Source organism: Podarcis muralis, chromosome 5, assembly GCF_964188315.1.
Source record: "Podarcis muralis chromosome 5, rPodMur119.hap1.1, whole genome shotgun sequence".
NCBI classification, from domain to species: Eukaryota; Metazoa; Chordata; class Lepidosauria; order Squamata; family Lacertidae; genus Podarcis; species Podarcis muralis.
In genome coordinates this window covers 62,621,337-62,693,425 of record NC_135659.1, presented here as the reverse complement: position 1 = coordinate 62,693,425, position 72,089 = coordinate 62,621,337, and the positions used below count along the sequence as shown (strand labels likewise).

General features: G+C 41.8%; 2 protein-coding genes across 3 annotated transcripts in view; both read left to right on the top strand.

Annotated features, from left to right (window-relative positions):
* LOC114599922 (Fc alpha and mu receptor) overlaps window positions 1-7,424 on the top strand; it is a 10,339-nt gene extending 2,915 nt beyond the window's left edge. Inside the window, exons 3-6 of the mRNA XM_077928127.1 lie at window positions 1,424-1,753; window positions 4,923-5,034; window positions 7,149-7,267; window positions 7,390-7,424. Coding sequence (XP_077784253.1) covers window positions 1,424-1,753; window positions 4,923-5,034; window positions 7,149-7,267; window positions 7,390-7,424 — 596 coding nt within the window. The remainder of the gene's footprint in view (window positions 1-1,423; window positions 1,754-4,922; window positions 5,035-7,148; window positions 7,268-7,389) is intronic.
* A 9,572-nt stretch (window positions 7,425-16,996) lies between these two features.
* Window positions 16,997-44,176, top strand: PIGR (polymeric immunoglobulin receptor). 2 transcript variants are annotated; one of them, XM_028734387.2, is made up of 11 exons: window positions 16,997-17,150; window positions 32,278-32,381; window positions 34,813-35,151; window positions 35,606-35,935; window positions 36,842-37,165; window positions 39,072-39,386; window positions 40,149-40,284; window positions 40,933-41,051; window positions 41,881-42,009; window positions 42,165-42,220; window positions 42,940-44,176. In XM_028734387.2, the coding sequence occupies exons 2-11, from the start codon at window positions 32,324-32,326 to the stop codon at window positions 43,027-43,029; spliced, it is 1,896 nt and encodes a 631-aa protein (XP_028590220.2). In that variant the 5' UTR covers window positions 16,997-17,150; window positions 32,278-32,323; the 3' UTR covers window positions 43,030-44,176. The 2 variants fall into 2 exon arrangements, with proteins under 2 accessions (XP_028590220.2, XP_028590221.2); XM_028734388.2 differs by lacking the exon at window positions 16,997-17,150 and adding an exon at window positions 29,151-29,299.
* Window positions 44,177-72,089: the final 27,913 nt, after the last annotated feature.

Here is a 72,089-nt window from a genome sequence, read left to right as displayed (position 1 = left end):
GGGCTATTTTAACAATTAGTTTTGTTTCTGGGGTCTTGATAATAATAATACTAATAAAACTAATAATAAATTTTATTTATATCCCGCCCTCCCCAGCCGAAGCCGGGCTCAGGGTGGCTAACAACAATAAAACAGTACAAAAGTACAGCATAAACAACATTCTAAAATCATTCATTCTAAAATTAATTAATTCAAGCCACTGGCAACCATTGGGCCAGTGATGGGATAATTTTGCCTGCTTTTTCTTTTTTTGGGTGTGTAGGGTGTGTGTTTTGTGTCTGTTGGTCTGTGTTTTAGTCTGTGTGTATTGGTTCTGTGCATGGGGTTTTTTGGGGTAGGGGGAGGAGAAGGATCTGAGTATTGCTTCTTTGTTTTTCTTTTAAATGGGTATTTTGTGTATCTACAACAGGCATTTCCAAAACTGGAAGGCAGTTGCTTTGCCGCCTATTCTCTAAACAAACCAAAACCGAAAGTGCTATTAGGGATATCCTGGTTTAGAAAAAGCAAAACAAATATATATTTGGGTAAAATTCTATGCTAAGAAGTTAGTTCAAAAGACTTCTTGGCAGAAATCTGGGATTGAGATCAATCACTTTCCAGTTCTGCTTTTGCCTCACCTTTCTCTATTAACCTTCAATAATCATGGCTCTTTAAGCTCTCTCATATCTTTACTCTAATGTGGAGCCATTAGCTATATAGATACAGTTTTCCATTTACAGTTGTTCAAAGGGCTAATAACCCACCTGAAAAATGTAGAGGCAAACAAGGCTTTCAATAAATTGATAGGTGGATGAGGACAAGCCCAGCTTTTGCATGTATTTGGGATGCTTAAGTGTTTTAAATGAAAAAGTCTGTTTACATTTTGTGCCTGCTTGATTGTTGTTTTATAATTAATAATTTAATTCCTGTCCTGTCCTTTCTTACAAAGGAGTCCAGGGTGGCAAACAACAAACTAGCAAAACAATACAATTACATTAAAAAAATTAAACATTTTAAAATAGGCACATATCTTCACAGCTAATGATCTTAAGGAACAGCGTCTTTCAGTCACCAAATGCCAAGGTGAACTGCAACATTTTAAAATTCCTCCTCAATGTTAATAATGAGAGAGACAGATATGCTTGACCAGGAAGGGCATTCAGCAAATAGGACTCAGCCTCTGAGGAGACCCTATCATGGGTCAGTGTGAACTGTACAGCACCCAACAGAAACACCACCAACTGGGCCTCTCCTGCTGATGGTACCAATGATGTGCCAATATCATTGATATTTGTAGAGGTGCCCTTGACTTCTTCCCTTTCTCTAGTAAAATACCTTTTTATATTGGCTGTAGTAGGTAGTAATGATTCTTTGAAAAATTGTTTAAGACTGGGGGGGGGGGGAGAGATAGTAATAAATGCTTTGATTTATTTTCTCCAAACAGGTCCAAATATGCCAAAATCACCTGAAATACTTTGGGGTAAAGTGAGAGGGTCAGTGATGATCCAATGCCCAGTGGAAACTGCCAAGTCAAGCATGAGGAGATCTTTTTGTAAGATGAGGAGATCTGGCTGTTCTCTCATAGCAGATACTAGCATGAATAAGGGAAAACAGCAAGAAGGAAGAATTATTTTTACTGCTGGAAATAGCTCAGAAACTTTCAAAGTCTTCATAAACAAACTGAGAAAAGAAGATTCAGGAATGTATAAATGTGGAACAGGAATGTCTGATGACAATGCAAGCTCAAGCATCATACAACTGGAGGTCACAGAAGGTAAGCAGAGAAGTAAAATGACAAAATGACAAATGTCATAATGGCCTCTGCAAATATGGGAGATAATCCTCTTCAGAGCTTCAATGATCCTTGGGCATGGGATTGGTTTTAGGGGATGCAGAATGCCTTGCTCCTCTCCTTGCTAGCCCCAACCCAAAGCAGTAGGAAGTTCATTTTTCAAATTTGCTTTCCTTCCACCTCCACTTCTAAGCCAGGCTGGCTGAGGGCTTGTTTCTGCTGTTACTTTTCTGGTCCAATTAGTGACACTAAAAGTCTTCTATAAAACCAAGCTGCCCACGAAAGAGTGTGCTGGCAGTACTAGACACACAGTTTTGCAAAAATGTTTGCTCAAGTATTATTCTTTCTAAAAGCAATTACAAAGTTACAGTGCTTCTGGAAACCACCTGCCTAAAGGGGTTGTAAAATGCAAAAGAACATTCCTTGCCAAAACATTTAGCTTTTCCTTATCTTAGCAGCTCATCTGATAAACTCGTCAAGTCTAGACACTTCCACTGTATAGGGAATCACATATTAATCACAGCGTATTAAGTAAAGTCTAGCTTCAATTGATGTTTTCTACATGACCCTATATGGGTCCCTTTCTGCTGGTACCCAATAAATTTTTGGAAATTGCTAAATTCTTTTTCACAACCTTCTCTCATGGTAAGATGTCCCACAGCATCTGAGCAACCGAAAAGCTAGGGGGTGGGGCAGGCAAGCAAGGAAGCACTGAGCAGGTTGCAGCACTAAAAGTGGTCCAAGACCTACTGTTTAAGACTGCTCTAATCTTCCATTGCGGGAGGCAGTGGAAGACAGGAGTGCCTGGCGTGCTCTGGTCCATGGGGTCACGAAGAGTCGGACATAACTAAACAACAACAACAATCCTATAGGCTTGAAACTACTTCCATGTGTCTAATTGTTGGTAATGTTCCTGCCCTGAACATTACCAATATACTCTGAGGAAGTTGAGGAGTCACAGACCTTGCCTGAGCATATACTATTTTAATGTAAACCCACCATGGGGGGCTCTCAGTTGAAAGAGTCTGCTGCTGATTAAAATCCCTTGCCTTTCTGTGTGTGGCTAAATTTGTTAGAACAGGCAGGGCCGTTTCTAAGAGAAGTTGTTCCAAATCCCTCTGGTGAGCTGTTGCCATGATACCTGTGCTCTGCTTTCGCAATCAGGGTTCTAGGGGAACATGAGGCATGTATGATAGCACGTGGTTCCTGGCAGGTGTGCAGAGGTGCACTTGAATAAAATATGGGGGGAGGGGAGGGCAAGTAAGTAAGTAATAGATCACAAGATGCAGTGTTTGCACACCATTTTATCCCCTTTTAAACTGGGCTGCTCAACTTTGAATGGTGAATATTTTATTGGGGAGGAGGGGCAAAGGGAACTTGGCCCCTAGGAGTTGTTGTTATTATTATTATTATTTATTGAATTTATATACCGCCCTATATCTAGAGGTCTCAGGGTGGTTCACAGAATAAAATCAAAATATAAAACCACAAAATACATAATTGAAATAAAAACAATGGCCCAATAACTCCCCTCCCCCCAAACCCCCACATTTTAAAAAGGCATAGGATGTCAATCGAATCAGCCAAAGGCCTGGTTAAAAAGGAACATTTTGCCTGGCGCCTAAAGGTGTATAATGAAGGTGCCAGGCAAAGAGTTGGCTCTTAGGTAGGGTATGTGTGTGTGTTGGGTGGGGGACAGTGGGGAGGTGGTGCATTTTAAAAATGAATGTAGAGTACAAATGATTCCCTGTGCATGGGCGACTAGATTTTAGGATGGAAGGAAGGCTATAACTTTCTCCATGACCTCCCTTTTTAATGTGGAAGGCAGGGATGTCCCACCCATGTGGCATACTGAGGAAACTGTCTTGGGTGGTGGAACTCTAAGTGGCAGCACCCCCACGGCCACCCTGCCACCTCATGAGATCTTTCTGGAACCCGCTGCCACCGCCACTTCACAGGCGCTGCCACGCAACCCAGGTAAGAGAGGCTTTGGTGGTTGCAGGCGCCTTTGGTGGCAGGGCAGCAGCGGGGTGGGGTGGCAAAATGGGAAAGGAGATTATAGATAGATAGGCAGATAGATACACAATGTGTGATCAGGTGAGATTCCCCACATTCCCTGTAGTCTGAAGTGGTATAGCTCAAACATATATTACTATCTTAATAAGGCCTATTACTTCACTCTAGGGGTACTTTTTGTAGCATTGCCCTTTATGCCTGCACAGTGAATCACATGCAGACATCCAATCTGGGGTCCCACAATAGCATAAAGCTCAATTCTAAGTGGATTTCAGGTGGTGAGATAGCTTGCTATGTGCAGGTCTGGCCCAATACATTTTGCCACATGGGACAAAAGACAAGATGGTTCCTTCACCTTTTGATGCACAGAAGGCAACTTGGCCTGCAGTTGGATGTTATTTCAATTCTGTCAACAGCAGAACATCACTCAGTGCTTCTGAGAGGATTAGGGTGATCATGGGGGTGCAGGATAGGATACACACAACCAGAAGGGTACAGCCAATAGGGTTCAGGAGAAACAGCCAGTGGGTTTCTGCTGCCCCCTAGCACCTGCTGCCTGAGGCAGCTGTCTCACTCTGCCTAATAAAGCTGGCCCTGATGAAGTGAAACCACTGGCAGCTCTTGCAGAAAGGTGGTGGATATCCCTCTTTCTGGTCAATGCTAGGTGGAATAGGACAGTGCTGCCCCATACAACTGTACAGTTGCTGAGTTGATAGCATCTCTGGAACGGATGCTGCTGGCATCAGAAGGGCCAACTAGCCATGTACCAACTGTGCAGCATCTTCCATGGTACTGGCTGCAGAGCCTCCACTTACTCGACTGCCTCCTGGAGTCAAAAGGTAAAGGTGAGAAGGACCCAGTTCCTACATTGCCATGCTGCAGCCTCTTTCGGCTTCATCCAGCAAAGCCTTGGCCATCGTTCTTCTGACAACTCCCTCTGAATTCCAGTTAATAGTACTGAAATACAGTTCCCATAATCCCCACTCAACATGATCAATGATCAGGGCCAGTGGATGGGAGTTGTGGTTCAGCAACATCTGTGGGGCTACAAGTTGGCCACCCCTGGTGTAGGAACATTCAAGAGCATCTTGATTTTCAATGATCCTCAATTACAGAATCTTTTTCCTCCTAACAGAATTGGTTTTCTTCAATATCGTAAATGATACGGCAACCACATATGAGCCACAAACAATCTGGACATCCCCCCAAAGTTATGTGACAGCTACAAATGAAGTTTACAAGCAAAGGTAAAGTTAGAAGATGCCTTGTCTAGTTTAAGCACATTCTCATTCTCAATGGCATCCAACCATTTCTCTAAATTTAAGTTTTAAAAAAATGTCATCCAACCAGTCTGAAAAATAGGCGCCAACACTTCCAGAGGGTAGTTTAGCAGCTGATGCCAAGGAAAGAATGAGAAACTAATGTGCTGAATCTTCCAGTTAAAATACTAGCATGTGTAAATGGGGGAGAGCTGCTAGTGTTCTGCACACTTAATATATGAACTGCAGTTTCCCAAAATAGCCAGTCGAATGCTTAGAAAGGAAACGTTGAAAAAGAATTATGCATTGCAAGAAATAAGGATGAGCCAGTAGATGGCACTCCTTTCACTGGTATTAAGGCTTATTACACTGCTGCAAACGTTATTTCAAACAAAAAACAAAAACAAAAATGCAAGGTCCATAGAGAAATTAGACACAATTGATGAACTTGTGGGTGGTGAGGGTGCAATTTTGTAGACTGGGTAGAAATCGGAGCAATCATCAAAAGGGTGGGGAGGGAGTAATAAATGTTTGTGTGTCCTGTGCGTTTCTCTCTCTCTCTCTCTCTCTCTCTCTCTCTCTCTCTCTCTCTCTCTCTCTGTGTGTGTGTGTGTGTGTGTGAGAGAGAGAGAGAGAGAGAGAGAGAGAGAGAGAGGGAGGGAGAGAGAGAGAGAGACTGGTGGTTGTACCCACTTTTTGCCCCACCCTCTGCTAGATTGAAGTCTCTGAAGGGTTAGCTAAGGATGACTGTGGCTCTATTGTAAAGGGCAAAACATGCCAATTCCCCCCACAACACAAGGGTAATTTTGAACTCTTTTGCCCCAAGTCCTAAAGGTAACAAGGATCTTTAGAACACCAGACTATCTCTTATCTCCAGTGCTTTTTTCCTGGGGGTACATAGGGGTACGCATACCCCTAAACATTTTTGTGAATCTAAATTTGGCCTCATTAAGGGGCAGTATTTCAATATGAGTAGGAAAATGAGAGTACCCCTAAAATATTTTTTTTAAGTAAAAAACCACTGCTTATCTCCAGAAATAACCTGGTGAGCCCCACACTCATGCTATATTTGGGACTCTTGTTATCATGAGATGCCCTCAGAATGCTTTTAACCAAGTATTTTAACTAGCCAGTAATGCTTAAGGCATCTGTAGTGTAGGGGCCGTGTCTGTGGACACCCCCCCCCCACCTTTCTCTCACCAAGGTGAACTCCCGAACTCCTTTTGAGCCCACTGGGTGATGCTCCTTTGAGGCATTGCTTGCCAGCTTCTACCCCTTCTGATCTGCCTTTACTTCCTCTCTTCCCTACTTATTCAATCTCCCCCATCTTCTTGTCTCCCTTTTATCCTGGGCTGCTCAACTTCTCCTCCTCTGCTACTTGTCCTTACTATCTCCTGCTTTTTCTTCCCATTTCCCCTTACCTTGGGACCTGCTACTGATGTGCTACCATTTACCAATTTATCATCTGGCTGGTTGGGGGTTTCCATTTTCATCATAGTGTTGCCCCACCCTGTCCTTTACAGTCTGCCTGACTTACCTTCCAGGCAGGCAGCAGAACCATTGGAGTGATGAAGAAACTGGCACTCCCAGCACCAAGGTTTCACCCCAATCAACTCTGCACTTTTTATAAACAATATTGATATCTTTTTCATTGTGATGCTTACAATAAAATAATTTTGCTTGGACCATAAGGAGAAAAAGTGAAATAAATATCCACCCCATCCTGTACAAAAGATGAATGCCATTGCTATTAAGGCCCTCTACTTCTTACTCACAATTCCTTCCTGAGCCATTCCTGTTTCCCTGTTGACATCCTCTTGGTCTGTTACTTGAGATTTTGGCTCCTGCCTTCCCTCTGACTCATGATGGCAACTTATTGGTCTAATGTTTGGGCTGCTAACTTGTATGAGCTGCTCCTGATCCCTGCACTGGCACCAAAAGAGACAGATGTGTAACAGACATCCACCAGCCACTGGGGAAGTAAAAGTTTACACATGATGACAAGCAAAAAAGCAAAAAGCAAAAAGCAAAAACACAAAAAAGCAAAAAAGCAAAAAAGCAAAAAAAGCAACAACTCTTTTTTGTACTATGTCTATTTTTAGGTTGTCTGAAACTGAACTAAATCTACTTCCAATTGTCATACCAATTTTGCTTGGATTTCTTGTTCTGGCTGCAGCTGTTATCATTGTATTTCTTAAGATAAGGAAGCGAAAGAAGGGTGGTAAGCAAAGCCGTCTATTCTCTTGGTGCTTTTGTGCATTTGGTTCTTGTTGGGGCAGCAAAATATGGCACAAAACAGCCCTTGCTGGCATCATGTTCTGTTTTCATTCCCAATGGATGCAGGTTGGCTAGATCTTGCTGGACCAAAGTGTGTCTGATTTAAGCTGGAGCATTTGTCTTTGTATCCATTATATCAATGCACTTGAATCACAACTTTCACAAGGACACTGGCTATAAATCATAAAATGCATTTCCATTGTAGTTGTGCAATACCAACAGTACTGTACGAGCCTATTCTTTCCTTAGAAGTAAGCCCTACTGAGCTCAATGAGGTTTAATCCCAGGTAAGCAGGTATAAGATTGCAACCTAAGTGCTAAAAACATAATTCCCAAAAGGTATATAAGGAAACAGCAGAAGGGCAAGAACATGTTTCTTGAAGGCCTGGCAGCATAAGACTTTAACCTTAGAAAAATGAGGTGAAAGAGCTACAGTAGCAACATGGGCCTTATAAGTGACAGTGTTTTAAAGCTGGGTTGCCACTACCAAAAAGGCCACACTTCTTCTCTCAGCCAGGACAAGCACCTGGAGGAAGCTCTCAGCAAAATGTCCTCAGTTCCTGAGGACATTGGTAAGGCAAATTCATTCTCTAAGGCAGTGTTTCCCAACCTTGTGCCTCCAGCTGTTTTTGGACTACAATTCCCATCATCCCTTGCCACTGGTCTTGCTAGTCAGGGATGATGGGAGTTGTAGTTCAAAAACAGCTGGAGGCACAAGGTTGGGAAACACTGCTCTAAGGTATCCTGGTCCCAAGCCATGTGGAGCTTTAACAACAGTACTTTGACTTTAGCTCAGAAACAAATGGGCAGGCAGTTCTCTCAATACTGGCACAATATGGCTTGCAAACTACCCCCAATTTGTGATTGTGCAGCTGTATATTGGACCTGCTGAATTTTCCAAACCTGCTATGCAGTAGTCTAATCTAGAAGTTACCACCATGGCATCTATGATAGGTGCAAACTCTCCCTTTTCCAGAAGAGGGTGCAGCTGGCAAATCAATAGAAACTGGAAAAAAAGGAATATCTAGTTATCAAGAATGCTCCTCTGCCCCAAATCTTGTGTACCTGGTTCTTACAGGGAATGTGATCCTATTCAGAAAAGGCAGAGCACCCACCACTCCTGGTTTCTTAGGTCTCCTATCTTCAGTAAGTAGTGTGACTTATCTGGTGAGGGCCTAAGTTGTCCATGATTTTTGCCTCAATAGAGAGGTAGAGAGCCAATCTCAGTTTGTTTCATTGTTAAATGTCAGAAGCAGTAGTGGTATGTGATGGACCCAGAGTACCATCAGTGGTGGTGGTGTGACATTTGCCAGGACTGGATGGGTGGGGGCAAAGCATTGCTTTTAAGATGTTCAAAGCACAAGCTATTTGCACATGAATATTATTTTGCTCACTGGCTTCTCTGGGACAACTCTCACTGCCAAATCTAGTAAACCTGCATAACATATTGAAACATCAATTTATTTTGAGACTAGTGGTATGTTTTCTTACCACTTACCCCAGTAGTCAATGGATGAAAATGTAATTATCTGTTGGGTTTTTACCAAAAGCTTCAAATGACATTCCTGCAAGAAACCCCGAAGGAGCAATAGCACTGGCTGGCCGACATTGTTCAGGAGAAGGACCCATGGAAGAGCAAATAGGCTCAGCGGAGGAACAAGAATCTGCCCTAGACTCTGAAAAAGGTATGTGTTCTTTCTGCTTCTGTGACTTAAATTTCCTTTGTTAGATGAATATCAATAATATTAACCTCCTTCCCAAAATGTTGGCCACAATCCATTATACAATTGTGTGCAATGGGCCTGCCTCTCTCTCTCTCTCTCTCTCTCTCTCTCTCTCTCTCATTGTTTCTGCATGCAAAGAAATATGTGAGGGGCAGTGATGGAACACCCCCTTCAGCACATCTCTTTTATTGTGTTTTATTTATTGAGTCTGAGGGTGAAGGTTTGAAGCAGAGAGTCTTCCCTCCTCTATGCATGGAGATTCCCCGTGGGATTTAGAACCTTGGAAAATCACAGTTTCATAGTTATGGTGCATGGCTCCCATCTGTTTAAACCCTTTTGCCCTCATTTTCAATATCTTTTGTAATAAGGAGGTTCTGATATAATTACTGGATGAGTAATTTTTTTAAAAAGAAGAAGCCATGAACAGCAAGCTTTATTATGTTGAACCGACTGATATAGTACAGGTCTTTGGTGTCTTACATTAATTTAAAGCTACTGCTTTGCAAGAGGTTGTTATGATAGGATACCATTAATGCTCAAATGGTATTAAAGTTTCTCGTGGCTGTAGAATGTTGAAATCTGGAGTCAGGGTATATTGATCACATGGAAACTACTGAATAAAATAGCAAAAATGAGGCTGAGGTGGTTTAAAAAAAAATATCTTTGCGGAGTTGGTGGTTGTCAAGCCATCCTGTTTTGGACCATGTTCAAGTACTTTAGAGACAAGTATATAAAAGTAGTTCCAAATAATTTAGCTTCTATGATATAACTGAATTTCTCTCTCTCTCTCTCTGTTTTAGTTGAGGTCCCAGTTGAAAATGAATATTCCTTGCTCAGCCATGGGGCAAATCCCGAAGACTTGAGAGAAACTGATTGACTGCCTTTTCAAATGAGGTTGCATATAGTTAACAGAGAATTTCCAAAGCTTGCATTATGTACTCTATTCCACGTCTAAGCAGAAGTCATTCTGCATTATATTGTCCCCTTCTGATATTGATATAAAATTATCTCATAAATACAATGTGAGGTGCATCTCTTATTAGTTTTAAAGTGGTCACCAGGACCTAGACACCTATAAGGCTTCTAATTCTGTTTTCACCCAATGAGTCTTTGCATTATGTGTGTGCCTTTGGAAATTAAGGGAATTTTCAAAAGCAGTTTGTGCTATGACATGAGATGCTGCTCAGAATTGGGGGTTAGTATTAAAATATATATTGGTTATGTGCTAGATCTTGGGTGCATCTCAGATCACTCTCTGGATCCTTGCTCTTGTGATAATCTTAGCTATGATTCATATACAGCGGTACCTTGGGTTACATACGCTTCAGGTTACATACGCTTCAGGTTACAGACTCCGCTAACCCAGAAATATTACCTCAGGTTAAGAACTTTGCTTCAAGATGAGAACAGAAATCGTACAGCGGCGGCGCGGCGGCAGCAGGAGGCCCCATTAGCTAAAGTGGTGCTTCAGGTTAAGAACAGTTTCAGGTTAAGAACGGACCTCCGGAACGAATTAAGTACGGTGGTACCTTGGGTTAATTCATTCCGGAGGTCTGTTCTTAACCTGAAGCACTACTTTAGCTAATGGGGCCTCCTGCTGCCGCCACGCTGCCGGAGCACGATTTCTGTTCTCATCCTGAAGCAAAGTTCTTAACCCGAGGTACTATTTCTGGGTTAGCGGAGTCTGTAACCTGAAGCGTATGTAACCTGAAGCGTATGTAACCCGAGGTACCACTGTACTTAACCCGAGGTACCACTGTATGAGTTTTGTATTGAGAGAGGTGATGTCAGGAGCCGGAGTCAAACAGGTCAGCAATAAAAAACATGGTGTCAGTGTTTCTTTGTTCAAAGAAACCAAAACAGCGCAGGCCTAGTGACCCCAGCAACTCTTCCCAGTAGGTCTTGCTCCGATGAGGCAGTTGTGAGGATTGAAGGTCCCCGCCTTCCCACTGCTCTCAAAGACACCTCCTTTCCAGGGTGTTTCCCAAGCAGTCACAAATGGCACCTGCACACAACCAATCTCTGCTCTTTTCATTTCTCTGTGTGTTCTAGGAGACCAGGGCAGAGGAAAGCTGGTTGCAGCAGGAAAGGGAGACTCCCTGGATTCTTCAGCAGCCTGTCTCAGCTCTGCCTCTTTGGCCAACCTCCTCTCCAGCTTCTGCTTCTGCCTCTGAGTCTGAACCGCTCTCTGCCACAGCTTCTTCCTGCTCATTAAACCCAGTTACCTCTTCTGCTTCTGACACTTCCTCCTCCTCCGATTCTGCTCTTTCTTCTGCCTCCGGCCTCCCATTGTCATCCCACCCCCACTCCCCTAGCTCTGAACCTTCTTCCCCTGAGGGTTTCCTTCGGCTTCCCCCCAGCTGGTGCCCCCCCTTTTGCATCCAGTCAGTCCGTCACAGGTGACCACAAAATTATTTGGTTAACTGAGTTTCATGTGGTGGCTTTGTTGCTCAAATGCAAATAGTGAGAGCTGATGTAGAAGAGCTGTGGTTCAGTGGCATGAAACAGATTTCAAGCCATTTCCCTGGCATTTCCAGATATGATTGGGAGAGACTCCCTGTCTAAAACCACTTTGAGGTTTTGTTTTTATAATAATATAAAATATGCTTTTATATATAAGTATATAATTTTTATGAAATAAATAAATAAAACTCCCGGGAGCCAGTGCTTTCCAGTGGACAATAATGAGTTAGATGATTTTACTCCAGTGATCTTACTCCAGCAGGGGTCAGCAAACTTTTTCAGCAGGGGGCCAGTCCTCCGTCCCTCAGACCTTGTGGGGGGCCGGGCTATATTTTTTTTTTGGGGGGGGGGAATGAATGTATTCCTATGCCCCATAAATAACCCAGAGATGCATTCTAAATAAAAGGACACATTACACTAATGTAAAAACACGCTGATTCTTGGACCGTCGGCAGGCTGGATTTAGAAGGCAATTGGGCTGGCTCTGGCTCCCAGGCCTTAGTTTCCCTACCCATGCTCCAGAGGATAAGGCAGCTTCCTATGTTCTTATATGGATAAAAGCAATGGAGCTGGATTAGCTCCAGGATGGCAACTAAATACTAGCAGGCAGCATATGAAAGGAATGTGGTGAAATCACCTTTTGACAACTTCAATATATCTAAAAGTAACATATGACTAGGGCCTTAAGTGGAATGGACCAGCGTGTTTTTCTAGGATGTCACAATTTTCTAAAGTTTGCTGATTTTAAAACATTTGACCATCTAAAGCGCATCTTTCAGAATTAAACAGACCACAAATAGGCCACCATCCCCTCCCTTCCAGCAAGTGCTCTCTGAAATTGCTAAAAATATTGCAATTGTTCGATAGGTTGTAACAATTTCACATGTACTTATTCCTACTCTATAATAAATAAGGCAGTGACCCAGAATAATACCGTGGCAAACTGTTTTTACACTGTTCCTGCTGTTATAATGTGGATTTGTTTTTGTTTTAAAAAACTTGTGCTGGATTTTGATGTTACTGGTTTTTTTGATGCTATGTGCTTTTCTTTTTTCTTTTAAAGAAATGTTTTAATTTTTGTTTTTAAAAAATCTGCCAGTGTTTATAATACAACAATTGTTGTTTGCCAGCTTATGTGTGAGGGGGTAAGTAATAATATAAATAAATAACCAATATTGGATTGGAGTCACTCCTTCTGTTGGATGAAGGGAACATTTAGATCAAACCCATGTTTTATTAATTTCATTGTAATCAGAGTGTGCTGGGGAGAAAAAGAATATTCATAGCACATATGTTTTTCAGAAATTTGTTTGCCCCCCCCCCTTTCTGTACAAATAATAAAATCTGAGTTATTTACAAAACTTTGGCTATGATTGTCAATAAATGCAGTCAGCAATTGAGCTTCATTCATGATCATTAGGCAGTTAGCACCATGTATAAATCATTGTAATGGTTCGAACTCATTACATAGATAATAGCCGGTGCCTTTGAGTGCATTTCCTTGTTTCTGTGAGGTTGAAGTTTTGTACAGCAATAACCATGATGGAACCGCAGATGAGAAGCAATAGTTAGATAAGCTGTATGCAAACAAGGGATAATAAAGTAACTCTGGACCTGATACTGTATCCAGTGGTACCTTGGGTTACAGGCGCTTCAGGTTACAGGCGCTTCAGGTTACAGACTCCGCTAACCCAGAAATAGTACCCCGGGTTAAGAACTTTGCTTCAGGATGAGAACGGAAATCGTGCGGTGGCAGCGGAAGGCCCCATTAGCTAAAGTGGTTCTTCGGGTTAAGAACAGTTTCAGGTTAAGAACAGACCTCCAGAATTTAACCCGAGGTACCACAGTATTTTTCATTCAACACTGGATGGATGATGCAAATATTTTGCATCCTTAATAATGACAAGATCTAATTAATAGGAAGTGACTCTTAACAATCAAAAAGGAACCTACATATTCCCTGTGTTGGCACCTCTTCCATCTTCAGAAAAGAGAAGATTGTGTTTATTGTAAGCTGAAACATTGTTTTATTTATTCCGGGGATGAGTACAACTGAAAATCCTTGTCCATCAGGTTTTGTGCTTTTGTATGGAAAATCAAACAATGAGAGAGGCTGAAGTTCAGGCTTCAAGTTTCCAGAGCCACCTTAGTCAGATGGCTGTAAATCTGGCAGTAGGGATATTTCAGGCTTCTAGGATCTGCTTCGCTTTTGTTAGAACTCCAACAACCATCAAGCAGAGCGTGGTGTAAATGATATAATCTTCAAAGTTAAGGATTCTGAGCCCAGAAATTTCCTTTGAGCTCACAATTCTTCCAAACTAGCACTCCCCCTACTCACAGTTCTGGTCCCCCCTATCCCTGCTTCCTTCAACTGGGATCAAAAAGTTCTTTCTTATCTACTTAATAATACTAAGATCTACCGCTAAATTCTACCTTCTGCCCAGTCCTGCTGTAAATGGCTATTTTTTTAAATATTTTGAATCCACCCATTGTAATGCATAACCCTGAAGAATAGGTCCACCACTTCTAGTGTAGGGGAACAAAGTTGAATTATTTCACATTTAAATATGAATTTACCTAAGTCACACTTCAAGATGTGACTTGAAATACAACCATCCTTCACACTGTCCCAAATTTTGCAGTGCAGTTCTCCGGCCATGGAATATGTACAAAAAATACACATACTATTGTAAACTGTGCAGTTAAATGCATATATTAGAGAAAATAACCTATAAAATGCATTATAGTGGGGAAAATTTAGCTTTTCAAATTTACATACTTTAGGCAAAATTGCATAAACGTGTGTATATTAAGAGAAATATGTACTAAAATGCTGATTAATTTTCACGACATTTTCATGTATTTTCAAGAATCATAGAATTGTAGAGTTGGAAGGGACCCCGAGGGTCATCTAGTCCAACCCCCTGCAATGCAGGAATCTCAAGTGAAGCATCCATGGCAGATTGCCATCCAGCATCTACTTAAGGAGGATCCATCAACTTCAGAGCGAGTCCTTCCCATGAATTTTCTTTCAAAAATAACAACCACAAACCAATGTGGAATATGGAGAACTAACGCGGGTGGCGCTGTGGGTAAAACCTCAGCACCTAGGACTTGCTGATCATCAGGTTGGTTGGTGCGCTCCTGTTGCTCGGTCCCAGCGCCTGCCAACCTAGCAGTTCGAAAGCACCCCCAGGTGCAAGTAGATAAATAGGGACCGCTTACTGGTGGGAAGGTAAACGGCGTTTCCGTGTGCGGCACTGGTGCTGGCTCACCAGTGCAGCTTCGTCACGCTGGCCACGTGACCCGGAAGTGTCTCCGGACAGCGCTGGCTCCCAGCCTATAGAGTGAGATGAGCGCACAACCCTAGAGTCTGGCAAGACTAGCCCATACGGGCAGGGGTACCTTTACTTTACCTTTAAACTTCAGACTGGGATGTGGGTAGCGCTGTGGACTAAATCACAGAGCCTAGGGCTTGCCAATCAGAAGGTTGGTGGTTCGAATCCCCGCCACGGGGTGAGCTCCCGTTGCTCGGTCCCTGTTCCTGCTAACCTAGCAGTTTGAAAGCATGTCAAAGTAGATAAATAGGGACCGCTCCAGCGGGAAGGTAAATGGCGTTTCCATGCGCTGCTCTGGTTCACCAGAAGCGGCTTAGTCATGCTGGCCACATGACCTGGAAGCTGTATGCCGGCTCCCCAGAGTCGTCCGCTACTGGACCTAACGGTCAGGGGTCCCTAATCATCAGACTGGAAAAAGAAGAAACTGAAATGGACATATTTACACATCTCTAACCATTTCGTTCTTCAACCTGGATAATATTTAGGGTCATCTGGAATTGCCTTTAGTTTTGTTGTTGCTGCTCCTTACTGTTCCTTTTGGAAACCCTGAAATTTCAGCAATTTGTGTTGTGCTCCCCCCCCCTTGCTCACTCTCTGTGTCATCACAGATAGCTTTCCCTGTTCTTAATTTTGCATTCCTGTGCACCATTGCATACACACATATTAAGGGAGGGGTCCTTTTACCAGTGTGTATCGCCATAGTTGAAACACTTCAGACAAACCCTCTGGATGTTTCCTTACTTGCCTTCTTGAGAAAAGAGAAAGGAGAAGTTCCGTAATGCAGTCATGGAAGGGTACGCTCTGAACTGCGTGTTATTTATCTAAACTGGGTCAGAGCATTACAAAATGAGGAAACACGGGAAATATCATTTTATAATGATCCTTACCAGAACTTGGAAAAGTTATACTTTGCCTGGCCACCTCCACCTGCCCATCTCAATGCAAAGGAATTGATGCTTGTAGGAGAAAGGGGAAACATTGCTTGTGTTTAACTTTTTTAAAATCAAGGAAAGAGCATTTGGACTCTCAAATAATTTGCTAAACCAAACAATCAAACTGTTAAAAATGTGCAGAATGTCATGAGAAGTCCTTATTTATGGTGCCACTGTCCAATATTTGCGCATGACAGTTGTATAATAGAATCACAGCATTGAAGAGTTGGAAGAGACCACAAGGGCCACAACCCTGAGATGCTTTCCTGACTGAGCTATATAATCACATTCCACATAGCATTTGGTATTGTAATTGACCCCCAGGCTGTGCACCTGGTCCTTTAGGAGCAAATTTACCCCATTCAGGACCAGGGAGTCCCCCACATTTGCCTGCCCCCTGTCTCCTAGAGGAGGATGAGGAGGAGTTTGGATTTGATATCCCGCTTTATCACTACCCGAAGGAGTCTCAAAGCGGCTAACATTCTCCTTTCCCTTCCTCCCCCACAACAAACACTCTGTGAGGTGAGTGGGGCTGAGAGACTTCAGAGAAGTGTGACTAGCCCAAGGTCACCCAGCAGCTGCATGTGGAGGAGCGGAGACGCGAACCCGGTTCCCCAGATTACGAGTCTACCGCTCTTAACCACTACACCACACTGGCCCAGGGAAAAAGTACTTCTGTCTTGTCAGAATTCAACCTCCAACCTCTTCCAGATACAGGACATTCACCGCCCTCACTGGTTCTGGTTTAAACAAGAGGTAGAGCTGAGTATCATCTGTATACTGATGAAGGGTATTTACTAGTGCACTTGTGTGCCTCAATAAATGTAATCATTAGTACACTCTTTGAACATTAAAATTGTGCAGCCTCCAAAACACATACGCTTCCAAAACATAGAGTGTGCCATAAACAATGATTGAACACTGGTTCTCAATTAGCTACATATGGCGGACCCCCGTTTTTCAAAGGCCAAGTCACAGACTCCCTATTTTTGACATTTTTGATATCTCTGTTGTAGTTTTTGTTACATGAATGGTGTCATGGATCCCCTGGGTAGGTTTTGTGGACCCCAGGGGGTCCACAGACCATCAATTGGGAATCACTGGCATGGTACATTTGTGGGATGATATTCCTTTAAGAAGTTTCAACAGGTGGATGGATGTACAGGGCTGGAGTTAAGAGGAGGTCTTATGACACTTTCACTTTTGTCAAATCCAGTGTTGTGCCAGCTGTACTTAGGAAGCCCAGGGACAAACAACCATAAAGAGTGAAGTGACTCAAGGGTCAGATTTTTGACATAGTAGGAGGATAGAACAGAAGAGAAAAGGCGCTTTTTGCACCAGTGGTCTGCTCTGCACAACTAATCCAGAATGTGAGTAATGCTTCTTTACTATTCTTTATATTGCTGCATTTGTAACAACAACAACAACAAATTTTAAAAATGAAAATGTTGATTTCCAGGCTCTGAGACATGAGCCTTCATATTTAGAGGGTCAATCTGTAGAGGTACCAAGGAAATTTAGGACTTCTCCAGAGATGCTTACCACAGTTACTTTGAACATTTTGTTCAGGAGTCATTCCAAATCATGCAATTTATCAATTTATGTGGAAGCTATTTTAATCACTAGGCAGCAGACACATTTTATATAAACACTTTGATGAGTCTGAACCATGTTTACCTGTGGTAAGTCCCCTTGATACCCTGCTTATAAATTCAGGCTAGCTGTATATTTTTAAATGGGTACTAAAGAATGGAGGCCTTGTTTGGTAGATAGAGATATTTATGGAAACCATATGGATCCATTTTTTGTTAATTATTTTGGCATTGTGTGCGTGAAGGGGCCGAAAACACCACTCAGAAGCTGCCACTGAGTGACACTTGAAGGGGGCTCTGCTGTTGCCCCAAAGTCTCCCGCTTAGAACACCAGCTGGTGATTGTGGCAGGAAGGGAGCAGCCATTGCATGAGGCTGCATTATGCAGGCATGATTCCTAAAGAGTAGCTGGTAGAGCTGCCAGGATGAGGCACAAGGCACAAAAGCACCTGCACATCAAACCAATCAGGTTTGTGCTGCTCGTAGGAGCTGCCCACTTGCACAAAGTCCCTATGTACCATCTCACCCAACACAAGGCTGATGCGATGGGCTGTCTTGGGGTGAAAGCCCAGAGGAGCACTACAGTGCCTTTGGAATGTATCAGAAATTCCTTCCCTTGCTCAGTAGGAACCTCCAAATTCACCTCAAATTCTGCCATAGATGGAGTTCAACGACAGTCTAAGGATGTGTGAAATTCGCCTGAGGACTTGCACTAGTCATCAACATTATTTTTGCTACCCTTGAAATTTCTGAGATACTTTGCCAATTCAGGAATCTTCAAATTCACCTCAAAATGTTGCTCAAATTGAAATTCAGTAACAACTCTGGGTGAGATAAGCAACCAAAGGAGCATCTGGTTCTCTTTTTTGTTGTGAAGCAAGATCATCTCCATCTATCTAATCTGAATGATAATGGTCACAAGCAGAATATCAGTATGTTGCAGAAAGGTGCTTGGCTGAAGGTGCACCATTCAGTAAGTCAAGTCAAAACATAGATCAGGGCCACAGTCATAGAATCATAGAATCCAACTCCCGCAATGCAGGAATATTTTGCCCTACTTGGGGCTTTAGCCATGACCCTGGGATTAAATATCTCATGCTTTACTGACAGCCAATGTAACTTGGAGACCCAAAACAGAGAAGATATGTTTTCCTGTGGAACCATTCCTAGTTTTCTCCTCTCTTCTAAAGTTTGAATTACCGTATTTTTCGCTCTATAAGATGCACTTTTTCCCTCCTAAAAAGTAAGGGGAAATGTGTGTGCGTCTTATGGAGCGAATGCAGGCTGCGCAGCTATCGCTGAAGCCAGAACAGCAAGAGAGATCGCTGCGCAGCTTCTGGCGTCTTATGGCCTGGTGCGTCTTATAGAGCGAAAAATACGGTACTTCCTTTTACATCTTAGGGTGTGACAGAAGGCAATCACTGTTTTAATGTTTGTGCACCAGGTTTTTAAAAATGTAAGTTGAGTGAATAATGTGCATAATAACCAGTCATTGTGCACATTCACCAGGCCGCAACTGTGTACATTCACCACCCAGCTTAAATCGTACCTAACATATATATAAAATTAGATACAAATAAATGAGACAATTATAAAGCAGCGTTCATATTCATATTTCATATTTCCTTTCATGTTTTTCCATTAATGTTTCTTTTTAAGGCCTAAGAAAGGTCTTAAGATAGAAGTGAAGTTAAGATGCAGGTGTGCAGTTCTCTGAATCATCTTTATTCCTTTTCTTGTGTAATTAACTTCACTTCTACCTTAAGAATTTTCAAGCACACTTCCAATTCTTCTAGATTAGTTCTTAAATCAGATAACTTGCCCATAAGTAGGTCATTGCAGCTGTATTATTAACTCAAGAACAAAGCCCACTCTATGGTGGTCACTGTATTATTATTTTTATAACTCTTAAGCAATTCTATGCTCACTTTTGACTCCTATCGTGATTCAGAAACAAAACCATGACTGCATGCAAGTGATGAGTGGAGGGCACCTTATGATTATTCTAAAAAGTGGTAATGAGTCTGGTTTGCGACTTGAGATTTTTAGTTCATTTGTTTAAAGCTTTATGACACTTGCATTCAATAAATGCAATATACTTCCTGAATGGCGATAGCTCAATTGGTAGAGCATGAGACTCTTAATCTCAAGATCATGGGATTCATTCCATGCCAACCTCCCTACCTCCTCAACCCTCCCTATCTGCCTCCTGGTAAGTAGCAGTGATTCAAGCAAATGGAGCGGCAGCATTTATGTTAGCCCTTTTCAGACCTTTAATCTGTGTTTATTGGGCACACATGAGGAGGGGCAGAATATGAGGAGCAGCTCCTGCCCCATGCATTTTTATTTGAAAGCTATTTTATTTGAACTTGTAGGTTCAGATCTACATGGCAAGAGGACCCTATGAGTTGTATGTGTATAAATTCTATGCAGACATAACTGTTGAATGTGTAGAGTTCAGCAGTGAGGACAGCATACTGAAATCCCATTTCTCCCCTCCTAGAGCTACAATCTCTGAAAAGAGGGATTGGCTGTCAAACCACTCTGTAAAGTATAGCTCTGGGAGGGGAATAGGGGTCTTCTAACAGCACCCAGCACACTTGAAGTTACAGCTCCCTGAATTCTTTTGCGGAAGCCGAGACTGTTTTAAAGTGGTACATTGCCTAACATTAGTTTTCCAATCTCAAGCCTGGCTGTGGGCCACTTCATTCTCCACAATGCTCAAATTCTGAAGAAAAAGAAGGGAGGGTTAGGGAAATGGCAATTTTCTCATCCCAGCTCCACCCTCCAATTTTAACTTTCTAAGAACAGTAACTGAGGGGGAAGGGAGGGAGGAAGAGGTGGTAATACAGAATAGTGCACCCAGCAAACCAGCATTTGAACAGTTAGTCTCTTACTAGCACATGTGCATATAAAAAAGGCTCACAATGGTATGGGCCCACTTGATTTCTTTTAAACACTTCGTATGCATCAGAATTTTGCAGAATAACTATTTCATAATATGATTAAAGCTACTGTTATCAAATGAAGATTCAACAGTTATAGCTCAATGTGCTAGTTATATATATATATATCTATATATATAAAGCACGTTCAGGTGTACATGTAATTGGCATTTGGTTATATGTTAACAATATCTTTCACATTACTTCAACATGACACTATTAATCTTATATGTATATACAGAGGTAGATAATAGTGCAGATAAGAGGTAGAAAACTGGGTGACTTTGCAGAAGTACTGAAACTGGAAACGTGTGCTTGTGGATAACATGTGAACAACATGTGAACAGGAAGTTATGCATTCCCCACACATGCAGAGGAGATGCGTGAGTTTCCCTTTCACAAGAGAGAAGTGTGGAGAGTTTAAGCATATTCAGTAATGCTTGCTGCTTGCATAATTCACAAAGCTTCCCATAAACTTAGAATTTCAATTTTGATTCCAGGTCAGCTTATACAGTGTACCTAAACAACTTTGAAAAGGATAGTTAGCTGTATTGCTTCACTCCTATGAAATTCAGGTTTTGTCTGTATTTTCCCTTGATCAAACACATTATCAGAATAACTCATCTGGGGTAGAATGGATATCCTTAACAGCCAGGACAATTTTGACAGAGATCAAATGAACTGTAGTTTCATAAGGGATGGTACATGGATTTTAAATCTTAGGAACGTATTGGGTTTGTGCTTGATGAACTCTTGAGATATTTAGTTTGATTATAAGATTGGCAATGGAACCATAATTAATTGATTAATTAATCTTCAAATTTGTGGAATAACTTATTTACCGTATTTACTCAATTCTAATGCTTACCTTTTTTGGCCAAACTATGTGGCGAAAATTAAGGTGCACATTAGATTCAATGGCACATTTCACCAGCAAATACTTTTTTTGGTTTCAAGGTTCTGAAAATTGAGGTATGCATTAGATTCGATGGTGCATTAGATTCGAGTAAATACTGTAGTTGTTTCATTTTTTTAAGGATAAGGTGTTTAAAAAATCTGAATCTGTTTTTAGAAGGCTTTATGATGAGCCCAGATTCTCAGGGTCATGACTGTAAATGAGAAGTACTTTGTAACTTTCTACTTTATTAGTCTGTGATACTTTCAGTAATAAATTAGCAATGGCCTTTGGTCCACCTTTGTTCTAAAGCGTATCTTACAGGGGTTTAATTTTGCAACAGCCAAGCCTTTTGAAATCATCCATTTTCACAGTCAGTTTCAATAACAGAAATCAGGGCCATCTTCCAAGCAATTCCCCATTGTGAGGTCATATTGTTCAGAGTGAAGGTGGTTGCCCGGTCAAAACAATTATTTTCTCCTATGCTTTTGTTAATTGTGGTTTGAGGGTGTCTCTTGCTGAATCACTGCTTCTTTTTTTATAGTCAAGACTTTTTGTAATTTTTTGTGTGACTTTGTATTTTTTTTTTATTTCTATACCGCTTTATATTTTTAATAAAAATCTCAAAACGGTTTACAGCATATTAAATCAATAAATCAATAAAATAATAGCCGGATGATGTTTGCATTTCATTTCCCCCTAAACTGCCTGGTGAATATTAACTAATTGTGTGCTGGGAAATAAGAGATTATAGAAACTGCCTAGCTCCGGCTGTGAATGGTTAGGGTATAGTGGAGGCAGTGATTAAGAACTGCCATGGAAAGGCTGATGGAAGCCCTTCCATGTGGTGGCCGTAATGGGTGAATCACCATATAATACAGGTCTGGGTTTAGTGCTGGATTTTGATCTTTGCAGCTGGGTTTCAATAATCAACAAGCTGTTATAGTTCTGTTATCAGGTTGATGATGATTGTTATGATTATTATTATTTTGCAACCCACAGTGGAAAAGATAGGAAATAGCCATAAGGTGGTTGTGGTAAAGAATGTTACCTTATCTCTTTCCTGACTTCTAGTACAAACATATACAGTGGTACCTTGGGTTACATACGCTTCAGGTTACATACGCTTCAGGTTACACACTCCGCTAACCCAGAAATAGTGCTTCAGGTTAAGAACTTTGCTTCAGGATAAGAACAGAAATCAGGCTCCGGCGGCATGGCGGCAGCAGGAGGCCCCATTAGCTAAAGTGGTGCTCCAGGTTAAGAACTGTTTCAGGTTAAGAACGGACCTCCGGAACAAATTAAGTACTTAACCTGAGGTACCACTGTATATTGTTACAAAAGTTGGGTGTTTCCCCCTTTCCCCACTGAGCAGTGGCAAGAGCCTATGGGGTTCCTGGGACTCACCCAGGGTCTGTGGTCCTTTGGAGAACTGAGACACCATGGAGACTGTCATAGCTTTGAGAAATATGATTTATTCACCTATTTACACCTTCAGTCTGCATGGAGGGAGTCCAGATCTTACAGCATGGTCCTTTCAAGAGGGGCTTGTCCAAGGCATCTCTCCCAGCCAGCTCTGCAGTCAGCCTGCCTAAAGATGGATCCTTCTTCCTCCTCCCTCCTCCCAGCAACCCTTGCTCAAAACTTCTCTTTTCCTGTCACCTCAAACACACTGTCTGTTTGCATCTCAGGGAATGGGGGAAGGATCGTTCTCTTGCATGCCAATGACCCTCTATTGTTCCTTAATGGCTCTATCTTAGCCAGGTTGCTTTGCACAGGCTAGCCCAGGAATTCCTCTGCAGCTTATATTTCTCCCTTCACATCCCAAATAATCAAAATCCTAGCATTTAATAATTTCTAGGGTTTAAGGGGTCCCTCCGTCTATAACAATATAGGTAAAGGTAAAGGTACCCCTGCCCGTGCGGGCCAGTCGTGTCCGACTCTAGGGTTGTGTGCTCATCTCGCTCTAGAGGCTGTGAGCCGGCGCCGTCCGAAGACACTTCCGGGTCACGTGGCCAGCGTGACGAAGCTGCAGCTGGCGAGCCAGCACTAGCGCAGCACACAGAAATGCCGTTTACCTTCCCACTATAAAGCGGTACCTATTTATCTACTTGCACTTAAGAGTGCTTTCGAACTGCTAGGTGGGCAGGAGCTGGGACCGAACGATGGGAGCTCACCCTGCCACGGAGATTCGAACCGCCGACCATACGATCGGCAAGTCCTAGGCACTGAGGTTTTACCCACAGCGCCACCCGCGTCCCCTATAACAATATACATACATACATACATACATATCTGAAGGAGCATCTCCACCCCCATCGGTCAGCCCTGAGGTCCTCTTCTGAGGGTCTTCTGCTGGTTCCCTCACTGCAAGAAATGAAATTACAGGGAACCGGGCAGAGGGCCTTCTTGGTAGTGGCGGCCTCCCTATGGAACATCCTCCTTTCAGATATCAAGAAAATAAACAACTATCTGACTTTTAAAAGACATCTGAAGGCAGCCCTGTATCAAGAAGTTTTTAATGTTTGATGTTTTAGTCTGTTTCAATGTGAGCTGCCCAGAGTGGCTGGGGAAACCCAGCCAGATGGGCAGGGTATGTAAGTATATATGTTTAAATAATATATATAGATAATATATATACACATGACACATCAGAAGTGTGAATACGACTGCAACCTTTGTCACCACAGCAAACATGGAGATTGCATTCCCTAATGTGGCTTTAGCAGAGTTACATACCAGGAGAAGGACAGTTTACATAGAGTCTTAGAATCAAACATAAGTCTGAGAATCTAATCCAGGCGCCTCACTAGGTCTTTAAACAATTTAGGACACAGGCCCATAAGTGATTTTCTCAAAACATTGCATATGTGAATGTAAATTACAAGAGGCAAATTTGGGCTGACTTTCAAGGTGCAAATTATAAAAGTTACACACCCACCTACACACCAATGTTCCTGAGACTGTGGCTTGGGTGTGTTCCTGGATTCTTGGGAATTTCAGGTAGAAGTAGCAGTCAGGAATGCTTTCCACCAGACATGGCCCTATCTAGAGCAATCAGACCTTACCACAGTTATCCAAGCATTAGTGAATCTCAGACTCAGCTATACAGCTGCAAATAAAACATTTTGAATGTGTTGCAGAGTGCAATATACAGTTGTGACACTAGAAAACTCCAGGTTATCTTAGGGACTGGTTGCCCCTGTATCAACTGGTCCTTGCCTTAAGATGTACTTCACAGACTCTCTTGAGATCATAGAAACATAGACTTGGAAGGGGCCCTGAGGCCCGTCTGATCCAACTCCCTGCAAAGCAGGAATATGCAGCTGTCCTGTACGGGGATCAAACCTGCAACTTTGGTGTTATCAGCACCATGTTCTAACCAACTGAGCTATCCACCTGCAAATACAATCATATTAGCTGTTTAAATGATGAGAAAGGGATGTTTTTAAAAAAATATTTGAACTAATCTTTTAAACTTCAATGATATTTTACTGAACTTACGTTGCATCCGTTTTATCCCTTTTGCACAAGCTGCCTGAAGAGGGCTTTACTCTGCAAGGCAGCACAGAAACCTTTTCAATAAAACACACATACTACCAGGAAGTGGCAGTCAGTTGTTTCGATTACAGAGTCCCTGGCAAAGGGAACGGGGGGGGGGGGGGGATCAACTTCAATCTTGCCCAAGGCAAACAAAGCATAAAAGGACATATTGTGACTGATCATAGCCACTCTTATGGGCATTAAACAAGAATGTTCTAGAATGTTTGTCCCAGGAGTGATGCTATTTCTTTGACCCACACGCTAGATTTCCACAGCAAACGAGGAGGGCAAGACTAGACTCTATTCATATATAGTTGGGACTGATAAGATCAGGGGTCGGCAAGGTTTACCTCGCCTGGGCTGGTTCACTCCTGCGGAGATTGCTCTGTGGGCCAGATCGCATCTACGCAGACGCGATTTCCGGTGTCTGAGCAGATGTGATTTCCTGCGCTGCGGAAGCGAGTCCCTGCTCTGTGCTGCGCCAGTTTAGCGCAGCGCGTGGGGACTCGCCAAGTAGGCGGCTCAGTTCGGGGGTGGCTCATGGGCCGTTTAAATGACCCCTGTGGGCCGCTTGTGGCCCATGGGCTGCAGGTTGCCGACCCCTGGGTAAGATGATGCTATCTTCTATAATAAAGCACACATTGTGGTGTGGGATTACTCTAAGACAGAGCTTTCCAAACTGTGTGTCATGGCATGTTACTGTGTCAGCTGCAGTGCGTAGGTGTGTTGTGCAAACACTCCCCGCACTCCTCCTGGGGCTGGAAAGGGGTTACTTTAAGCTCTGGTTTGCTAGTCAAACTGAATTACTGTGTCGCGAAATGGTGCATATCTAAAAAGTGTGTCACCAACATTAAAAGTCTGGAAAGCTCTGTTCTAAGATCTCCAGCAAATCATGGTTCACAGCACCTTCATAGAAATAGATAGATTAGATAGTATAGAATACAAAATTTTATATAAAATTAATAATTGTTGATACATTTAAGATGACTTAGACTCCCCCTTAGAAGGAAATGAGTCACTAATGAAGTGACAGTAATAAGTGTTTTAAAAATACTCTAAACCACTATGCAGTCAATCTGTGAGAGAAGAGAAATGCAAATATAGCTGTCTGTCTGTTCAGGATAAAGCTTGTACCACAACTTCCGGCTTCCTGATATGCACCAGTGATTTAAATCTGCTAGTCAAATTTTGTTTGTACTGGCAGCCTCATTTTTTCCTGCTGCCAGAAGTGATGATGGATCTTGTGTTACTTTGATTTATATTTTTCTTTTCATGTTTGAAGTCCTGTCACAATAAACCATTCTTTGCAATCCCAAGTCCTAGATATTTAAAGCAGAATTACAAAATGCACCATATTCTGCTATTTTTATTCCTACACGCAGTGCTTTTCCTTCTGGGGGTACGCATACCCCTAAACATTTTGTGAATCTACGTTTGGCCTCATTGAGGTGCAGTATTTCAATATGAGTAGGAAAATGAGAGTACCCCTAAACTTTTTTTTAAAGAAAAAAAGCACTGCCTACATGTGTGTGATAATGACTCAACACATTTATGTTGATTTTTAGTATATATTTCTTATTCCCTTGCAGAAACAAATGTTTGTTGAGATAAGTACCTTTAATAAAATGTTTGGTATGAGATACACCAAAATTTAAATCAATGGAAGTTTACTTTTACTGATAAGTCTTAAAATTTAGGATATCAATGAAAAGTCTCTGAGAATTCTCACATTTACTGGTAAACCTCAAGGCCAAGCAAATTACTTTTATTAAATTTCGTTGCCTTTTCAGTTTACCATGGTATGTTGGACAGCATTCTGCATATTCATTGTGACACAAACATTTCTGTACATTAAAGAAAACAACTTCATTTCCCTTCAGTAAATAACCCAATTTTATTCACATTTCAGTGATTTAGACTGTGTTTTGCTTGTCCCTCTGCACTGATTGTCTGGGCTAGGGACAATGCAGATAATTCTGAACAGTACAGCTACTCAGAGAACCAAGTCACCAATGACTGCAGTTCAATTTTTGTGAGGAAAAGGAACATTGTTGGTTTGATCAGGACTAAAACCTGACATAACCTCTAGGTTGGGGCCAGCATCAGGGGTTGGCAATGTCTGGCACCTGCCAATGCCTACATTAGGGGCCTCACTGCTGATTCCCAGAGCTCCCTGGTCTTGCTCTTCCTTTTCCTCTTTTGTTGCCTGTCCTCTCACATGTCCTCTGCAACCATGCAGACAGCAAGAAGATTAAGAAGGAGCAACAGCCTCCACTTGCCTCTGCTTCTGGTGCTGAATGGGAGGATGAGCAAAAGGGCAGTGGCGACAGTGACAAGGAGGCGGGCCCACTCAGATATAAGGTGCCATTGAAGCATCTTGCACAAGCCCACACATGCCCCAATCTGGAGCCAACACTGATGATGGAAACCGGAAATCAAGGGAATGGTAGGTGTGGGAGGATGAGGCTTGAGGACAAGGGCAGAGGGGAGAGGACCTTGAGGCAAGATGGACTAATGAGAAGGGTGTATCTGAAGAAATCCCTCTGTAGCAATGAGGGCCAAGAAGTAATTGGATATAGCATCATAGAATCATAAAATTGTAGAGTTGGAAGTGCCCCCTAGTCCAATTCCCTGCAATGTGGGAATCTCAATCCAATGAGGGAATCCCCAATCCAATTAGAAACCATACCAGACCCTGCTTACCTTTGCATATTATGCAGGAGCTGGAGAATGATATGTTCAAGTAAGAGGGGTTTTGTGAGAAAACCTATTTAATCAACTGAGAAAATATTTCAAGCTTCCAAAGAACGAGAGGACCTTGGTTTAAAATATTCTAAAGCCAAGGCCATTTTATACCAGCCTCTAGCTGGGAAGTGTTATAGAAGACGGAGGCTCAGAATCTGAAAGGGCATTTTTTTCATTGTCCAGGAGTTAATAAATAGCCTAAGACAAGTAGCCATTGAGCAACACCACAGCAAGAGGAAGAAAGAACAACAAGGCATCTTTTATGCAAAGGAGGAAATAAAATATTTTGACTGCTGGGAATTACCCCTTATAACAAAGTCCATCACCTGATGCCCAGAGAATAAATTCTTCAGGCTATTTGCACACTGCTTACTTGGCATCCGCTATAGTCTCTGCCTGCATGAATGCTGCAAAACACCCCTTCCTGGCTGGTAAGATGACTTGGCTGCCATGACTACACGTGTGCCCCTGCACAATTGCACTCACACAAACACAACCTATGCCTCTTCCCATGCGATTGTTTTCAAGCCTTGAGGAAATAGATCAGAGCGAAGCTTCAGGCTGCCTCAGGCTATGCCTCAAATTCAGTGTGAAACACTTGCAGTGCAATCCTGTACATGTCTGCTCAGAGGGAAAGGAGGGGCAGGCAGAAATTAGTGGGTTTTCTTGGTTTATTAAAAGCCTTATAGTGGGAGGAAGAGGAAAAAGCAAAGATTTTGGGTGTACATTCCATGATGGGAGACTTTGCAGGAGGGTTAGTACCTTACAAGAACTAACTTACTTGCAAACTGAACATGAAGTTGAACTGGAATTGGGGTCAAGACTTGGAATGAAGTGATGTGTTCAGGTACAGGTTCCAAGAAAAACAGCTGATACCCATACCCTTAGCCTTCTGAGCCTTTGGTGTTGCAACTGATTTTGCTCCTAAATGCATACATTGCGCAGCAGTAGAAGAGCTGCGTGAACCCACCCACCTACCCAAGGCCATTATATATAATGCCAGGTAAGTCTTATTTCCGAAGGTGCCAAGGACTCGCATAGGACCCAGTAGCTATGGAGGAATTATAGAGGTGGGAGGGATCTTGCAGAACAGCTAGTCCAAACCACTGCTTGATGCAGAACATTCAGAGCTACATGAAGACTGCAGTCATACTCCCCCAATGGCATACTCTCCCAATGGCAGTGTTACATTTGCCAGGATGGCGGGGGGAGTGCAGGTTGGGGGAACTCTTGAGTTGATGGCGGCTTCATGCCTGTGGAAAGCTGCTGCCATCTACCCAGAACTTTCCCGACTTCGTGGCCACCTCACCCCATCCTTATTTCAGAGAGCAGCAACACCACCACTGCTGAAAGGGTGTCATTCAGCCCCCTAAAATGCTGGTGATGATCCCATGAATTGCTGTCCATTCTGTGCTTGATAAGCTCTAGCGAGGAAGAGCCAGCCAGCTCTGTAGGTAATAGATTCCATTGTCAAACACCTCTTACCATCAATAAGATTCTCCTCATGTTCAACCAAAATCTACCTCCCCCTAACTGAAGATCATTAGCTCTCATCTTGCCCCTGGGGCAAAGGAGAAAATTCAAGGCAAACACTGCCCTCTAACCTTTGTGTTTCTGACTAAAGGAGAAGAGGTGTAAAGGTCGGATCAGCTGTAAACTTAGAATGTAAACTCTCAGGATTTTAAGGAGTGGTTTTTGGCAGCTCTTGAGTTGCCTAACATGTAGCCTTCTTTCTTCTTAAGTCAGCACGTAACAGGGCAGCAAGGCGAGTGCCAGAAACACTATTTAGGGAAGCAAGAGGTAGGTGGCAAAGACCAGTCTTTGGGAGAGTACTGTGTTTGTAAATGTATGTATCACCCTATTAAAATTGGATGTGGGTGGAAGAAATCATCACCCTTTTGGTCCGATCCCTGAAAGGTAGAAGGTAGAGACAGCAAATGCCTACTGGAGGGATTGTTCCCAAATTGGGGTCTAATTTGGCATTGATTCAGATTTCTAGCAATCAAAAGTTGGAACCTTTTGAAAAAGGGAACTGGGTCCCATGTTTTGGTTCAGTCCGTTGCCAAACTTTATCATATCTACTTGATTAACCAGTTTCTATTTAGACTGCCTTGGCTGTGTGTCCCTATGTTGTTCAGTCCTTTTTATTTCTGATTAAATATTTGCAGAAAATTTAAGACAATGTGATGGGCAAGAAGATAGAGACAGGACAGAATGCTGTTCTGCAAGCTGCCTTGGTTGTAAGCTCTACTAAATGTAGGCATTAGAAATATTGAACAAACACTCTGTGTTAGAAAAACTCTGCAGGAATATTGTGAGTGAACGAGAGCTAAGAGAGCAGCACTGGTTAAATGCTGCTGCCACACACACACACATTCACACACAACAATTTCCACCATCACAATCCTCTGCTCGAGTGGAACAGGATAGAACGGCAGGGGATGTAAGGAAGCAAACATTGAAGGTGACTCAAGATGGAACATGCAACTCAATTCTGTGCAGAAATCTCTATCAACAGATGACAGAGCTGCTAAGTTTGGAGGCTCCAAAAACTTCAACATCATGAGATTTTGAATGTGGTCTTCTCAATTTCCAGTCTTTACACCATCTGCATCAGGAGTGATGTTGGGCGGGATGATGGCCAATAATCTGAAGCTGAATTTGGGGAAGGGTCGTAGCACAGTATTAGAACATTTTCCTTGTTTGCAGAAGGTACCAGGTTCAATCTTCAGCATCTCCAGGTGGGGCTGGGAGGACTATTTACTGTATCTCTGGAGAGCTGCTGCCAGGCAATGTAGACAATACATGAACTCAATGTAAGGCAACTTCTTATGTTCCTAATCCTGACAAAATGGAGATGATGTAGGTCAGTAGTTCCTGAGCAGCTTGGATCTCAAGTGCTTGAAGGAGCGCCTCCCAAACCAGACTTTGCCAGCAGTGGAAGAGACCCTGTTCGTGGTTCAGGAAACGGAGGCAGTGAGGAGGACAGTCACACAATATGGCATTCCCCATGGCAATACCGCACCTATGGAACTTCCTCCTGGGTGAAATCAGGCTGTCTCCTCACTTTGAAAATGCACCTGTTTATCCAGCTATGATTTGAGTTTGGGAGGTATTGCCTGTTGCTGTTTTATTGCCGGGGGGGGGGGGGGCTGGTGAATGCTTTTAATGTGTTCTTTGACATTGTGCTATCTGCCTTGTGCTCCCTTTTGGAAAGGAAGGTGTGGCGTAAAAATAACAACGAAATAAATAATTAACAATACACCTTTTAAAACATTGATATATCCTCTTATTCATAATGCCAGTTAGGAACAAGCGTAATTATATTTTTTAAAAGCCCAATGAAATAAAAGCATCGGCTTTGGCTTAGCTCTGCAAGACGCTGGCATTCAACAGCATCAGGCTGGAAGCATCCCTTTCTAGCTCAGTTATACATACTAGAACCTAGTAACCCACTTTGCACAACACACCAGGACAAACTGTGGAGTGGAACTTGCACACACTTTGCTCTTTTTTTGCTGCTGCACTATGCTAAACCAAGTTTTGACTTTACAGTGTTTTCTTGAACTGGGCCAAGGCTACAGCTCAAGACAGGGGATGAAAGAGCTTAATTTCTAGTCCCAGTTTGGATGACATACTAAGCCAGAACATGGCTTAGCTCAGTGTGACATGGCAGAGAAGGGGATGGGGGGGGGGGGGAGCAAAGTGAGCTCCTCTTTGGGAGCCTGCACATTCACATAGTCTCCCTAAGCCCAGGTTTGGCTTAGCATGTTGTGTGAATGAGCTCAGTCTCTTGTTTTTCTTATTATGAACAGCTGCTAGAAGTCTGATGGCACTATAACTATATAATGCTTCCTGACTTTTATATATGTTTACTTGAAATGCAGTTTTGAATCATGAGAGTTTGAATAGAGCAAACGAAGAGCAAAGACTTGAAGGGACAAAAGGGTATAGAGATAAGGCTTGGAGAGGTGACCCAGCAAACAGTGGGGCAGACCACCCATAAAACTGCCGCTCCATGGCATGATGTGAGCATCACTTCTGTTCTGATGACATATGTAAGCAAGAACATTGTCCCCTGGAAAAGTTTCGATGTTGACGAAGATGATAATGGGGCCTCTAAATATACTGAGATATAGCAATCCCTCCTTGCCTAGGGGTTCTCTCCACACATCCTACTGGAATCAATAGCAAAACTGCCATAGATTTTAATAGAAACAGATTAGGTCCTATTAAAACAGTGGCAAGAGTGTTTTCTGGTCTTCGGTGTATGTTGCCAGACACATCTGCACATTGTGACTGCCCTCTAGTGCATCATTTTAGAATTCCATCACACAGTCAAATCTATGTACATAGTTCATAAATCCTTTGAACTTCTAAAAATTATTTAAAACTTTCAACCTCTCTAACTTTTAATAAATGAACTGGTTAGTCAATTAGTATAAATATTACTGTATGCAAAACCAATGAATTTTGAGGATGTTTCTTCGAGCTCATAGTTTCTCTTAGCAAAATAACACAATGTTATGGGGAAATTATCTCAAATTCATTACCCGGATCAAGCGATATTCATAATGCCAGGCTGAACATTGCTAAGGATTCTTATTTTTTATGTTTTCACTTAAGATTCTATGCAGGATTATTTAGTTGATGTACTATTGAAGCCTGTTTAACACACACACACACACACACACACACACACACACACACACACACACTATATCCCTATCTTAGATGTTGCCTATTTACAGATGTAATTGTTTCTTTTTGAATTTCAGTTTGTATGAGAAACCTGGGATCTCAGGTTTAGGACCCTTGAGTAAAATGGCCGTCCTGGCCTTCATCTTTTTGTTGGCCTTTGTCCAAGCTGAATCTGCAAGCCGTGAGTATTTAACCAACCACCAGAATATTAATAACACAATTTATACATCTTCATAAGGCAGTAGCCCAAAACATTTGTACCCCTTGATATAGTTTTGTAGCACCCTGCTTGTGGTTAACGCTTAGCTGGAATGAAATATTCAACGCAGCAATAGAGAAATTAAAATAATAATTTATTTGTCAGACAAATAAATGAGAGGCACAGTGGTATATGGTTACCAAGCTCTGGCCTGGCCTCCTGCCATTATGGCCAGCACTTATATTCCCTCAGCCCAGCCCCCTTGCTCCTCCTTTGGCTGCCTCTGTCCAATCAGCCTGGTTGAATTTCCTATTGGCTGATTGCTATAACCAATCCTAAAAGATACACCCATTTCCTATTGCCTTTTATGGGATACAAAAAGCTATATATTCTTCTATCTATAAATGACAAATAAGTAGTCATATATCTTACATTTGTCTCAACAAGGAACCTTAATTACCAGCTCACCTCTTGCCCTCCTTGCCCTACTGCCCTCCAAAACAGATGGTTAATAGTTTTAAATTTTTATCTTAAACAGATGTCAGAGATCTTGGGTTCACATTCTCATGCATCATCAATGAAAGATCTCCTTTTTGGAGGTCTTTAAACAAAGGCCTGACAACCATATATCAGGAGTGCTCGATGGCGTCTCCTGTCTGGCAGGGGGCTGGGCTCGTTTGCCCCTCTGGTCTCCTACAGCAATATGATTCTATGAAATAAGAATTTAACATTTCTTTCTTTCTAGATCCTTTGCATAATTACATTTAAGCCAGTATATTTCATACATTATCATAGATAGCTTTTTAGAAGAATAAACCTTCTCAAAATAAAAAGGAAGGAACAGTTTACAGCCTCAAAATAAAATAGGAAAAAAGCCTCTTATTCCCCTTCTCCAGCCAGTTGCTTTCTTTTCCATTTGCTCTTGGCCTTTAACCTTAGGAAGATATGGCTCAAGTTTTAATGGGAGGCACTATTTACCAACTCTTAATTATGTAGGGTCAGTGTAACCTTGCTCTCAGCCTGTAATTCCCTTTTTACGACTTTGAGAATTGTTTTCTGCTATAAATCAGGGGGCCCCCTTGTCCAGGAGGATAAACATCTTGCCAGAGTACTTAGGCAGCTGGTCTTCTGCCTGGCATAAAACATTTGAAAATCTTTAAGCTCATTTTAAAATACAGACCCTAATCAAACTATAAGCCTTGATAAAAACACAGGCTATGATTAGATGCCTCAGTTTAACCAACAGGCACTTATGAAGAAACAAATACTTAAGGAATGATCTTGCAAATCCCAGTACATATAAGCCCCATGAATCTTAACGGATGGATTTAAATTCATGGAACGTAAATATGCCTAACTTTGATTGGGATATGTTCCTGTATATTTTAGAGTTTGTTCCAGATAGTACTAAAATTAATTCTGCTTATTTTAAAAAATTCTGATAACTTGGGTGATGCCTTGGCTTTTCTAACCATATGTTGATGTTTCTAAAGTGTAAACTGCGAAGAAGTGGCCTCCCTCAGTAATATGTTGCTCAGCCTAAAAAGCAGAGGCAGGTTGTATAGATGGTTAATATATAGATGAAAGTGAGGTGCTGTAAAGGCATTTGATACTATTCAGCTGCCCTTTCTGTTTGCAACACAACAAACCTGTAATGTTGGAAGAACTTTTAGAATGCAAGGTGTTTAATCAAATCCAAAATAAGAAATCTGTATAAATGGGATTATACCCCTAGCATTCAATTTAACCCCTTTCCCTAAAGGGCTGATTTCCCCCATACAAATCTGCGGAGATCCTGAGATCATAGACCCTTCTGTGCATGCCACCCCTCAGAAAGGTCTGGAGGATGGTGAGGAGAGCCTTCTCTGTAGTGGCTCCCTGTTTACGGAAGGCTCTCTCTACAAAGGCCTGCATGGCACCAACTTCAGCACCAGACAAGGACATGTCAGACCTTCCAAGGGTCCCTATTTTCCAGGGACAGTCCTGGATTTACAGAAGCCATCCCGGTTTCTGATTTGATCCCAGAATGCCCTGCTTTTCCTTAGGATGTCCCTATCTTCATCGGAAAAATCTTGGCGGGTGTGACATGCTTGCTTTCCCAAGCATTTGGGACGCACCAATATGGTACTGTAGCATTAAAACAGTTTTTAGTATGCTTATGTCATTTATTATTACTTACAAAAATGAAGGCTCCTCAACCTGTTTGGGGAGAAGCTACAGATATGCAACATATAAGGTGTCGGGGCAGGGCAGAACGGGATTTAAGTTTCATTGGTCAGCGGATCACACAAACTGCATATGGCAGGGGCTCAATCTTATTTAAGGCTTGTAGTTGACACTGTCCATAATTTCAGCTTTTATTTTAGTGATGCCGTGGCAGCTAGTGATGTGCACTGTTCGTTTCCCTTTTCAGTGTTAACTTCAAGTCCCATATTTGGACCGCGGCAGGTGACTGGGCTGCTTGGAGGCTCAGTGACTGTGAAATGCTTTTACCCTCCCACTAGTGTGAATAGACACAGCAGGAAGTACTGGTGCAAGGAATCAACACGGCAATGTTCAACCATCATTTCTAGCAATGGCTATGTCTCCAGAGAGTTCAAAGGCAGAGCCTTAATAACAGACTTTCCAGAGAATGGCATATTCACTATATTAATATCAGAGCTTAGAAGAGGAGACATGGGGATGTACAAATGCGGTGTTTCACTAAATGACAATGGACTGTCTTTCAGAGTGAAGCTGGATGTTTCCGTAGGTAAATATATAATGCTACTTTATTTTCTGTCAGAAGCAGGCTACAAATATCCAACCATCTATGGCTTATTGGAAGATGAGATTTTTAGTTTCCGCTTTTTCCTGCTTCATCCTTTGCGTAACTAAATAATCTTATTGTTTTATTGTTTTATTCTGGGACAAACAAATTCTGAATACATATGAGCTGTGGATGGGAATGCAAGTGAGTGGGAAGGGGAGGGGAACATAGTGGTAACTGTGTCACTTCTTGACATGAACAGTTGTAGATGGGGAGGGAGAAAGTCCTTGAAGTATCCAACTGTTTAATTACTTTGGGGGGGGGGGGGAGCTAATGGAAGAGATCTAGGAAGTCATAAGATGTAGAACCATGGCGCAATACATAGTGCAGTGCAGAACAACATGAGATTGTAGAATGGAAGATGGAGAATTGGTAAAGCTATGTCTCCTTACTATAGATTCAACAGTTCCGGATGAAGCTCAACTCATTTATGTTGAGCAGCATGGATCAGTGACTATGCACTGTGACTTGGGCGCACAATATGCAAGTGCTCGGAAGTACCTGTGCAAGATGTCAAAGAATGATTGCTACACTGTTATTGACTCGTATGGAAAAATTGACCCAGCCTACGAAGGAAGAGTTTTGCTGACCTTTCTCGGGACTCCTGGATCATTCAGTATCTTTATGACCCAGTTAAAGAAGAAAGATTCAGGGTCATATCTCTGTGGAGCTGGGATCTATGGGGCAGGGGGAGAATCCAAGGAACTGGATATACATGTCTATGAAGGTGGGTAATGGGCTGGGAGTTTTTGCAGTCCTAAATGCAAACAATGTGCCCTCTTAATCCTTGCCTATCATGTCTGATAAAATCTAGTAGGAGGGAATTGACTGGATGGCTCTAGGGAGTGGACAATGTCTCACTGTGGGAGGACGTTATGCCCACTGTCTTGAAGGAGGCCCCTCTTGAAGAGGTCCTCTCTGGATCCAGAGGTTTTAGAAAACTACGATCCAGTCTCTAATATTCCTCTACTGGGCAAGGTGATTGAGAAGGTAGTTGCCAGCTAGCTACGGGTATGTCTGGAAGAAGCAGATTATTTAGATACATTCCAGTCCAGTTTCAAACTCAGTTTCAGCACCGAAACAGTGGGAAATGTGATCCTGTTGGTTTCCTTGACATCTCCATGGCTTCTGATACCACTGTCTATGGAGTTCATCTGGAGCAACTCAAGGAAGTAAGAATTGTATTACAGTGGTTCTACTCCTATCTGCAGTAGTAGTACAGTACTAGGAGAATGTTTCTTGGCTCCATGGCTTTTGGGCTGTGGGATCCCACAAGGGTCCATTCTGTCTACTATATTACAACATCTCTATGAAACCATTCGGAGCTATCATGTGGGGATTTGGAGCATGGTGTTATTAGTATGCTAAATGTTGTTAAACGTGGCTTCTGTAGTTGACCAGTTTTGTAATGTTTTATTTTGAAATCTTTAAGATAATATTTCAGTTTCCCGTTAATGATATTACTTTGAATGTACACTTGACTTTATTCCATAATGTTTTATTCTATATTGTTTTATCTAATATTTTAATGTAAACTGCTTGAAGATTTCCTCCCCTTAAATACATAAAGGGGTATAGAAATGAAATCAACAACAACAGCAACAATATAATTTCATGCCTTCTCTTTCTCCAGGGACTTTGGTGCCCAAAGGACAACTTGTAGCAAGAGGAGTCCAAGGTGGATCAGTGTCTATTGAATGCCATTATGATCCAAAAGAGAATTATACACGCAAACAGTGGTGCAAGTTAGAAAAAAACAGGTGCCTTCCATTAATAAATGACTTTGGGTATGTGATGGATTCCTATGAGGGAAGAATAGTGATGCATGATAACCCAAGGAATGGAACATTCACCATCCTGTTGAACCAACTGAATGAGAAGGATGCAGGGTTCTACTGGTGTGTAGTAGATGGAAAAGAGGAAAGAAGGTCAGCAACAGAGCTGAAGATTGTAGAAGGTAACAGACCATGTTTCTTCTAATGTGCTTCTCAGCAGAACTGTATGCCTCTTTTGTTCAGTGTTGCAGAGCCTAAGCTGATACAGCACAGCAGGATCAAATGGAATCAGTCCTAAATATTATATTTGTTTTTCAAAGGGATTTTGTTGCAGATAAGGAGAATAATCCAGACAGGAGCAAGCTGGATATGACATGAAATGCTTTATTGCATAAAACATCCAGTCTTGTTTTTGGTTGTAAAAAAGGGGCAATATTCACTTGGGGAGAGAGCAGGATTGGTTCAATGATAGGTAGGGTTTGGGAAGAAGAATGTAACTTCTTCCCTGAGACCCCAGTGAAAACACCCCTCCCCCATTTGCATTAGTGATAATGGGAACTTTCTTGCAGTGGAAATCCTACATAGAGTGTGGGAGGTGGGTAGATGGATAAATTGCAGTGGGTGGGATGGGTTAGACTACCCTTCCCAACCCACTGGGGTCTTGATCCTTGTCGGATTATTCTCACAATGGTTGTTTACACTAAGAAAAAGTGCATATTAAATGTCTAATTTAATTCCCATTAATTTCAGTAAGAGAGACCGACTTAATTCTAACATTGAGATGAATGGGACTGAAAGAGATTTACTCCTGCTAGATAATAGTCAGTTGTTTAGAATCACAGCAAATAGTTTCAGACAAACTTGTTTCTGGACCTGGCTGTCTACACGTCCTTATTAGGGTACATTCAGAATAGCAATTCTTTGCGGATTCTGCTAAAGAAAATAAGGCAAAGATATGCTATCCAATTTTGAAATTTAATCACTAACTCTACTTCCTGGTTTTATTGTTGCTGTTTACCTCCTTGAAGAGATAGGACTGCTCTGATAACTGCTTGTCCAGAACTGCCATTGTTGTACTCCTCTTCCACATCTTTCTTTTACAGGAAATGTGTACCAGTGCAGCCATTCCACTAGATAGATTGTTAATTCCATCTGCTAATTTCTTAAGAAGCTAAAATAGGCTGTCTACGCTCAGGGGCAGAGGAAGGGGGTGCAGTGGGGGTGGTCCGCCCCGGGTGTCACTACTAAGGGGTGTGTGTTAAAAAATGCCGGGCGGCACTCACCGCAAGGCCTGCAGCGTGCCCTAGCCACGCGTCTCTCCTGGGAGCTCTGCGCTGCCCCAAATGGTCTGCCCGCCACCTCCCCCTCAGCTGTAGGGTGGCTGAGTGGGAGGAGGCAGACAGACTCTTTGGAGGCCCCACGGAGCGTCCTGTCCCAGCTCGCCCCACCCCGCGGGAGGCTGGCCCCATCCCACAGTCAGCTAGCCCCGCCCCTGGGTGCGGGGCATGTGCACCACCCCAGGTGCTCTATCGGCTTGCTCCGCCACTATCTATACATCATATATTTGAAGCCTATTAAAAATACATTTCCCCCTGTGCAGAATCCTCGGGACAGTAGTTTACCCTTTATAGAGCTACAATTCCTATTCCCATGATCCTATTTGGGGAGTGTGCATGCTTTGAAGGAACTTTAAAGGTATGGTATATACCGTACATTGCCCTTGAGCCTAATAATCAGCCAGCAGGCCTTGCCACTTCATAGGCCTATAAACCTAGGGTTGGAGGTTTCATTTCAATTCCTATTATGCTCTTTATCTTTCTGTTGAAAGGGAAAAACCCAAAGTACATTCTACTTGGGTTTTCTGCAGCAAATACTATTTATAATTGCCTAGTTCATGCATTCTATTTGTCACATGACATATTCATCTACTTAGGAAGGTCTGGTCTGGTCCAATTAGGGGCGTTTGATGTGATATATTGTATACCAGCTATTTCATTTAATAATGCTAAAATTAGGCTCTCTGTCTTTGATTTAAAGTGATTTACTGATTGCCTATTTACTTCTAATGCTTTCCCGCTTTCGAAACAGGGAAACCCAATTTAGTAATAGATAATGAGATCAACGCTGTTGTCGGTGCCCCACTGAAACTATCATGCTCTTACTCATGTGAATATGCTGATTATGAGAAGTATTGGTGCAAGTGGAAGAATACTGGATGTGAACCTCTCGTCTTATCCACCCAAAATGAAAATGGCTTGGTGGTTAACTGTGATGCAACCAACAGAATTTTGTCGCTGAATTTTGACCAAGTGTCACGAACAGATCAAGGGTGGTATTGGTGTGGAGTCAGACGTGGAGGTCACTATGCAGAAACAACTGCAATGCATCTGGAAGTGCAAGAAGGTGAGCTTCAGTTCTGATCAGAGGGACAACACAGTAGGTTTCATATCCTGTACTGTCCACATTTTACCAGGCCTATTATGGGTTGCTTCCAAATCTTGACACATTATAATTAGTGAGCACTTCAAGAGCATCTAAAGATGTCCACTCTCAAGTTATGGAGCAGATTCATGCTTGTGGGTCTTTGCCTTTCACGGATGACATGATTTAGCTATGCTCCTAGTTTGCTAGAGTGCCATAATTCATTTTTAAACCACTCAGTTAAACAATTCAGAAGATACTTTTTCTATAATTTGATTCTGCAAGTAACACAGATTGGCAACAATTAAACACAGGAGCATTTAAAGGCACTTCCACACAACAGATTATTGTGGGTTACTGAGGCATGCATGCTCTTTTAGCCTCTGCACAGAGCCATTTGCCCTTCATGTGCCAATAATTAATGTTAGTTTACAACAGCTTCCCATTTTGTCTAAAGCAGGAATCTATCACCCAGGATGTTAAACCATGGCTTGATTTAATATCCTGGTTTAATATCCGTTTCTATGATAGAAAACCTTTTGTTTGGACAAAATGAGAAACTATAGTTAATTAAAGCCTTCTTGATTTTATTGTGAATAATAGGGCAGGAATGAAGGGGATCTGTGTGCAAGCAATAAGCCAAGATACAACCATTATCATAAGGTACTGACTATTTTATTTCTTTTCTGCTTTTTGTTTTCTTATATGTTGCTTGATACCAATTTCCCAAACATGCTTAAATAGTGTTTCAAAACCCTAAAGAAGATTCCAGTGCCGACAAAGAACCCAGTGATATAATTCCTGAAGTCAACCCTAGAAGCAGGGGCCTTCCCTTAAATGAAGCTAAGGAGGCAACTGGAGTTGAAAGCCCAGTAGACAGGTGAGCGACTGTAAAAGCCTTAAGGATGATGTGTGAGTGCATTGTATAAGGAGAAGCAAGAGGATCTGAAAGAAGAAGCAAGTCACATTTTGTTACTGAATTTATCATTTTGAGCAATCAGATAAACTGACAGTTGGCACTTGCTGAGGGCCAGGCCTGCTCCCCTTTGTGTAAAAATAGAGTCCAATTTGAAATACAAAAAGAACACACAGAAGAAGAGTGCAGAGCCAGTTCTTACCCCCTTCCTGTGATCTACCTCCCTGCAGCTTTTCTCCCCAGACATTTTTCTCCTTGTCGGAGAAAAGGGCTTGAGCTGAGGAATGAGAAGCAGAAGGGTAGGAGAAGGGTCCTCTATTTCTCACCTGCATGTCCCTTTGCTTTCAAAATTAGACCTCCCTCCCTCTTTCTGTGTGATTGGGGCTCTTCCATGTTGAAAAACTCATGGAGCTACCATAAGCATGTAAAGTTTGCTCCTAATACTAATAGATTCTGGGAATGTACCTGAAGTCTTTAAAATATCGTAAGAATATAAGTAACGCTTGATCATGTCAACAGAATATTTAGGCAAGTTTATCTGTTCCCTAAAATTTGTATACACTGGTTATGCTTTCTAAAGTTACTACAATGCCAATTCAACTTCTCTTTCAGCCATGAAGATAGCAAAAATTCCTCAGTTCTGGTCTCCACTTTAGTCCCCCTTGGAGTTGTGTTTCTGCTTCTTGTCGCAATTGGTATTGTTGTGAAGCGCAAGGTTTTCAAGCATTCAGGTGAATCTATACAAGTTCTAGGCTGTGTGGAATATAATTGTAAATTTTTGTATTTTTTGTTATAATTTGAGTTATAATTTTAATTTTGTTATAATTTGAGCACTTGAATTATCACTTCCCACACAATATATTGTGAACATTAGCGAGGTGAACTTCAGAAACGTTTTCTTTGGGTTCATGTTGCCTTGGGATCGCTCTTTGTCTCTTAATTCCTGTTAGAAACAACTCACATGCCATGAATGCCCAGATGCACTTGAAGGCTCATATACTCTATGAAGCTATACTGGCGTCCTTTTGTCTTCTGGATCATGGTTAAGAATAAGAGTGTAATGGTCCTGGTATGAAGTATTCACATGGGTGGCACAGCAGCATAATCACTAATTCTACCTGTTAGCCTGATGAGAGACCCACAAATATTTTCTCTGGCTGAAATCCTATGCTTGCTTTCTTTGTAGCTGCAATGAATGAAGAGGACCTTGCTTCAGAATTTGAGATGGGTGGATATGTCTCAATATTTTGGCTTCTCTCCATGTCTCATCCCCCCCGTCTTAAGTTCAGTTATCCCCATTTCTACATCAATTTGCTTTAAAAAAAAAAAAGTCCTCACGGAAATCCATCAGCATTTTTGTGCAAATTTCTCCTACTATGTATGTTTTTTATATGCAATTTTACATAAAGTACACATTTTTTGCAAACAATTTTTTCTGATATAATGCATTATTTTCACCAGTATATGTATTTATATGCACAATTTACCACAGTATTATGGATTTTTGTTCACATTATGTGGCTGAAGAACTGCATTGCATTTCCCCTCTCCTTTCTACAGATTTGGTCTCAGTTGGAAGCTACAGGACAAACATCAGCATGACAGATTTTGAGAATGTGAGACAGTACGGAGCAAAGGACAATGTATGCATGGACGATGCTAATGAGACCCAATTAGGGACCATGGATGGTAAGACCCTTGTATAACATTTACTCTAGCTACAACTAGGTGTTAATGGGGAGAGACAATGCAATATAGTGATTCAGTTAAGAAAGTTGTGTATTCCTGGAAGAGCTTTCTATTATTTTCATGTTCAGCCCCTTAACATCTCTCATTCTTTACAGAGAATATAACCAGTGGCAGTCCTAAGGAGACTGGTAAACCAAAGAAGACAAAGAGGGTAAGAGCAAGCTAGATTAACAGGACTGTAATAGTCCCTTGGTAATCCCAGTTACGAAGCGGGGGGGAAAACACCTCATTTTAAAAGCTTCTAGTGTTCTTTGCATGTTACTGTATTAAGCAAGGACTTTGGGGGGCGTTCCACCCTAAACTGTCACACTCCTTCTCTTCTTTTCAGAAGGATGCACAAACTATAAGTTAGTTTAATTTGTTATTTCTCTTCTATTTTTTTAAAAAGTCTACTTTCTTTTCTTTTGTTGTCTGTTGATGGTAGTTTCAGATTAACTGTTGTTTAAATTTACGTTTCAGTTTGCTAGCCCTTTTGTGAACCATCATGGATGAAAAATGGTATAGACTGTTGCAGACAGTAAAACTAGTTAGATCAAACTAGCTGCCTTCATGTGTGCAGCACATGAAAGGGTGCCCCAGGGGATGCTGGGAATGCTTCTGGCCTCACCCCTGGATGGCCACACATTGGTATGGATGCCTGCACTAAAGGAGCAAAGCGTGTGAGAATCTGTGTGCATGCGGGCTTCCACATTACTGATCATGCAGGGGTGCAGATCATATGAAAACCTACTCAAGAGCAGCTGCTTCTTTGATGCAGACATCTAAGATATCTCTGAGTGCCTCACAAACTGGAGTTCTCTTTCAGGAAGCGGCCATTTTGTCACATGGGCCAAGTTAAAATAGTACTGGGGTTTCTGTTTGTTCTTTCAGGGCTCCACGGAGGAAATTGAGATGGCTTATACCACAGTCCTGCTGAATGAAGGCAACAAGACCCCTGCAAGAAGAGACCAGGAACAATAGAGCTTTGCAGATGGCTGAAGGGTTTGATTGCAAACGCTTTGGAAGACTGGTGGAAGCCAATTATGCAATAATGACTAAAGGCAGCCTATGATTAGAATAAGTGAATAGCGAGCTATGCTGAGATGCTAATATTTCCCCAAATTGTCTCAGTTCTGCCGCATACTATACAATATTTCTTGATCAACGTATACTCCTTTAAGGGTCAATAGTTTCATTTCAAAGTTATATAAATCAAATTAATAAAGTTTTGTGATTTAGGAGAAATGTACTGATGGTAAGAGCAGTTAAACAATGGAAGCAATTGCCTAGAGGGGTGGTGGGACTCTTCCCTCACTGGAAGTCCTCAAGCACAAGCTGGACAGTCAACTGTTGGAGGTGCTGTAGCTCTGGATTTCCTGGAGGAAGCCTGGTGTTGAATTCGATCCTCTACAAATCTGTGCCTGATTGATTGATCTTCTTTCTCTCATCGCATCAACATGAAACATTTAAGGCACTATTATACCACTTTAAAAGTCATGGAAACCGTATTTTGTTATGGGTGCTGACCTTGCAGAGCTGCACTTCCCAGGACCCTCAACAAACTGCATTTCCCATGAGTCTTCATGACTGTTCAAATAGTACAGTGGCGCTTTAAATGTATGGTGTGGAAGCCCCCCACCCTCTTTCCACTCCACCACATTTTAGAGATTTTCATTTCATGCAATTTTTTTTGAGAAAATGTAAAACAAAACAAAATGAAGCAATAATCAGAAAAGAAATGAAACTAGGATATATAATCATGCAATCGTGAATAGAAGGAAAGGGATGGGGAGGATGGGGGGGGGGACTATGATTCTGTAACTCTACATATTTGTGAAACACTGAAACATTTTAAACTAAAAGGTATTGATTTGGAAATTGTATACAAATGTTATGTCCATCTGTACATGAAAACAACAGCTGGATTTTGCCGTTGATGGACTCTGGATAATGAGAAAAATAATCGTTTAAAAATTAATTCAGTAAATGCAAAACATAAAAATATTTTTTGTTTGTTTGTGAGCCTGACTCTGTAGTCTATAACCATCTGGAATCAGTGACTTTATCATTATTTGTATGCAATGTTTTTGAGCAGTGTGTTCTGGCATAAAAATATCCTGAATGTGAATTTGGAAGTTGAGTTTGTTGCTGATTTTGAGAGAGAACTCATGATTTTGAGAGAGAACCACATTGTCAAGATCTGGATATATGTATCCATTACTGGATGAAGTGTTTACATTTTACAACAGGGAGACATCCCTGAATAGCAAATGCAACATAGTTCTGTTACACACTTGATAGAGCAAACTGGAGTCAAGTGTTGAGCATCTGGTAACCACTCTTTTGTTCATCATTTTTCATCTGTGACCATTTCAATAGGAGCCAAATCACTGTCGGGGGTGGGTGGGGGAATAAAATTTGCTTTGGTAAGAATAAAATGGGTTGGGGGTGCGGACAAGCACCTTTGTTTCATGGGCATGCCAGTAACATGATACAGATAGGTAGCCGTGTTGGTCTGCCATAGTCAAAACAAAAAAAATTCCTTCCAGTAGCACCTTAAAGACCAACTAAGTTAGTTCTTGGTATGAGCTTTCGTGTGCATGCACACGAAAGCTCATACCAAGAACTAACTTAGTTGGTCTTTAAGGTGCTACTGGAAGGAATTTTTTTTGTAGTAACATGATAGTTACAGATACAGAATGGCTCCTTTACTGTGCCTCATACATTACATAGTGACAGAGTTTAAACCTTTGGTCACACTGCAAGGCTATAGTACTATATCTATTTTGTGAGATTGGTTTTGTTCTCCTTCCTTTTATTTGGTTTATTTACACAAATGAGTCAAGTTGCACAACTAGATCTACAGGCTACATGTAAACATAATGAATAGAGCATCTGACTAGATTGGGTCATTATCCCATCTGGGCAAAGGATGCCAATCCCAGCTGAAATATTCCTATGTGGTTGGCGCTAATGCATCTATTGACCAGAATTTTTATTGCTGCAAGGTAGCTATAGGAGACCAGCACACTCTTTCTCAAATATCACACCAACGGTTTGTTTCTAGAAAAGCCATCAAATAAATCAAAATATGTAATCATTTAAATACTAACTTTTGGACAATCTGAATTGCCAAGTCTGCTAATTATATCACATAATATCGTCTGATATAATCAGTAGATACGATGCTACAGTTCCTCCAATTGTATTCATTTGGACAGAATTTCAGTTTCTGTGCATTAGAAATGAAAAGAAGTGGGGGGAATTCTCAAGTTATTTTTGCTGGCATTTGGTGAATGTATATTCCGTGAGATTGATTCCCCACTTTCCTCATTTTATAAATTTTAGACCAAAGCAGATGCTTGCAGAAGTGCTTCGGTGGTTGGCTGCTGTGAGAAAAGGACACTAGACTAGATTGGTTATTGGCTGTTCTTATGAAATCTTTCTGGAAAAACACGACAGAATCTATGCCAAAGTCTCTCATAAAACTTTTTCAATATAAGCCCTTTTTCTACCTCAAATACATCAATGGACCATTCTCAAACCTGTCCCTCTCTTACACTGCCAAGTTTCCAATCATCCTGTTGAATAATTTTCTGCCTATAAGCCATGAACCTACTGCTCCAGTTTCTCATTATAATGATGGGATGTGTTTTAGCTGACTCACAGACAACATAAGGTCACAGGCTACCGAACTAAAGACCAAAGTTGCTATAAAAGATTGAGACAGCATCTCTAATATTTGCTCTTGTCAGTTGTAAAGGGGTAATGACAGTTTAAGCCAGGAGGAGGTGCAAGAGGCACACAGACTAAGAATGATTAGAGGTGTTCTCATTCCTATCTCTCTTCCTGGCACTGGGGGTGCTTTTCTGACGGGGGGGGGGGAAGCTTTTGGTGGGAAGCTGCAGGTGGAAGCGAAAGTGGTCTGCAAGGGGTTGGGGATATTGTGACCTTTTTGTAGGGTTAGAGGCTGAGGAGGAAAGTACACCTTGTGAACTTGCTGAGGGAAACCGAGGCAAGGAGAGGGGAGGTGGTGTGGTCATGAGGGAAACTGAGACAGGCAGAGGAAGTATATTGTGGTCCTGGCAAGGGAGGGAAACTGAGGCAGGGAGCCCCTGTTAGGTAATCTGTACAAGTAGCAGCCACCCATCTGGCACCACAGTTGCTGTAGCTTTTGCAGGCAGTGCTGGGGAAGAATAAGGTGGCAATAAGGTTGGGGCTGTCTGGATACACTGGCAGGAGCACCAGATTAGCTCCGACAATACAGTACAATTGCGTCTTGCACTGGGGTTGCATTCTGGGGATGGCATGTATACACAAAAACATATATGCACAAACTACTCCCTTGGAACCACTGCTTGGTCTTTGGAGGCACTGTTGTTCCTGGGAGCTGTTCTGCCTCTTCTTCAGAGGCCAAGGTCCCTTTCTGCAGGGTGGGATCCCTGCCTGTCTCCTGGCAGATCCCAAGGTCCTGGCTACTACAGAGTTGTTGTTATGGGCTGTTCCTAAATTTCTGGGATCCCCAGATCCTCCTTGGCAAGCTATTCTGAGGAAAAAGAGTGATCTGGCAAGGGAAGAAAACCCTGCTATACTGCATATCACCAGTCAGATGTTTAGGACTAGAAGACAAAAGCTAGATTTATCCATCTTCCCAAGCCTCCCCTCCCTGCTTCACAGGTGGTGGTGGGGAGTAGTAAACTGATCATCTAACTCAGACTAGACGCATACAATAACAGATGGGGGCCAGAAAGTCCTATATAAATGTTAGTCTTCTTATTACAATATTTGGATGTTTTAAGACATAGAATTCCTTCCAAACTATTAGTTTCAAAATAAAAATTGAGTCAATTTATACATCATTTATGAAGTGCACACTTGCTGTGTCTGCTCATCTGAAGACATATCCCAATCCTAGAAGTGCTTCAGTCTTAATCCAGATTGTTGACCGAGATGGATATCTGCTTGTGTTTTATGTATGTGTTTACAGTATCAATACACCGCCTTTAAAAACAGTGCTTCTCAAGAGAGGTTGCATGCCAGTATGTTCCCTCCTAACCCCCCTTAGGCAAATATCTGCCACAGACAGAGTCTACTTAAAGGATTGATTTTAGATCTCAGATTAGCACAGGCTGCTAAGTCTTCTTATAGTATAGCAGTAACAAGCCGGCAGCATCCTACACAGAACCCCCCCCCCCATTGTATCTGGATCAAAAACATGTGAAAGTCCAGGAACATTCTTTGTCAGAGTGTCACTATTTATAGACTATTATTGGGTTTTCAAACAAATCTGGGTGAATAGGACTATTACTACAAATTACCCTCAGGCAATAATTGGCCAAAGTCTTGGACCTGATAAGAAGTGTTAATTCTGCAATTTGAGGCAGAGGCAAGAATGGACAAAGTGAGACACCGAGAGAAGTGCTTTTGGGTTCTGTAAACTAATATTCTGGCATGGTCACTGTCTCTTTCTGGAAAGCTGTGGTGAGATAGAGATGGGCTTTGGCTACTTGGTGGGACTGGTTTTAAAAGCCTATACAGTGGTACCTCAGGTTACGGACGCTTCAGGTTACAGACGCTTCAGGTTACAGATTCCGCTAACCCAGAAATATTACCTCGGGTTAAGAACTTTGCTTCAGGATGAGAACAGAAATCGCGTGGCGGCAGCGGGAGGCCCCATTAGCTAAAGTGGTGCTTCAGGTTAAGAACAGTTTCAGGTTAAGAACAGACCTCCAGAACGAATTAAGTATGTAACCAGAGGTACCACTGTATTTCATTTCATGGTGATTATTGGAGTGTTAAGCTGTTCATCCAGCTCTAATTTACCAGCCCCGAGTGACCTCCTCAAACATGGGTAAGCACTATGCCTGGGAACGTCTCACTGCTCAGAGAAGTGTAGCAACTGTAGCAATATGTTTGAAGTCAAAAGCAAAACTTCCTCAACTCAGCAATCCAAATTCTGTGCACTGTACAGCTCACACAAAGGATTATAGCATTAGATTTGTTCTGAATAATTAAAACAATATGCTAGAGAAAGGCAGTAAAGCGGAGGTGCATTCTGATCTTTCAGCAGGCAGGTTGTACATTGACCATAGCTTCTTAAAACAGTCTGCAGAGACAATTTGTGTAGAGCTGGCTTGAAACGGAACCTGAACAGAGATCCAGTGTGGTATGAGAGCCAGTGTTGTGTATGTTGGGATATATATGCCCAACATCCTCCCCCATATGAATCGACGCATATATATATATATGCCCAACAGTGTAGTGGTTAAGAGTGGTGGACTCATAATCTGGTGAATGGGGTTTGATTCCCAGCTCCTCCACATGCAGCTGCTGGGTGACCTTGGGCTAGTCATACTTCTCTAAAGTCTCTCAGCCTCACTCACCTCACAGAGTGTTTGTTGTAGGGGAGGAAGGGAAAAGGAGATTGTTAGCTGCTTTGAGACTCCTTAGGGTAGTGATAAAGCGGGATATCAAATCCAAACTACTACTACTACTACTACTACTACTACTACTACTACTACTACTACTCTTCTTCTTCTTCTTCTTCTTCTTCTTCTTCTTCTTCTTCTTCTTCTTCTTCTTCCTCCTCCTCCTCCTCCTCCTCCTCCTCCTCCTCCTCCTCCTCCTCCTCTTCTATCAATAAAAAGTGATTCAGGGTGCCAGAAAGATCAGCAATTCTAAATTAAAGTTTAGACAATGAAATCACTTCCTGAGATCCACCCAGGCTTAAGAAGAGTAGTGTGGGTGTACATTCCATTGGGTTTATAAATAGAACAGGAGTATTTTAAGGTACTTCCACATTTCCTTGTATTTTCCTTTCACTCAGAAGTTATCTCTCGAGTGTAATTGCCTCATCTTCATGTACGTTAATTGTCAGAGGCCTGATGTTTTCCAGATAGTTCCTGGTTCTTCTCCTTGTGTGGCCTGTTTCCCAACAGGTGTGTACATCTCTCTGCTCACCTCCGGTGTTGCATCACTTTCTGTTAAGGCAGGTGGCAAACCAGGAGACTGCTATACATAGCTGGTGACCTGAATTTGACTTGGTGGTTACAAAGTGTGCCATTGCAATACAGAGAATACCACAACCAGCTTTGACCATAGTGGTGTTTCAACAGTTGCATCTGAGAAGATGAAGCTCAGAGCCTAAAAACCTATTTCGCATCAGTTGTCTGCCAACAGGAACCATACTTACCTTGGATTGTTGTTGTTTAGTCATTTAGTCGTGTCTGACTCTTTGTGACCCCATGGACCAGAACACGCCAGGCACTCCTGTCTTCCACTGCCTTCCGCAGTTTGGTCAAACTCATGTTTGTATCTTCGAGGACACTGTCCAACCATCTCATCCTCTGTCGCCCCCTTCTCCTTGTGCCCTCCATCTTTCCCAACATCAGGGTCTTTTCCAGGGAGTCTTCTCTTCTCATGAGGTGGCCAAAGTATTGGAGCCTCAGCTTCATGATCTGTCCTTCCAGTGAGCACTCAGGGCTGATTTCCTTCAGAATGGATAGGTTTGATCTTCTTACAGTCCATGGGACTCTCAAGAGTCTCCTCCAGCACCATAATTCAAAAGCATCAATTCTTCGGCGATCAGCCTTCTTTATGGTCCAGCTCTCACTTCCATACATCACTACTGGGAAAACCATAGGTTTAACTATACAGACCTTTGTTGGCAAGGGGACGTCTCTGCTTTTTAAGATGCTGTCTTAGGTTTGTCATTGCTTTTCTCCCAAGAAGCAGGCGTCTTTTAATTTTGTGGCTGCTGTCACCATCTGCAGTGATCATGGAGCCCAAGAAAGTAAAATCTCTCACTGCCTCCATTTCTTCCCCTTCTGTTTGCCAGGAGGTGATGGGACCAGTGGCCATGATCTTCGTTTTTTTGATGTTGAGCTTCAGACCATATTTTGTGCTCTCCTCTTTCACCCTCATTAAGAGGTTCTTTAATTCCTGCTCACTTTCTGCCATCAAAGTTGTCTCATCTGCATATCTGAGGTTGTTGATGTTTCTTCCGGCCATCTTAATTCCAGCTTGGGATTCATCCAGTCCAGCCTTTCGCGTGATGAATTCTGCATATAAGTTAAATAAGCAGGGAGACAATATACAGCCTTGTCGTATTCCTTTCCCAATTTTGAACCAATCAGTTGCTCCATATCCAGTTCTAACTGTAGCTTCTTGTCCCACATACAGATTTCTCAGGAGACAGATGAGGTGATCAGGCACTCCCATTTCTTTAAGAACTTGCCATAGTTTTCTGTGGTTGACCCAGTCAAAGGCTTTTGCATAGTTAATGAAGCAGATGTTTTTCTGGAACTCTCTAGCTTTCTCCATAATCCAGTGCATGTTTGCAATTTGGTCTCTGGTTCCTCTGCCCCTTTGAAATCCAGCTTGCCCTTCTGGGAGTTCTCGGTCTACATACTGCTTAAGGCTGCCTTGTAGAATTTTAAGCATAACCTTGCTAGCGTGTGAAATGAGCGCAATTGTGCGATAGTTGGAGCATTCTTTGGCACTGCCCTTCTTTGGGATTGGGATGTACACTGATCTTCTCCAATCCTCTGGCCACTGCTGAGTTTTCCAAACATACAATAGGACATCTGAATAAAATTGCATAGGATTATGTTTGCAAAAGGTGTGCTAAACTACACTGTGTGATTGTGTTGGGCTACTTGGACAATTCCTTCCCAAGGATGCATCAAAATCTGAGTTGAGGGACAGTGAATGAAGTAAATGGCTCAATGCAAACAACTTCACCCTCTTGTTCCTTATGTGTTCCAAAGGTTTGGGGCACCCTTGGAGCACATCGGGAGGACATGGGGGTTGTAACAGGAGGAGAGAAGGGGAAGCCCTGTTGCATCTTCTGGCACAATGTTGGATCATGCCCATTCAATGCAGCCCTAATTTTTACTGATTTAAGTAGTTTTGCATCAGAGGTGAACTCAGAGGGGGTTAGAATGACCAGAATTTGACATCAAATAGGTGAACGGGGAAAGAGAAGCAAAAGGACAAATACAAAATAAAGTTGTCTCCCCCACAAAAAAAGCCATAGTATACTGATATTTACCTATTATAAATGCCACATGCTTTTAACCTTGAGCAATAGCTTTGAGACACCAAACCATCATCATATGACACCCAGAAAAGTTCCTGTTTATGCCGCAACAGAAGGAAAAGCTTCCAACCCCCTTCAATTCTTCTGGGGTAAAGATCACTCATGCATGTTTTTCTAAAAGTATAAGAAGAGATTGCTAGGCACAAAATGTGGCAGCCTCAGGGCAAGAGCCAATTATGACAGAATACAACTTGCTTGGGACCTTCCCATAGGAACAAAAGTTTATGGTTGTGCAATCAATTTAACTCTTCTAGTACAAGGGATTTCCAGACTTACATGAAACTAAGAACACAAGAATGTTGGAAGTGCTCTGCTGGTTCACACCAAAGGCCTGCCTAGTCTGGTATCCTATTAGCCACTGTGGCCAGCCAGATTCCCTTTCCTACGGTGGTTCCCCAGCACCTGGCATATGGAAGTTTACTAACTCTGATTTTAGAGGAAGTATAAAGTCATCATGAACAGTTTCCCTTGATATGGGTATAGGTGTATAAGTCTACAAACACAAGGGGTTATAGATGTTATCAACAAAACAATGAGCTACCCCCACATTGCCTTATTTTTTAAATACATTTAGCATTGCACAATATTCATTAACTTATGCAAAACAGGTGATTTAAGGTGATACTTGCCCAAAATCTATACTGCAACTGAACAAGATCCCTTGTCAATATGTAGCATCCTTAGTGTGTGGCTGGGGCCCCATTGTCTCAGCAGAACCCAAAGCTAATGGGGCCTCTGAACAGTGCTGGCCATAGCAGTATTCTGGAGCTTTGAAGGAAATTTAGAAGGCAGCTTCCAGTCCTCCACTGGGGGACATCTTAATTTCCACAGTGCCCTGGAACAATGCCATGACTGAGACACTGTGGGGAATTTAAACAGCAGCTCACTGTTCAACACGGATTGGAATACTAAACCTGCCCACTGCTGTCAAGTAAGCCAATGTGGAGATGGGGGCACTTTGTGTATGTCGCAGAAGCATAGAAGCACCTCAAAATCAAATGGGGTCAACCTAACTAGTAACTGCATGGCTTTATTTATTTATTTATTTATTTATTTGATTTGATTTGATTTCTTATCCAAACTTCACAATAAAATATACAACTATAAAAACAGAGAAGACCAATACAATGATAAAACATGGAAAACTATTTTGGAACGAACACAGACTCTGTAGGCATTTCCATCACGGGTTTACAGGAAATGATTTTCTATTATGCATAATAGCCCCCACTTTACAAAGTGATATTGGCAAGTCACATCCTATACCTTGATTTCCTTTCATGCTGTTATGCTTTTATTCAACCCCCTCTGGCTCCTGCAGGTGCTGAGCCTGATAGTGATGTCAAGAGAAGACCGGGAAAGCTGTCTCCTTGGAAAATACACGCAGCATGCTTAGTGCACCTGAGTCAGCAATTCATTTTTTCCTGATACTACTTTATAATGCTACCAGCTGATCAGATTATCAGAGGCTAGTGATTGCTGGAATTATAAATCCTCCTAGCAGAGACATGTCTTTAGCTAGAGAGTGATGCAAACCCAAGAAATGCTGGTTTTGCCTCCTGGCGTGTTTTATGTAATATATAGCAAGCTGAGTTCCTGGCAGGAAAGAGAGGTTGCTGGTTTATTTTTTTCTTCCTTCAGACTTCTTCATACTGTTAGTGGATTTGTCCAAGTTTGCATCATCACAGTTATGCCATATTGTCATCATCAGGGTTTCCTGACAGTTGTGTTGACAAAGGGACAAAAACAGGTGCTCCTGTTTAATATATTGTATTCTATGCATCTTCAGCAAGGCTGTTTTACAGCAATTTAAAGTTGACTGCTGGCTTGCTCCTGACAAAGGCATACCTTGTTTTTATTGCACTTTGATTTACTGTGCTTCACAGATATTGCTCCTTACCAGGATGTGGATGAAGCTGCAGAAAGCCTGGCCGCTTCTAGGAGAAGGAAGCCCACTGCCTCTGCCCCTCTTCTGTCCATAGAAATGAAGCTGGCTAGGGCTTGAGCCATTCCTGCCCCTGCAGCCAAGGGGGCCTGGCTTAATCATGTAAACATAACCTTCATATGCACTGGGAAACGATAACAATTGTGTGACTCACTTTATAGTGGTATTTGCTTTATTGCAGTGGTCTGAAACCAAACCTGCAATATCTCCAACGAATGCCTGTACCAAAATCTATTCTTCTCCATAGATGTTATTGTTGTGTCCATTGGGCTCTTGTGCATGGGGCACAATGTTGACAAGCAAAACTCTGATTGCAGAGATTTCAAGAATTATCCCTCAGTGTAGTGTTGGGAGCCTGATGCCAACTATTGGCTTTATCTTTCTCACGCAATAACATACCACTTCAGTCAAATCAGCTTTGCATTAATTGTCAGACAACACCTATCTACCTTCCCCACTTCCATTCCTACTGTATCTGTATGTGAGAGGGAATTGAATCACATTCCACAGCCAGAAACACTGCAAACATAGAATACAGAGGATGTCTTGCATTCTCTTTGCTTAAACAGTTTTATGCAATCCAGTTACTGTGTGTGTGTTAGTGGCAGTGCAAAGTGGCAAAGCATCTGCCGTGACAGCAGTTCACTGGGCCAGGGACTGATGGCAAGTGTCCTCATATGGAAAGTGAGGCTGTTAACGTCAGTCATTATGAATTGTTAAGAGTAGCTGATAGGATCAGGCCATTCAGGATAATATTTGCAAAATTGCTGTCTATTCACCTGGCTCTAGTCTGCTGCAGTGTGGCATTAGTGTTGAATTGCCTAAAGGCCAAATGTAAAGGGAAGATGAGGGCTTTTTTCAGCTTGGAGCTCAGTTCTGGCACCTCTCAGGTGGGCACCATTGTCATTATAAGAGAACAAGGGAGGCATGGACAATATGGAGAGACATAAAATATGGATTATGAAATAATATGCAGTCGAAAAGGTTGACAATAGGACCCATGGAGGGGATGGTGGGAAGTCTGGAGATTCAGAGAAATCTCTAAATAAGGGCATGTATTTTGTATTGTTATAAGTTGGCACTTGTAAAATCAAATAAAAATTATTTCAAAAAAGGAAAGAGAACAAGGGGGGCATTCATGGTGAATTCTGGAACCTCTTTTTCTAGAAAAATAGTGCTGGGGGAGATCTTAGATTGAACTGTAGTGGTATTATTCCAAGTGGTATTATTTTACCAGGACAAAGCTGCTTGTAGTATTCTTGGCACCTGCAAAGGTTTTGGGGTGGACATCTTGCTTTGTTTCCAGTTGGTAGATACCCAATAGCTTCCTACTGAAATTCTGCAATTTTGCATACCACAGTGGACAGGGAGAAAAACTACCATTTTTGGACGAACTGCAGAAAAACAAAAACAGTGCTGCAAGTGACAAATAGAGGGCAGAATGGAAAACGATGCCTTCTCACTACCCTACTTGAGTGCTCTTTTAAGAGAATTACATCCTAAAATCATATATTGTCAGGCTTGGAGGATTCTATCCTCTGCCGGCAGCATCAAGGATCAAGGCAGAAGCAAGAAAGTTCGTATTTATGGTTTTATTCAGTTCTTGTGGTGCAAGACAAAGAATCCAGTCCTTAACTCCATAGGGACATTGCTCACTCAGAGCTCCTCTCCTTCTTTCCCCAGCAACAGCCTGTGGCCCTACAGGTGTGGTGTAGTGGTTAAGAGCGGTAGTCTCGTAATCTGGTGAACCGGGTTTGCGTCTCGACTCCTCCACATGCAGCTGCTAGGTGACCTTGGGCCCGTCACACTTCTTTCTCTCAGCCCCACTCACCTCACAGAGTGTTTGTTGTGGGGGAGGAAGGGAAAGAATGTTAGCCGCTTTGAGACTCCTTAAAGGGAGTGAAAGCTGGGATATCAAATCCAAACTCTTCTCTTCTTCTTCTTGAAATCTAAGTGAGCGATGTGTGTGGGGGGATAGTGGCGCTTCTATACTTTCCAAGGATGTCTCTGCTGGCAATTCTCCCTCTCCTTCTCCTAACACCTCATAACTTGGCAACTCTGAGTTCTGCTGCAATTCAATCCTGTCTTCCTCTTCTCTTGAAACTGCTGGAGAAGGGGGCCCCAATCCCCCCACACCCCCTCCTCCTCCGAGGGAAGCAAAGGAAGAGGCGGCGGCGTTTTCCAGCTTTCCCCCTAACATGTATGCTAATATGGAGATGTATATATATATATATATATATATATATATATATATATATAGCGCTCATGTATTGCTATGTTGCTCTTTTCACAGAAATTTGCATAAAAAGCCAATTGCTCCATTATTATTATCTTATAAAGGGCAGTTATTTGATTTCTAAGTGACTTTTCTCTTTGTGGACTGAGATAATCTGGTAATTGTGAAGTTTGAAAAATTTCTAGTGGCTACCATTAAAATAGGGACGCGGATGGCGCTGTGGGTTAAACCACAGAGCCTAGGACTTGCCGATCAGAAGGTTGGCGGTTCGAATCCCCGCGACGGGGTGAGCTCCCGTTGCTCGGTCCCTGCTCCTGCCAACCTAGCAGTTCAAAAGCACATGAAAGTGGAAGTAGATAAATAGGTACCGCTGAGGCAGGAAGGTAAACGGCATTTCCATGCGCTGCTCTGGGTTGCCAGAAGCGGCTAGTCATGCTGGCCACATGACCCAGAAGCTGTACGCCAGCTCCCTCGGCCAATAAAGCGAGATGAGTGCCGCAACCCCAGAGTCGGTCGCGACTGGACCTAACGGTCAGGGGTCCCTTTACCTTTTACCATTAAAAGAAGGGCGAGTATTTGTAAATGTGTAATTTATGTAATTTGTAATTTGGCAAAAGCTGCTTATGTTCAGTTCTGTTTGCAAATGTTTGATATAAAATGCAATGGCTGGCGGCTGATCCAGCTTCATTGTGGGGTGGGCATTTTTCAAGTTTCTCAGGCTTGTTGTGATGATAAAATGGGGAGACAGTAAACCATGGACAATGCTCAGAGCTCCTCGGAGGAAAAGTGTGGTGTAATTTTAATAAATGAATAAACAGGTGTCTATTCAGAGACTAAAAAAGCAATACATCTAGATCATTATAAAAATAATATCACATCTTTATTTAGGCAAGATAAAAACATTTACACTGTATCTAAAAATAAATTCAGAGTTCCAAACAATGTCAGACATTTAAGATAAAAATAGGTTGGTACCAGACTTTGTTAATAATTAATAAATACATTATAACTCTTGCATGTTTTAAAAATGAAATAATTAAATATGCTTTTGTATAAATACATTTTAAATAACAAAGTAAGAAAAATAACCACATGAACAATTACCGGTAGTTATAATAACAGTGAAATGCACAAGGACAAATTTTGTTGCAGGGTCAAGTAATTGGTTAATGGTAACTCTTTGGGTAAGGCAGATGGAGGCTTATTCTGAAATATTAATGCTTTATGAATTTTCAAAATTACAAGGATGGCAATTCTAACCCTTCTGGATCTTTGATACTGGAGTTGGTTAGGATATGGTGAAGGCTATTAATGAAGGCAAACAAAGCCTAGTGGAGGATCTTCCCCCCCTTAATCCTCTTTCCAGTGGCACAGATCAGGGGATAGGATTGCACGGTAAAAAGTCCAAATCTTCATTTGCCTTAAATTTGTTTGATTGATATTTGGTTCAGCAGCCTTGAAGCTACATCTTACCAAGGATTTGGACAACTTTTGTTACAAAATGTTTTTTTTAAAAAAAGATGCCAAAATAAATAAATAAATATTATTGTTATAGTAATATATATATAGACCATCTTTCATTTTGAGAAGTACCAAATAAATATACATAAATATCAATATTTTTATGTTATTGAAATGAAAAACAACTGTTGCATTTCTTGATGTTCTAAAGTTTGTGTTACGCGTGGTTAGCTCTTGAATCCTTCCATCCAGGCAAAAAGAAGGTCCATCTCTCCCAGAGCTTTGTTTGCTGCTACATTATTATCAAGCTGCAGAAGAGAAAAGCAATTTCATACGTTCATTACTGAAGAATATATAAGCAAACAGGAGGGGAATGGCTGTAAATGGATTATTTGTTGGCTTCCAACTTGATTTCCCTTTAACGTTGTTTATAGAGTCTGTTATTTCCAAATTTTTAATTCATAATCTATATTAAAAGGTAATAGAGATACCTTTGATAAGAACATATGATCATCCATTAGAAAGGTTGCACAACTGAACAAAGACATTGACAACCATTAAATCTTTAAGTACAGTGTTAACAACACATTTTACATATTTTGGTAAAAATCATTGATAATCCGGTATATTCAGTATAAAGTATTCACTGGATCACTCTCAATACTGTTTTCACACTATTATTAACTACATGCATTTAAATATTGAATGTTGGCTATTTCTCTCATCATGAGACATTATTAAGTTGTGGTCTTCATGTCATGAAATTAGTCTCAGATTTATTGTTGTTGCAGGTCATGGTAATATGTGAAAGCAGGAAATGTGAGACGAGATCGGTAGATGTAGGGCAAATGGCTGAACATACTATTCATCTTATTATTCAGTTCATATTCATAGACCCTACAGTTATAGTTCAGTGTGGTGTTAATTCTGTCCGAAGCACCAAGGAGTAGTATAATGGGGTGATTGCCTTCCTAATTATGGAATATTAAACAGGAATTATCCCTTCCCCCTTCCTCTTGCCTATCTTCTGCCCTCCTCCTACATATCTTTGTGGTTCAGATCACAGTAAGTGATCTGAAAAGTCGTCTCAATATGCTATGGGGAAAACCGGCATTGTACGTTGTGATTGTGGTACGACAACACCATTCCATGGTGGCCTCACTTGCATGTTTCTCCGATATGTAGATAAATGAGAGATGCAGAATTGACTTTTGGTCTAGCTCAAAGTAGTATAAGATAGACAATATATCTGAGACCCTGCCAAAGTCCAAAAGCTTCCTGACAGATCTGGCTATGTGTATTTATTAATGCAACAACTCAGTCTTAAATAGCAGAGGGGGGGAAACAAGCAAGACAAGTTACCGTTTTGTATTCTTCCAGTATAAGTTTAAATCTTCTATGGGTCTCTTCTCCACAGGAACATTTGTTTTGATCATGCTGATTTCCCAAAAAAAAAACAGCACAAGAGGAAAAATGATTAGGATAATTACATGTATAATAACAAGGCTGAAAACTATTTTTCTTACTTTCATCTTTGACCTTTGCACTGACATTTGGATTTAGAAAGAACCCTGGGTGCAGGTGCCCACCTCTCTTAACTACCAGTACAGCCATATTGCTTACTTTGTAAAAATGCATTTCTATTCCTGTGACCATTTAGGATTTCTGGAATTGGGGTGCATAATGAGCCCACTTTTCAATGACAAGAGTCAGGGTCATGAATCATACTTACACACTTTCTCAGAATTGTCTTGATGCTGAGGAAGGCATTGGCCAGAGTGCTGGTTTTCCTTCTAAGCAAGTTGCTTGTTGGTTCATAGTGTCTGAAAACACTTTCAACATAAAACCTCAGCAGGTGGCGGAGTAAACAACAGCTTTCAGATGTCTAAAACAAGGGAAAAAAATATGTGGTTTGCATGGTCAAATTCAGATTTCCTTCAGTTGTGGGCTCAAATTGATAGTAAGGCTCTCAAGGGTATAGTTCACACACATATGTGTAAATATTTGATTCCTGAACACTGAATCCTCTAAGACAAATGTGTGCGCTCTCAAGACATGGCATAACAAAATTCAGGAGGGGAAATACAGACCTAGAACAACCTGGAGTGATTTTAGATTTCTGAATGTAATTTGTCTTAATAGGACTAACTATTCATGAACTAAATATGCATTCTTGACCTTCACAAATTAGCCACTCAGAGCACTCTTGTATGCTAAAAAAGCAATATTTACCGGAACATCTTGTAAGACACCTTCCTTCAGCAGTATCACATCAGTCCTGTTATCTTGTGTTTGCTGCAATTACAAAAAGAAGAGAAATCATTTGAGTAGAAGACAAAACTGGAAGGTGGGGGGAGGTAGTGTGAAAGGCAGGTATTACAGATGCCACAAATGAGTAGCTGTCATGTTCACCCAAAGCAGGCTTCCTCAACCTCGGCCCTCCAGATGTTTTGAGACTACCACTCCCATGATCCCTAGCTAGCAGGACCAGTGGTTAGGGATGCTGGGAATTGTAGTCTCAAAACATCTGGAGGGCCGAGGTTGAGGAAGCCTGACCTAAAGGAACATGAACTCTTTTACTTAAAGGAACTACTCTTTTACAGAGTGTCTTCATATCCAAATTCTGACTAAAATCTCTTCCTCTGTGCTTTAGAATAAAGTTTATTGAATACCACCAGATCCGTCTAGGTTATTCAAGGTAGGGATTGCCCATGGGCTAAATTGTTCCAGAATTTATAGTCAAGAGGGAGGTCTATGACTCAACTTTGTGTGGTCTCAACTTTACCTAGTACCTTCTTCTCTTCTGACCACCACTAATGTTACTTGACTATCTAGGTATATGATATGTGTCTGAGGAGATTATTGAACTTGGTGAGCTACATCTATTTAGAGTACTTTTAAAAACCATTTTACTGAGAAGCAGAGACAGAAAATTATCAATATATAGATGCAAGTTGACTTTTGACCTTCCAGTGAAGATACTAGCTTTTAAAGTGGCTCTTTCAGTTCTCTTATTATTGCAAATAGTGCAAGAAAGGAGGTGATGTTCCTTAGCAACCTCCACTCAACTGGACACGTCAGATTGTTGCCTCATCAGGCTGGTAGAAAGTGCTATGTAGTTGAAGAAAAATGGATGTGAGATAGCTGCCTGGGACACATCTTCAGTTTCCTGAAATGCAATGGTGTCATGTTAACTGAAGGTGCTGGGGAATTAACCAGGGACCATCTAAATAATATACCGTATGTATATATTTCCATTGGCATTTTCATTTAAATGATTTGGGTAAGTATTATACTAGGAATTCTGAGTAATCAATGTCAAAACATGATGTGTTTCAGACATCAATGCTATTTTCATCTTGGTTTCATTGATCAGGACAATGAATCTGCCAAGAATTTGCTATACACGCCAAATTTCAAATCAATGACCAAAAGTCAAATGTGGGTTGCCCTGTGATACTTACCACAGTTTCTCTGATGGCACCAAAATAGTCCTTTAGTTCCCGCAGAGATACACCACTCAATTCACATTGGCCAAAGCTGAATCGTTGGGCTTCTGTGGTCACAGTTTTGCCAAAGAGAAACGAAAGAACAAGGCAAGAGAAAAAACGTATATCCATCTTTGGTTGATAATCCGCTCCTGTAAAAAGGCACAGATGGTTTAGTGGTCTGCTGATGAAGAAGTGTAGTCAAACTGCTAAACATTTCTCAAAATCAGGTTTTAAAGAGGAAAATATTATTTGCATCACTGATGCCCAAAATGCGTTAAACTGAAACTACTAGGGTTGTACAGATTATTTTATTTTATTTTATTCATTGAACCTACCCTACATGTCACCTTGGATCTAAGGCAGAAGATTTCAAAGAGATAAGTGCAGAGCAGTTGTGGTTTTAGGCATTGTGGTCTAAACCACTGAGCCTCTTGGGCTTGCCAATCAGAAGGTTGGCGGTTTGAATCCCCATGATGGGGTGAGCTCCCGTTGCTCTGCCCCAGCTCCTGCCAACCTAGGAGTTCGAAAGCACACCAGCGCAAATAGATAAATAGGTACCGCTGCGGCAGGAAGGTAAACGGCATTTCCATGCGCTCTGGTTTCCGTCACAGTGTTCTATTGTGCCAGAAGCGGTTTAGTCATGCTGGCCACATGACCCAAAAAGCTGTGTGGACAAATGCCAGTTCCCTTGGCCTGAAAGCGAGATGACTGCCGCAATCCCATTGTCGCCTTTGACTGGACTTAACCTTTACCTTTTACCTTTTACTAGGCACCTTTACATCTTGAGAGGTTTTTTTTTAAGTGTATCCTTCCTAGTGGGTTTTTGTTGCGGTGGGAGGAATTTGCATCAACATGGCATAAAATATAAATTGGTTCACAGGTAAGCTCAGTTAATGAAGTGCTTTATCCCATTGATTTCAATGGGACCTAGTTGTGTCTGACCTTTATGAACCGAGTATATTATGTGTATGTAATCTCCCATATTAATTCCATATAAAGCCTTCAGTATCAGTATATTCGTAAAAGCTGGTTTAGACATCAGAGTTACTACTACAATCACATATTTTGAATAAAATGATTCTTTTAAGAAAACAACAAAACATCCTAGTGCACAACTCAGAGAGGCACAATTCATACGACTTACTATTACACTCCTAAAACATTAACTTGCAAGGTTGTTGTGTTGACATGAATAGAATTATCTTCTAGTTAAATCTAAATCTAAACTTATATTTAATTTTTGATAATAGTAAAAAAACACCTGAAAATTAACTTAGAACTTGGTATAGATTAATAAAACTCATGTTAATAGAAAAAGAAAAAGAGTAAGACTTGTTCATCCTATAAACAGTGAAATATATTGTTTATAATCTGTAAAATATCTGCCTTCAGATTTCAAGCTAATACTGTATAAGCTACATCTGACACATAAGTACACAGTGCTTACCTTAGTTACCTAGATGCTGTGATTTGCAGTGATGGATAATTGTCACTACCTGGTTCTGGCCCTTTATATATATGAAGGACTTTACAGGAAATTTCCTTTGACATACCTGTGGGTGGGGACTAGTCTTTACTCTCAATTTCTCTCTCGTGCTTCATTTGCATATTTTTAAAAAGTTCCCAAAAGAAAAATGAAGAGTCATGAGTAAGTAGCAAGTGATGTCATGAAGATGTCTTAAAATAGCTCTCTATGCCCTGGAGTTCTCAGAGTATACCTGTCAAATTTACAAACAAACAAAACAGAACTTTCCCAATATATTTCTCTGACATTTCACAGCAATTAATATCAAACACTGATATTTAGCTGGGTTAAAAAAGATCTCAACCAATAGAGCTTTACTTGTAAAACTTTTATATCCTCAGACATTTCTTCTCTGGAAAAAAGTGTGCTTTACAATAAACAAATTATCCAAGGTGTGTATTGCAGTGAAAAATTCATGTTGGTACACATATTGGAAAAGGAAGATCTCGAGGAGCTTCCTGATATGTATGCCCAGGCAAAGAAAAGAAAAAGAGTGTCATGGATGATATCATTCGAAATGATAGTGTGTGTGGCTTTTCTGACATCACTGGCAGCCTAATTGATGAACTGCTGCAGCTGCTAAAGAATAACGTTTGGTTTGTACAGTGTAATAGCATCTTATGCACAATTAACTTGTTCAGTCTCAACCTTGCATGTTTGAAAGCCGTCCGGCTGAAGTCGTGCAAATTAAACGCATGCAAGAAGGGGAGCTTAAAAGCTCTTTTGTACCAGGTTTTCCTGGAGTGGAAAGAACTCTTAAGCTCTCTGCTTTGCTTACCAGACAAGTCCCACTCAGTGCGCAGGCACTGAGATGCTCTTGTGAGGTCTCGTGGACACTTGGACAGCCCTATGAGCTGTCACAGCATTATCCCAGAGCTTGTGCACTGAGCAGAACTTGCGGGCGGGCGGGGGGGGGGGTTAGGTCCACCTGGCATGCCAGCTCCAGAAGGCAAGGAGGCTAGCACAGGGGGCAGTTCTGGGGAAGAGGATTCTGAGAATAAGCCATCACCCTGATTTGCTTGCATGGTGTTTACATGTCTTCACATTAATCATTTGTTCATCAAACACATTTCAATGCATTTCCCCATTACTTTTCAAACAGAAAAGGTTCATTGTGCTGGAGTGGAAGAGAGCTTTAATCCACTTCAGATGTACAAACCTAAAGTTCTTCCACTTCTTCTTCTTCTTCTTCTTCTTCTTCTTCTTCTTCTCCTCCTCCTCCTCCTCCTCCTCCTCCTCCTCCTCCTCCTCCTCCTCCATTGTATACCACCCTTTACCTGCAGATCTCAGGGCAGTTGACAGTTTGGCTATATTCCTGAATCTCTCCCACAAAAATACTGGCAGGCTGGAGGCACCGAATGTTGTCTCATATGCATGACATTCTTTTAGCTGTGCACCTAAAAACGGTGAAAGTGCAAGCACATCTTGGAACAAAAACAGCATTTTGAAAAGTTTCTCAAGCGATTGCAATTTTCCCAAATGCAATTACTTTTTATATTTCACAATAACCAGAGATGTACATGTTCCTGAGTAAGGATGTTGGAGAATTTTGATGAAAACAGGAGCATAAATTGCCAGTGTTCACTTATTTGTCCCCTATTTGGAGGAGAAATCAATCCAGCGAATATGACAGGTATTCACTATTGTTTATAATTGTGTGCTTATTTGAATGAAGCAGTTGTACTCTGTGTGTTCATTTGAAGAAGAAAACTTAAGTGTAGCTTTTAAAACTGTTTATGCATGTTTAAGATAGTCACCTGTTGAACAGTCATTTGTTTGAACTATGCTGGGATCGATACCAATGAGATCAATACATTTGATTTGTGTGCCTGTTGGGCTTCTGTCCCTCATTCCCACTTTAGAGCAAGCTAGGTTTCAAGAAATGCCCCTGAGCCTTCATAGTTTCCTGTGTTTCAGATGCCAGGCAATTTCCAACTTGTTGCATCTATTAGACACAATTAGAATACAGCTTCCCTTCCTGAGAGTATGTTGTGACATTCTGACATCATTTAACTCAGCTGCAGGATGTGCTTTTGTCTCCAGGATACTTGGACCCATCATTTCCTCATTATGTCATGCCCATTTACAGAAGAGACATGGGGCTGTATCCAGAATACCTGAGAGTAAGCCCTATTGAATTAAACAGGACTTATTTCTGAGTAGAAATGGTTAGGAGTGTGCTGTAAATTGGTTGACTTTGGGTTCTACTGAAATTGGTGGGGCAAGGGAATGATGATATTTTTCCTTTTAATTTATTCATTGTATTATTATTTTTTAATTATTCATTTTTCTTTTTCATTCATTACATACATCTCAAAATTCTTAACATTTACATATATTCCTCCCTCCCTCCCCTCCAGGGCTTCCCCCAACTTCCGCTTCTGGTTTGTTTCTCTTTTCACCCACTTTGCTATCTCCTAACAGAAAAAGTTATTAATAACATAACATCAATCCAAAAAACATAAAAATAAAAGTAAATGACCATAATGTGAATGTTTATTTAAATCCTGCCATCAGGATTTATTCATTATATTATAGTGTTTTTGTTATGTTGACCCTCTCCCCTCTTCATATGTCATTTCCTTGATTTTTTTAACCCCCCTTTTTATTTCATTTATTTGTTTGCTTGTTGTTACATGAGAAACAAGGATGTTTGCTGTATAATGGTTTTTGCCACATATTGTCACAACATAATATTCATAATAATAATAAAAATCAAAGAGGCAAGTTAACCATAACTTGTCCCATTGATTTAAGTGGAACCTCAATTCAACTAACTTCATCTGGGTTTTTTGAGGGTGTTGCTGAAAGCCGTATTCTCTCACCATGCCTCTGAACAATACATGGAATGATGCTAGTCGCTAGAGCAGGGGTTGGCAAACTACGCCCCCCTGGGCTGGATCAGGCCCACCTGGGTCCTGAATCTGGCCTGCACCACAAAGCTGGAACCTGCCACAAAGACGAGATTCCCAGTGATGGTGACAGGAGGAAGAGGAGCGGCGTTTGATTGGCAGAGACAAGACATCCCCACACCGCACTGAGGTAAACCAGTTGCAGTGTTTGATTGGCAGAGCCGCCGCTGCTCAGCCTCATTCTCCCGCCACCATAGCCACTGCCCTGGTGCTCCTGTGGGCCAGAGAGCAGAGTGGACAAGCTTGCTCTGCCTACCTGCTTCACGAGAAGCAGCAGCAGCGGTGGTGGTTGTGGTGGTGGCAGCCCCTGGGAAGGTAAGTGCAGCGCCTTCTTTTTCTAGGCAGGGAAGAAGCCCATTTCGTGCCACCACCGCCAGCCCTTTGGCGAATGAGGCAGGCTGCAAACCGAGAAGGCAGCTGGGGCTGGGGCTGAGGGAGAGGACTACTTGTGCATAGGAATTCATAGATAAATAGATAGATGAGAGAGAGAGAGAGAGAGAGAGAGAGAGAGAGAGAGAGAGATGATAGATGATAGATAGATAGATAGATAGATAGATAGATAGATAGATAGATATAGATGATAGATTAGATAGATAGATAGATAGATAGATAGATAGATAGATAGATAGATGATAGATAGATAGATAGATAGATAGATAGATGATAGATAGATAGATAGATAGATGATAGATAGATAGTTAGTTAGTCCGGCCCCCCACAAGGTCTGAGGGACAGTGCAGTGGACCGGCCCCCTATGAAAAAAGTTTGCTAACCCCTGCTCTAGAGGTTCAGGGTTAGAAGGATGTATTTACGAAAGGGGTGTGCCCAAGCAGTGCATTTCATTTGTTCTATATTCACAGAATTTTCGGAATACAAGCTGTTTCTTTTTTTATGTGGTGGGTGAATGAGATGTGTACAGATCTACCAAATACCTTCTTTTCTCATTTTTGGATGGACTCTGAAGACTGTTCTGGTTTCCAGGATTTTTCTGCTGATGTGCTTGTTTGTTTTTTTTCTTTTCAAATATTCATTATTCTTTCTGATGTCAGCTGCTTTGGCAAGAAATTATTTTTAAAAGCAGGATACAAATGAGATAGGTAGATGACCAAGAGAATTATATTTTTTTACCCACCTCAATCCCGTAGTTTCAAGGCTGGGAATACCTAAAAACAATAAAACAACTCCTGAACAATATAATCAAACAGAAGTATATAGTTATACAGGATCTCAGGAAATAGAAAGAAATAGATGACCTTGGTTAACCCTATGCAGGTATCTTACAAAGTGGACCTTAAGTCAGCAATTTTGGCTTTGATTCACTTCAGCACCTCCAACATTACACTTTGCACTCACTATGTCATATTTGAAATCTGAGTTGAGGGTTGATTTTATGTGGAAAAGATGGTACAGGTGTGTTAAAAATCTAAGCAAAACTCTTAGCTCCTGGGCACCTGTTGGAAGTCTGAGTACCTTGCAACTTTTGAGTAGCAGGAGTTGGAAAATGTTCTGCTTCCTCTGTTAGCTCATTGTGAGTTGATGAGAGAGATAAAGAGATACATTTCTTTGACCCATTAAAAGTTAGGAAAGAGTTGTGATGAAACAGTTTCAGTGAAGCAGATGAAGACATGTTTTTCCATTTCAGCGGTCAGGGTGAGTGGGATGTGTAGGTGGTAGGAGGCAGGTGAACATTTAGTGGAGATATTTCAGCAAGTAAGGATGACAGTTCAATAATAGCAGTAATACTAAGAACCCTATTTCCCCCTAATCCTGCATATCTCACTTGCGTCTGATTTTTTGTTTTCAATCCTGTTTTGCATAGTCATTCATAGCTTGCTTTATCTAAAGACATGGTAAAGACATGGAGGAAGGGAGGGACTTTGAGATAAACAAAGAAAACACAGATACATGTCACCTTTGAATTTAACTAAACAGTTAAAAACATTGTAAAAAACATTGATTGAAATTTTCCAGAAATTTTCTGATACCTTTTATAATAATTTTCTTTTTTGGGGCTCCCCTGGAAATTTTGGAGAATGTCAGCAGTCAGCCCCAAATTGAGTAGTAAGTTGAACTCCCTCTCCACCCAATAGCCTTGGCTCTTTCTGTTTCAGTTCTGTTCTCTTAGCCCATTGCTTATTTCATCCTCTAGTAATCTAGTTTTCATTTAGTATTTACTGGGACAACATGTCTCAAAAGTTTCCAGCGAATTCTGAGTGGTATCCAGCTAAAGAGTTCTGCTAGCACAAATCACTTTCTCCTGCATAACAGAACCTCCACTTCCTCTCCTCTCCCTGCACTTATGGTGCACCCACTAAATCTGCTCTGAAGCGTTGGAAGAAACCCCAGAATATATTTGAGGGGCACTCACTGGGAAAAGAGAATGAGAGGAAGTTTCACTGCACAGTCAAAAGTGTTTGTACTTGTAGAACTAGTTAGATACTGCGGTCTTTTTTTAGGATTCCCAAATTGAGACTACAGTTGTACTTTGGTTTTTGAACTGCTTAGTTCTCAAATGTTTTGGCTCCTGAATGCCGCAAACCCGGAAGTGAGTGTTCTGGTTTGTGAACTATTTTTGGAAGCCCAACGTCCGATGGGGCTTCCATGGTGTCTGATTGGCTGCAGGAGCTTCCTGCAGCCAATCAGAAGCTGCGCTTTGGTTTCCAAACATTTTGGAAGTCGAACGGACTTCCAGAACAGATTTCATTCGACTTCCAGGGGACGACTGTATTTGGCAACATGCCCTCTTCCTGCCAAAAAATTCACCACCTGCAAATAGAATGGGAGAGTTTTGGATCCCATATTTGCTTGGTTCAAAAAGACCTGGTCATAGTTGTAGGCTAGCCCTGCTCCATCCTATGTAGTTGTTTACCTTTGCTGTCCAAATATAATGAAACAGCAATGCCAGTGAAAGGGCACTAGGGCAGGAGTTGTTGCTTGGGCATCTTGACCCCAAACTATTTGGACCATGGATGGGGAATCTTTTTAAACTCAGGGCCACATTACCACACAAGCCAGTTTCCGGGGTCTGCATGCCAGTGCTGAGCAGGGCCAGAGGCAATGAATGTAACTCCTACCTTTGGTACAGAAGGCTGCATCCCAGCCATGCAATAGCCAGAACTGTCTACACATTCCCCAATGTCTCCCTCCTCCACATCAAGAACAAGTTCTTGCCAGACAAAAGACTCAAGGAGGGGATGGAACAGGGCTGGTGAGATGGGTTGTCTGTAAATGAAAAGTCCCGAAGGCTAAACAATGAGGCCTGGAGGCTCAAAATTTGGCCCCCAGTGTGAGGTTCCCTGCCCCTGGTTTAGGCTTTTATACATTAAAACTGGTACCTAGAATTGTGCTTGGAAAATAAAAGGAATCTAATGGAGAAGCTAAACCTCTAAGTAGATTGAGCTAAATCCTGAAGTGAATCAGGCTGCTCTGGGGAGATTAGGCCTCAGCTGAGTTGGGTGGTGACAGCTCCAGATTGCCTTATGTCATGTATCATCTAGTTGAGATTCCTGCATTGCAGGGGGTTAGACTAGATGACCCTCAGTGTCCCTTCCAACTCTACAATTCTATGATTTTATAACATTGATCAGCTTCCCATTGCACCTTGGATGCTATAGTTCATGCAAATCCACTCAAGGTGTCCAGTATATTTTATTGGATCAGTTTCTGTTTGTGTAGCCTGGTGATATGGAAAGAACCCTTGCAATGATGTGTCCAGCTTCTTGCCCTCTTGTTCTTCAGGCTGGTGAAAACCTGTTGGGGAGAGTTGATCGGATGGTGAATACATTTGTATTAGGCTCCTGCTGCCCTTATTTAGCATACCCTTCAATTGTCCCAATTTTCCTGGGACATCCCGGAATTACAGAAGCCACCTCGGCCTCTGATATGATCCTAGAATGACCTGTTCCCCCCTTTAGCGCTGCCACCACCACACTCAGGAAGAAGAATGAGCTGGCACTTGCAGCCAGTGCTGGCATTTGCATTGGTGCTGCACTCATTCATAAGTCAGCCGGCTCCCGCAAGAGTGTGGCACCAAAAGATGTGCGTCCCGATTTTTGTCAGAGTAATGTTGGAGGATATGAAATAGGAGATAGTGTGTCCACTCCTGTAGAAGCCCACCCTGAACACTGTCATTTATGACAGCCCAATCACAAATTCCCCCTTCTTGGGCAGGGTGGTGGAGAAGGTTGCAGTACAGCACCTGCCCTCCCTGTAGAACTTCAAGTACTTGATGCAGGCCTTTCTGTTTCAGCAGGCATTTGAAGTAAATTGTCCTTTCTGGTTTTACCAGCATTTTTTGTTTCTTTTAAGCATTGTGTTATTTGATGGGGAGGCTGTTTGATTGATTGCTGTATAAACTGGGAAATGGTTTCTCCATTTGTTTGCTTGCTGTAGGTTCGGCTGCCTCTCAAGGTATCATCGTCAAACTTGGCTGGCTGCCATTTTGAATCAAGATGGTGGACCAAAACATCACTTCTCCCATTTTTTGGCAAAGGTTCAGCCACCTTCTGAGATAGTGTCACAAAACTCAGCACAAGGGTCCCTGTGATGTGACTTTGCCTATTTTGGGCCATAGGTTTGGCTGCCTCTTGAGATATTGTTTCTAAATTTGGAATGATGGTTCCTGAGGTGGGAGTCTTTGTGGACATTTGGATGCTGGGCACCATTTTGAATCAAGATAGTGGACCAAAATGTGACTTTACCTGTTTTTTGACATGATAGATCCAAACACACAAATTACACTATCCGTTTAAAAATCACAATAAAAATTCCTGGGCAGTGCCAGGCACTCTTGGATAACTGAAAATGGATAAAATAACGTGCTGAATGAATGAATGCAGCAATTGAAACAGTGTGCGGCATCTGTCAAAGGAGGCATGGGTCTTGATTCAGAAGTTAATTCGCATAGAAGCCTGCTGTCGAGCACATGCCACAACTGCTGAATCAGCATGACAGGCTATTGCAATCTCTAAATCCTGGTTTCCTTCCTTCCTTTATTAATTATTTCAGTCTGTATGGCGTTTTCCCACAGAAATGTGTCCACAACAGGATAACATGACAACAAAAAACACAAATTAATACATCATTACAATAACAGTCAAAATGCTAATTAATTTCAAAACATAGTATGATAATGCAAATAAATAATTCTCCTTTTTGGATAATATTGATAATTATATCCTAGTAAAAAGGTAAAGGTAAAGGATACCTGGATGGTTAAGTCCAGTCAAAGGTGACTATGGGGTTGCGGTGCTAATCTCGCTTTCAGGCCAAGGGAGCCAGCCTTTGTCCACAGACAGCTTTCTGGGTCATGTGGCCAGCACGACTAAGCTGCTTCTGGTGAACGAGAGCAGTGCACAGAAACGCCGTTTACCTTCCCACCAGAGCGGTACCTATTTATTTACTTGCACTTGACATGCTTCTGGCACAACGGGACACCGTGATGGAAATTAGAGTGCACAGAAACGCTATTTACCTTCCTGCCACAGTGGTACCTATTTATTTACTTGCACTGCTGTGCTTTTGAACTGCTAGGTTGGCAGGAGAAGGGACAGAGCAAAGGGAGCTCACCCCAACATGGATTCAAACTGCTGACCTTCTGATCAACAAGCCCAAGAGGCTCAGTGGTTTAGACCACAGTGCCACCTGCATCCCTATATCCTATTATCCATTTTGTGGGAAGGAGGAAGCAAGGTCAGATTTTGAGAAACTCAGTTTGCACCTTTGCTTGACCCCTGCACTGTATTTCCAATGATACTGAGTCCACTAAATAAAAGAGATGGTGTGTAATTTCCTCTCTGAATTAAGAGTCTTTCTACCCTTCCTTTCACATTTCACTTGCATTATTTTTTCCCTTTGCACATTACATCATATCTCATCCTGTGTCATCCAGAGACAGATACAGAAGATTTCTTATTCAAGGAAGGATGCTTATTCCTGGGATTTTTTTTTAATACCTCTTTGCTGTGGAATTTTCTCCAGCTTCATTTACATCATCACTTTGACGTAGAGGGAAGCATAAAGTACATCAGGAAAAAGGAAAGAACGATGCAAGACATGTTGAAATATGTCATTCTAATCCCCAATAAATTAATTTTCCCCTGCCCTGATGCAAGGCTGGAACATTACAAGCCATTATGACAGCCAGTATGGTACAGTACCACTGAAAGGTGTTGGGCTAAGGCAGGGGTCTGCAACCTTTAAGACAAAAAGAGCCACTTGGACCCATTTCCGAAGGGGGAAAAAACGGGGAGCCGCAAAACCGGGAAGGTGACATCAGGACGGTGCGTGACTAACGCATGCACCGCCCCCATGCGATGTCACAGCCAGTATAGCGCCCGCCACAGTGGGGAGTGTCGGGGCGCACAATGCGCCTCCTCCCCTCGCTAATATCCGCCCCGGAGCCGCGGCAAAGGTGTAAAAGAGCCACATGCGGCTCCGGAGCCATGGGTTGCAGACCCCTGGGCTAAGGCCATGGAGACCCCAATCAGCAAAGAAGCCCAATGGAGGACTTCTGGCCAATCACTATTCCTCAGCCTCACCTAGTTCACTGGGTAGTTGTCAGGATTAAAGGCAGGGTGGAGAACTATGTATGCCACACTGAACTTCTCAGAGGCACCTGGTGGGCCACAGTGCAAACAGGATGCTGGACTAGAAGTCTTTTGTCTGATCCAGTAGGGCTCATATTATATTCTTATGTCACCATGTTATATAAGAACAGGATTTCAATATTGCCTTTAACAATTGGCTGCCAATTTACTTACAGTGTCAACAGTTGCTCATAATAGTTGCATTTCAGGATTTCAGAATGTCATACTGATGTGCAACTGATCTAGAAATGAAATCGCTTTTTTTTTAAAAAAAAAGGCAGTAAAAAATGACCAGCTTCAGGTATATTTCTGTGCATTGACTTTCAATACTAGGCCCAGATTAATTTCAATAGAGGACCACACTGCAAGTGGAATAAGATGCACTTTTAAGGTTATAGAATCATAGAATCATAGAGTTGGAATAGACCACAAGGGCCATCGAGTCCAACCAAGCAGGAAACACCATCAGAGCACTCCTGACATATGGTTGTCAAGCCTCTGCTTAAAGACCTCCAAAGACGGAGACTCCACCACACTCCTTGGCAGCAAATTCCACTGTCGAACAGCTCTTACTGTCAGGAAGTTCTTCCTAATGTTTAGGTGGAATCTTCTTTCTTGTAGTTTGGATCCATTGCTCCGTGTCCGCTTCTCTGGAGCAGCAGAAAACAACCTTTCTCCCTCCTCTATATGACATCCTTTTATATATTTGAACATGGCTATCATATCACCCCTTAACCTCCTCTTCTCCAGGCTAAACATGTCCAGCTCCCTTAGCCATTCCTCA

Excerpts from the sequence above, each read along its gene's own strand:
- PIGR (XM_028734387.2), top strand. The coding sequence starts at position 32,324 with ATGGCCGTCCTGGCCTTCATCTTTTTGTTGGCCTTTGTCCAAGCTGAA. Across the intron at positions 37,166-39,071 it reads AGAGCTGAAGATTGTAGAAG|GGAAACCCAATTTAGTAATA; the intron begins GTAACAGACCAT and ends CTTTCGAAACAG. Across the intron at positions 42,010-42,164 it reads CCAATTAGGGACCATGGATG|AGAATATAACCAGTGGCAGT; the intron begins GTAAGACCCTTG and ends CATTCTTTACAG.